This window comes from Dasypus novemcinctus, chromosome 9 (assembly GCF_030445035.2).
Source record: "Dasypus novemcinctus isolate mDasNov1 chromosome 9, mDasNov1.1.hap2, whole genome shotgun sequence".
NCBI lineage: Eukaryota > Metazoa > Chordata > Mammalia > Cingulata > Dasypodidae > Dasypus > Dasypus novemcinctus.
Window position 1 is genome coordinate 61,982,403 of NC_080681.1, and position 72,089 is coordinate 62,054,491.

Genomic DNA, 72,089 nt, shown 5'->3' on the forward strand with positions numbered 1-72,089 from the left:
CAGAGACCAGACAAGCCACATAGGTGAGATAGATTAGGCAAGACTCAGTGGGATGCAACACACCCCAGCTGCATGGCTCATGAGAAAGGACAGACTGACAGTGTCAGAAAGCTCAGTGACAAATATCAAAAGCAGCTTTGAGGACAGTCCCAGGATGCCATAGACTCAGTCACTCGTATACATCTTCAATCTTCTTTCCTTATCCATATACCCACTGTGCTTATTTACTTCATGTTTTTTCTTTTAAAAATTCACTTTTAACTGAAATAAAACTTTATATCATTAAAATAAATGAAAAATGAGAATCGGGTGTCAAAAACAAGAAGAAAGCTTAAAAATAGATTGAACTATTAAGGTAAAAATTGTCACGTTTCACCTAGGACCAGCTCACTGTCCGTGGGGTATACGTGCCTCACCCTGGCCACACCTGGCTTGGGCTGGAGTGTCTAGATCTGACCATAGGGTCAGGCCTGCATGTGGGTCCCAGTTCCATCATCTGTAGTTGCAAGCCTGCAGAGAAATGGCTTAAGCTAGCTGGGCTTGGAAATAACAATTGTACCTGCCTTGTAGAGGTGTTGCAACGATTGAATGAAATAATGCAAATGAAAGCACTTAGCATAAGGCCTGACTCATTTTGTATGCGCCATAGCACTGTCTAGTTTTTCCTGAGTTCTCACTATCAGTGCACTTGTGATTTTCAGACTATTCATCACAATCTTTGTTTGAAAAATATGGTTGCTTTAGGTAGGACCAAAGTTCACCTGGAAATAGAAGACACCTAAGAAACAGTGAAAAAGATATAATTATAGTGCTCTCACAGTCAAGGATGAGAAACAGTAAACTAGAGAAATGGTATGTGAGGAACAATTGGCCAAGACGGTATTTTTATGAAGAGCGCCAGGCTTGTTTCCATAGGAAGGTGTTGTCCAGGCCCTCCTTTACGCAACCTTTCACCCAAACAGCTCTTTAGAGAAACATAACCGTAGATTCTTGGAGGTGCAGGCTTGATGCAAATCAAGTCTGTTTGAGTCCAGAGTCCACGGTTACTCTGCCCCACTTGGCTCGGGCTCAGCCATGACTTGGGTCCACAGTCATGCCCTGTTCCAGCCAGAAGGGCAACTTTATTCAGAGTCAAGATGTCCCTCAGCCCGTCCAAGCCTCCCTCTGTGTCCAGCGCTCAGCCTCCAGTGCATCAGCTTCCAGACATTCTGCCTCAGAATTTTCCCAAATGACACTTCCGTCTTCCTGTACAAGCCGGCACCGACCGCTTTGATCGGCTTTCACTTTCAACTAGTTCCTTTCTTTCTCAACACCCAGCTTCCCTCCTCGTGCCCAAGTTTCTTCACAATGTTACCTCCCCCTTTTCCCAGATTCTCTCTCTCTCCTTTCTTTCTCTCTCTCTCATTTTTTCCTATTTCATCCTTCCCTCTCTCCCTCCCTCCCTCCTTCTTTCATATATGTTTCATATATGTTTGTTGAGCACTTACCAAAGGCCTAGGTTCTGAGCTGGCAGGTACAGTGGTAAATGGGGCTCTCATCCTTGTGGGACTTTGGACAAATAATTGCTCAAATAGTCATTTAATTATGCCAGCCATAATGCCACAGATAAGGGATCCAAGTGGGCCAGATCCTACAGAACTCACTTGATATTTCCACATCCAGTTGGCATAGTCTAAAGTACTAGACTGGGAGTACCTTGTAGGACAATGCCCTGTTTGCCTTATATTTCTAGTTTTCAGTATAAAGCCTGATACATACACAATACTCATTCAATAAACATTTGTAGAATAAATGAATAAAATACTTTTAGATGTAACTTGTTAGTGCTTATTTAGACATAGGAGTTATAAAGGAAAGCCAGTGCTAAGGGGGAAGGGTGTAACCAAAGGTGGCTTGCCCCTTTACCCATCCCATCCTTACCTCTGCCTCATCAACAGCTGATCAGATGCCAAAAGGCATGAAGATGTCAAGGAAAAGATGATGCCAAATGTCCTACTATATTCTCTGCCTTCAATTCTCCCCTTGAACACAACCAATCCAGTGTCCACATAGAAGAGGTGGCATTGGATTGGGAAAAGTGGACATAATGGACAAAGGGTATGGGGAAAGGCAGGAAGAGATGAGAGGTGGAGGCGTCTTCGGGACATGGAGCTGCCCTGGATGGTGCTTCAGAGGTAATCACCGGACATTGTAAATCCTCACAGGGCCTACATGATGGAATAGAGGAGAGCATGGGCCATGATGTGAACCAATGTATATGAGGTGCAGAGGTGCCCAAAGATGTACTTACCAAATCCAATGGATGTGTCATGATGATGGGAACGAGTGTTGTTGGGGGGGGGGAGAGGGGGGGTGGGGGGGTGGGGTTGAATGGGACCTCACATATATATTTTTAATGTAATATTATTACAAAGTCAATAAAAAATAAAAAAATTAAAAAAAAAAAAATAAAGTTAATAGCATAATTAAAAAAAAAAAAAAAAAAATTCTCCCCTTGAGGAAAACCTACCCAGAAATCCCATCCAGCAACACCCAGCTTTAGAACCAAAGGATATTCACTCTGTTCAACTTTGTGGCTTCCTTGGCATAGACACATTTTGACTACTCTCACCACGGCCAAATACATGTTTTTCCATTCGTATCCATTTGAGGGCTTTTTCTTTGGACTACATCAATTACATGTGAAATAGTATATTATTAAAAGCCATGTAAACTTGGTAAGCTATGAAAAATAACTAATTGAAATTGGGAAGTGGAACTTTCAATGGTAGCAGAAAGGAGAAAATACCCAGAATATATTTGCTACGTCATATTTTTATGTCAAACTATTTTGAAATATAATGAAATACTGAAGAATGGGAGCAAGCAAACTAACAAAAGACAGGCTGCAGGATGTGATGAGGTGGGTGACTGGGGCAGAAAAGGACCAGAACACCAGTATCCCCCTCTTTCCTGCAGCCAGGCCTTTGGGATTGTGTGAGTAAGCTGCAGTGAGCAGGCCATGTGAGATGCTTCAGTATCATGGGAGAGACAATGGGCCTTGGGCTCGACCTGGGTTTGACCTGGCTCTGATAAGAATCTGTACAATTTGGCAGTGATGTGACAGTAAAGTTCCATGGATTTGAACAGCACAATTTATGCCAAATAAACTTGATTGGTTTTATGGGCAGAATTACCCTCATGGTTACTATGTGATGAAGTGCAACAGATGCAGCATCTCCAACTTTCTGGCTCAGGACATACAATCAGCCTTTTTCTCCTGACTCACAGGGGAAGTAGATGATGTAAGGGTTGGTGAGGTCACCATAAATGCAGTGAGCACATCAGAGCAAAAGAGAGATGCATGCTCTACCCATTTGGGAAGTTATAGCTTCATAAACTCAAAATTCTAGAGTTGTAAAGGATCTTGGTGACTGCCCAGTCCAAAAGTCCAGAGCAAGTTCAACTCCATTGTTGGAGTGAGACTGACATCAAGATATGGGAAATGACTTATGAGAGAACATTGCTAAGATAATAGCAGAGCCATGACCCAATCACAAGGTACATTCTTCTACTTCTATTGTCTCTTGTGGTAAGTGTTCAATAAATGTTAGCCATCATCATCATCATCGTCTTCTTCTTCAGCTTCATCATTATTATGTGCACTTCATACATCCAGTGGCAATTAAATAGTATCTTCCCATTTTATGAATACAGAAGCCAGGGAATTTACTCAGGATAATTGTGGTAGATTGAGTTATGTACCCCCAGAAAAAAAAAATCTTAATTTTTATCCCATTCCTGTGGATGTGAACCCATTGTAAAAAGGACCTTTGAAAATGTTATTTTTAGTTCAGGTATGGTCAACTGAATCCTATTACTGGAAGCCTTATACAGAGGGTCACAGGTGAAGAAGGAAGTTGGCAGGAACCCAGAAGAGAAAGGAAAGGACATCATCATATGAGAGGAAAGCCAAAGAACCCAAAGATTGCTGGCCAGAACAATGCCAACCTCGGGAGGAAGCAGGCCTTCTAGCCTCTGAATATGTAAGCCAATAAATTCCAGTTATTAAGCCAACTCATTTTATGGTAGTTGTCATAGAAGCTCAGGCAAAACTAAGACAGTCACAGAGCCAGCAAATGGCAGAACAGGCCTGGGATCCAGGCATTCTGACTCCACCACCAGTGTTCTTCCCAGGCCACAGGCTACTTCTTTGCATCTGTCTGCCCTGTGATCTGTGTATCATGAAGCTACGAGCCCAGAAAGACCCTGTGCACTTGAGAATCTAGAGAATAGTGCTGCCAACTTTGTCTCTTTAGCAGCCATGATGTTAGGATGCTTCCCTCAGGGACAAAATTAAAGATCTCTTAAAGATGATCATTTCCTTTCTCTCTGTGTGTGCACAACTAGGCATTGTGCTGGGAGGCATAAGCATTTTAGAGATGATCCTGGAAAGGTAGGCAAGAACCAGATCACGGTAGGCCTCCTGAGCCTTGGTTATGGTGCTTGCATTTATCTTACCTGTGGAGACTTGGATGGGTTTTAAGCAAGATTGTACTTGAGGTATTTTATCCTGGCAGCAGGGTGGAGGATGGATTTAAGTAGGTTAAAGTAGAGACAGGGAGACTCTAAAGGAAGCTGTTGTGGCAGTTTAGATGGGATGATAGAGGCTTATGCAATCATTTGAGGGAGGGAGTGGAGGGGCAGAACCAGGATTAACCTAATGTCAAGATGAGGAAGAGGGAGGTGTCAATGATATATCTTGGGTTGATGTCTGAAAGGAACAAAAGGAGAGGAAGAAGAGTTGGATGGGGGAAAGACAAAGAATTCTGTTTTAGACATTTTGACATAGAGGTATCTTAGCTTTGATTCCCCCCCCCCCCCCCCCAAAGCAAGGCCTGAGCTTACATGCTATAATTTTGGGGGAGGTGATCCTAGGGAGCAGGAGTGAGGGGCCAGGGAGAGTGAAATAAGGAAGGATGGAAAGTCAATCAAGGATGTGTATCAAGTTGGCCATTGTCATTAAACACTAGTGCTGGATCTCTCTGGGGGCTCCTGAGGAGCATTTAGACTGCACTGCTGAATTGTCCACAGAAGAGACAAAAGGGAGAAGCATTTATCCACTGGTTCTTGTACCTCCTTGGTTCATGGAGTGTTATCGCCCACCTCTACCCACCTCCGCCCCATTTCTGGGTTGCACATGCATGAGTGCCAGGTACTTCCACAGGCATCCAGGTTGAAGAATCAGAGAAGCCCTGATGCAGGAAGCAAGGTATATACCACTTGCTGAAGTCAGTCACTATCATTGTGGAGTGAATCTAAGCCCACATAGACTACTTGCAAAAGTCACCGCTGACACAAAACAAGAAATGAGGAAGGGGATATCACCATTGATTCCACATGTGAAGGTATCATAGGGGGTACTTTGAAAAATTATATGCTAATGAGATGGAGAATTTAGGGGAAATGGACAAGTTTCTAGAAACACATGGACGGAAGAAAAAATTGATGAGCAAACAGAACAATCACAAGTAAGAGATAGAATCAGTCATCAAAAACCTCCCAACTAAGAAGAAGAGCCCAGGACCAGATGGCTTCACAGGTGAATTCTACCAAACATTCTAGAAAGAACTAACAACACCAATCCTGCTTAAACTCTTCTAAAAGATAACTCATTCTATCATGCCAACATTACCCTAATACCAAAGCCAAACAAGACATCACAAGAAAGAAAAACTATAGACCAATCTACCTAATGAACCTAGATGCTAAAATCCTCAACAAAATAACTTGCTAATCCTATTCAACAACACATCAAATGAATTATACACCATGAACATGTGGGCTTCATTCCTGGTATGCAAGGATGGTTCAATATAAGAAAATCAATCAATATTATATATCCCATAAACAGATTGAAAGGGGAAAAAAAATCACATAATCATCTCTATAGAAGCAGAAAAAGCATTTGACAAAATACAGTACCTTTTCCTGATTAAAAAAAAAAAACAGTATAAAAAATAGGACTAGAAGGAAACTTCCTCAACACAATAAAGGGTATATATGAAATACCCACAGTGAACATCATATACAATGGTGAAATCCTAAAAGTTTTTCCTCTAAGATCAAGAACTAGTCAAGGATGCCCACTATCACTGCTCCTATTTAACATTATGTTAGAAGTACTTGTTTGAGCACTTAGACAAGAAAAAGATTTAAAAGGCATGCAGATTGGAAGGGAAGAAGTAAAAACTTCACTATTTGCAGATGACATGATCCTATACACAGAAAACCCTGAGAAATCTACAACAAAGCTTCTAGAGCTTATGAATGAGTTCAGTAAAGTCACAGTTCAAAGATCAATGTACAAAAATCAGTAGTATTCTGTACACCAATAATGAGCAATCTGAGGAGGAAATCAGGAAAAACATACCATTTTACAATAGCAACTAAAAGAAACAAATACCTATAAATAAATTTAACTAAAGATGTAAATGACTTATATGCAGAAAACTACACAATACTGTTAAAAGAAATCAAAGAAGGCTTATATAAGCAGAAGAATATTCGCTGTTCATGGATAGGTAGACTAAACATCATTAAGATGTCTATCCTGGGAAATGGATGTGGCTCAGGCAATTGGGCTCTGTCTACCATATGGGAGGTCCAGGGTTCAGTTCCTAGGGTTTCCTGGTAAAGATAAGCTGGCCCAAGTGGAGAGCTGACCCATGTGGAGTGCTGGCCTGCATGGAAAGCTGACCTGAGTGGAGTGCTAGCCCATGCAGGAATGCTGGTCTGCATGGCAAGCTGGCCTGAGCAGAGAGCTGGCAAAGCAAAATGATGCAACACAAAGAGACACAGAGGAGAGACAATAAGAAATGCAGCAGAGCAGGGAGCTGAGGACCTCTTTCCCTCTCCAGAAAGTCCCAGGATCAGTTCCCAGTGCTGCCTAAAGAGAAGACAAGCAGCACAAAAGAACTCATAATTAATTTAAAAAGATGTCTCTCTTACCCAAACTGATATACAGATTTTACACAATCCCAATAAAAATCAACACAGCATTTTTTACTGAATTGGAAAAACTAACTATGAAATTTATTTGGAAGGGAAAGAGGCCCCAAATAGCCAAAGACATATTGAAAGAGAAAAATGAAATTGGAGAAATCACACTATCTGACTTTAAAACATACTACAATGCTACAGTGGTCAATATGGCATGGTATTGGCACAAGGATAGACATACTGATTTATGGTAACAAACTAAGAGTTCTGATATCCTCGCATATACAGTCATCTGATATTCAACAAGGCCACCAAGCCCACTCAACTGGAAGAAAATGGCCTTTTCAACAAATGGTGCTTGGAGAACTGGATATCCATATCCAAAAGAATGAGAAAGGAACACCATTTCACACCTTATACAAAAATTAACTTAAGATGGATCAAAGATCTAAATATAAGAGCCAAGACCATAAAGACCTTGGAAGATAATATAGGGAAATACCTATAGGACCTTGTAATAAGAAATGATTTCATGAACTTCACACCCAAAGCATGTGCAGTGAAAGAAAAAATAGACAAATGGGACCTCCTCAAAATTAAAAACTTTTGCACCTCAAAGGACTTTGTCAAGAAAGTAAAAAGGCAGCCCACAAAATGGAAGAAAATATTTGGTAACCATATATATAATAGGAGTCTATGATTTAGCATATAAAAAGAAATCCTATACCTTGAAAATAAAAAGACAAACAACTCATTTAAAAATGGACAAGTGATTTGAATAGACAGTTCTCCAAAGAAGAAATACAAATGGCTAAAAAGCACATGAAAAGATGCTCAATATCACTAGCTATCAGGGAAATGCAAATCAAAACTACATTGAGATACCATCTTACACCCATTAGGCTGGCAGCTATTGAAAAAACAGAAGCCTACAAGTGTTGGAGAGGATGCAGATGCACAGGAGCACTCATCCACTGTTGGTGGGAGTGTAGAATGGTCCAACCATTGTGGAGGACGGTTTGGCAGTTCCTCAAAAAACTAACTATAGATCTACCACACGGTCCAGCAATTTCACTGCTGGGCATATACCCAGAAGAATTAAAAGCAAGGACACTAACAGGTATATGCACACCAACATTCACAGCAGTGTTATTCACTATTGCCAAAAGTTGGAATCAACCCAAATGCCCATCAACTGATGAATGGATAAACAAATTATGGTATATACATACAATGGAATATTACTCAGCTGTAAGAAGGAATACAGTACTAACACACAGGATAACATGGATGACCTTGAGGACCTTATGTTGAGTGAAGCAAGCCAGTCATTGAAGAACAAATATTACATGACCTCACTGGTATAAATTAAGCAAACTGAGCAGACTCACAGAGCTAGAGTTTGGAAGATAGAAAGGGAAAAGAAAGTTGTGAGCCAATGCCCATATGGGGGAAATCAATGACAAGATGGAAATGCATAGTTGGGCAGTGAAAGGACATGACAAGGGTATAGTGATAATAGTGGGTTGGATGGTGCAGATTTGACAGGGGAGTTGGGTGGGGAGGGTGGGTGGGTTGGATGGTCCATGGAACTGGGGGAAGGGTTGGGGGAGGGAGTAGGTGAACACTGGGAATGGGCAGGTACATGGTTGAAATTTCAATTTTGGTAATGCTCATTTGGCAATATGACAAGGAAGTGTTACTGGTTTAGGGGGTTGGATGGGGCCAGGGCACACCTGGGGCAGGCTTCTAGGGAGCATGTGAGTGATCATTTTGCCATAGTGTGTTGCATCAGTGTTGCATCAGTGGGTAGAGACCCAAATAATGAGTGGGAAGGTGTTGGACTCCCATCCTAGGGAGGCCTGTTATGTTCTCAGAGGGACAGGAATCACTTGAGAGCATCGGTGGTGCCAAATAGAGGACAGACCAGTATGTCAAGCCCTCAGTGAAGATGCAAGTAACTATGAATTTTGTCCTTCAAGGAATGAAACCTGGTGGTCTCCATGGGCCTGAAGGAAAGGGGAGGGAGGAATAAAATAGAACAGGGGGCATTTGGGGGTGACAGAAGTGTTCTACATGATCTTGCAATGATGGATACATGCCATATTAAGCTTTATCAGATTTTATAAAAGTATATGCCCCAAAATGTACATCATAATGTGAACCATTGACAATGGTTAGTAGCTATGTTTCAACATTTGTTCATCAATTGTAACAAATGTACCATCCACACATATAATGTTGTTGATGGGGGAAAGGGGAAAAGTGGGAGGATGTTGGGTAATGGGAATCCCCTGTATTCTGTACATGACTCTACTGTGACCTAAAACTTCTTTGAAGACAAAAAGGAAAAGAAAAAAAAGACACTGGGGGAAAAATGGAAGAAAATGTCACTGTATATACAGGACTACAGTCTTAAAATGATGAAAGGCAAAATGTTAAAAAAAATTTTTCTGTAAGTATTTTTTCATTACTTTTTAATATCCCAATTTTTAGAAATATAATTTTATTTTCCTTTTTATTATTTTTTCTGTTATACTTCTTATGTATAAAACTATCATTATTATTTCATTTTCTTATTAGTTGTATGTGGCTATTTTATTGACTTCATTTTTGAAGAGGTTTTAGATCACAGATGGTTTACAGCTGTGGCAGGGTGTGGGGTGTCAGTGAGGGGGGATACATGGGAGGAAGTTATGTATACCTGGGTATACATATAAGGCATATAAATGTGTTCAAATGTTCACGGGGCATTTTCATGGTGGGTGGAGACTCACACAATAACCAAAAGAATATCAAATTCCTAATTGGGGAATCTCTGCCATATTCTCTAATGGAACAACAAGAATGCCCCAAGTACAGGGACAATGACTTGTAAAGGAGGATGGTCCATTGAAGGACCCTTGATATTGATGTCTATGCTTGTGAGCCTTTGCTCCTGAAAGGGAAACTTAGCCTAGTGATGTAGGGTGCCTAAGAGTTACCTACCATGAGCCTCCTTGTTGCTCAAATGTGACCTCTCTCTAAGCCAAATTCAGCATATAAAAGCAATAACATTCCCCCAGCGTGAAACATGACTCCCAGGGATGAGCCTCACTGGCACCAGGGGATTGCTAACAAGTATCGACAAGCAACGCATGTGTGGGGGAAAAAAAAGACCTTGACCAAAAGGGGGAAAAGCTAAAGAAAAATGAGTTTATATGGCTAAGAGACTTCAGAATGAGTCGGGAGGGAAGCAGACAGCACAACTGAGAGAGTGTCTATCCACCATATGGAGGGTTCAGGGTTTGAACCCCAGGACCTCCTGACCCATGTGCTAAGCTGGCCCATGTGCAGTGCTGCCACGCACAAAGAGTGCTGTGCCATGCTGGGGTGCCCCCATGTAGGGGTGCCCCATGCACAAGGAGGGCGCCCCATAAGGAGAGCCACCCCATATCAAAAAAGCACAGCCCTGGGCCACACACATGAAGAGCTGATGCAGCAAGATGACGCAGCAAAAAAGAGACACAGTTTCCCAGTACAACGAGATAAAGCAAGTAGATACAGAACACACAACGGATGGACACAGACAGCAGACAACGTGGGAGAAGGGAAGAGAAATAAATAAAATAAATCTTCAAAAAAAAAACAAGTGAGTCGGGAGGCCATCCCAGAGGTAGAGCTTATGCACATCTCAACAGGATCTCATTGACAGCCAAAGTAGATTCTGCCCTAAATAGCGAGGCTCCTCTGGGATATGGAGACATCCAGACATTATAGTTAGGGCAGATAGCTCAGGAATTTGGTCCCTTGCCTGTGGGTCCTAATCTGGTATTTATGCTCCCCAGTGTGACAGAGTTAGACTCAGCAGTGTTTTCCCTATGCATGACTCTTCTGTCCTTCTATTTGAACCTATAATTAGTACTAAAGTTGGTAGGTATACATCCAAGGGACTTAAATCTTTGGGCTGTCTATGTGCCAGCTGAACCGTGAATCTCAACGGAGTTGCAACATGTACTCTCCATTTCAATGGACTCACCCAGGACAACTAACGGGGAGATGATGGACGTGCAACATACCAAGGAACCAAGAATGTCTATAACTGCAAGCAAGAGAGTCCCATTCATCGGAAGTATAGGATTGAAGCCCCCCTCAATTAATGGTGGAGTGGGCATCACCATCCCAGAGTCCTCAGGATTGGGAAACGAACTATGGACTAAAATAAACTTACTAGTATTCTACTATAGATTTATTGTGATTCTAGCAATGGAAGAAATACCATTGTTGTGGAGGCAGTGACACATGAATGTTCTGGAGTTAAGGAGAGGGAAAAACAGGTGTAATGGGGGGCATTTTCGGGACTTGGGAATCATCCTGAATGACATTACAATGACAGATACAGGCCATTATATATCCGGCCAAAACCTACAAAGTCGAATGAGAGAGAGTGTAAACTACAATGTAAACTATAATCCATGCTTTAGAGGTCATGCTCCAAGACGTGTTTATCAATTGCAATGAATGTACCACAATGATGAAAGAGGTTGCTAATATGGGAAAATATGGGAGGTATGGGGAGTGGGGCATATGGGAATCCCATATATATATATTCTCTGTAACATTTATGTAACTGAAGTATCTTTTAAAAAATAAAAAAGTGGAAAAACATTCTAAATAAAATATTAAAATATTGGAAAATAGAAAAAAAAAGGGTCACTGCTGGAGTGGGAGTTGAGGGAGAAAGGATGTGAAATGGCGCTTAAGAGGTACCTGATACACAGACCATTCCAGTGGGGCTGTCCTGTGGACAGATGCACAAAACATCTAAAGCTGTGGAAAGAGGCTAGGGCTAGAGATAAAGCCTTAAGAATCATCAGTATGCAGGTAACTGTTGAAACCATGGAGAAGTGTGTTAAGTGTAAAGAGCAGTAAGCTAAGGAAAGAACCCTGGGGAATGTTTAAGGAGTGGGCAGAGGAAGAAGAGCCCATGAAAGAGTACAGATGGTCAGGAAGATATAAGGAGACAGGAGAGTGTGGTGCTGTGGAAGCCAAAATGGTAGTGAGTGGCATGGAGATTGCTTGTAGTTCCCCAGTATATCACACATCATAAGAAATCCCACTGGGTTTGGCAATCAGGAGAGCTTAGGTGCTATCAGCAAGAGGAAGTTCAACAGAATTTTTGTGTTGGAGACCAGAAATAATGTATGAATGGGAGGTAAGAAACCAGAAAAATAATGCAACCTGCATATTCACAAGGGTTGCCCTCGAACTGGAGGAGGACAGCAAAGAGGTGAGGATAGAGATGGAGACAGACCAGATTTTAGGTCAGACAATGAGGAGGTGAAGAAGATCAGGCAAAACAGCCTTAATTTTCTTAATGAAACAACATCATCTGCTGAGATCCTGGGTGTACATGAACTAGAACTGGTCATCTTCCTTCTCCTACCACAAGCTTTCCATCCGAGGATTGCAGGAGCGAATTTGATCTAGTGCTTACTTATTGCTATTGGTTACTCGATGTGTATTTACAAGGCCTTTTGTTAGTAATTGAGTACAATACAAGGATCACTGCAATTTAGTCCCTACTCCTCAGAAGCTTTTCAAGCTTATATCCTAGGAATCAACTACACTCCAGAGGAAGTTAGAAATTGGACTGGGTCAGGGATACTGATCTAGTTTCCAGGAGTCCATTCATTCAACAAATGCATTAAGTGGCTGCTATGTGCCAGGGATTGACCCATGTGCTGAAAATATACCAGAAACCAAAACAAACAAAAACCCTGCCTTTGTCAATCATATATTCTAGTGGGGTGTATTAGTCAAGATAGTCTAAGTTGCACTGTAGTAGCAATTAACTGTAAATATCAGCGGCTTAAAAAAACAATGCTTTGTTTTTCTTTTGCACTGGACCCAGTGATTCTCCAGGGCAACTGTCAGTGACTTGGGTCCAGGAAACTTCACCTCTCAACCTGAGGCTTCCTTGGTTGCTATGATAGAGAAAGAGAAGTTCTCAGAGCTCTTCAGTACTGCAGCCTGCAAGGAGAGAGTAGTTGGAGAGGGAACGTGGGGGTGGTGGTGTGAAGAGAACAAGAGTGTGCGGATTTTGTAGGGCCTTAGAGACCTTTGTCAAAACTTTGGCTTTCACTCTGACGGGGAAAGGGGAGGCCACTGTAGGCATGGAGCAGAGGAGTATCATGACCTGACTGAAGCCTTAATGTGGTTGCTCTGGCTGCTGTGCAGGGAATAGACTATTAAGGGCAAGGATGGCTAACGGAGACCATAGATGGCCACTGCAATAATATAAGTGGGAGATGGCAGTTGCTTGGAATACTGGTGGCAGTGTTGAGAAGCAGTTGAACTCTGGAAATTTTTGGAAGTCTGTGCCATGGGGTGGAGCATCTGGGGCTTCTGTGCTTCATCAGCCCTGACAGAGTAGCCACAACAACCCAAAGCCCCTGAAGTGAAAATATCACCGTCCCATGGTGGGGGGAGGGGAGGGGAGGGGCAGATAGTGTGTCCAATGTCAGGGAGGAAAAGTCGGTGGATTCTAGGCCGCGTCCTGCACATGGAGCCTGCTGATGGATTTGCCTCCTGAGTACCAGGAACCTGCCACAGGACCAATCACCCCTGCATCCTACCATATAAAAATCCTGCAGTCCCTGGGCCCTGTCTTCTACCCCACAAATACATACCAAAGAGTAAGGTGAAGAGACAGGACTGAAGAGTCAAGATGACCAAAAACCCAGGGTCAGAGTGTCCTGCTTCCTAGCTTAGAGTCCCTGCTCCCTTCTCTTGCTCTTACTTCTTCTGACCCATTATTGCCAAGATCAAGAGAGTTGGAGGGAGCAGGGCAGGGTGGGCAGACTGAATCTTTCTTACTTATTATCATATCCCCATCCCACTGCTCTGCACCTAGCACAAACTTTGGGAGACTCCACAGTCCAGCAGAACTTTTTAGGTTTGGGGCTATGAAGGAGATGGGATACATCAGAAAATAGAGCAAAACAGTTCACAGTCTAGTGTAATGGTTAGAGAAAAGCACAGGTTCAAATCCCAGTTTGTAACTAATTAGTTATGTGACCTTGTAAGGTTACTTTAACTTCAGTGGGCCCCTGTTTCCTTATCTGAAAAATGGGGATAATAAACCTGTCTCATATGATTGCTATAATAGATGAGAAATTTGTGATTTAAAATAGGTGGATGAGGGAAGCAAATGTGGCTCAAGTGACTGAGCTCCTGCCTACCATATGGGAGATCCTGGGTTCGGTTCCTGTTGCCTCCCAGAGCAAGACAGTGAGCTGGTGTGACAGGCTGGCATGGTAAGCTGAGGCAACAAGATGATGATGCAACAAGGAGACACAAAGAGGAAAGACAATGAGAGACACAACAAAGGGAGCTGAAGTGGCTCAAGCAGTTGAGCACATCTCTCTCACATAGGAGGTCCCAGGTTCTGTTCCTGGTGTTTCTTTTTTTTTCCCTTTCCCCCTCCTCTCTCCCTCCCCTTTGCCCCTCCCCTGCCCAGCTGTTTTTGCTGTCTGTACCCATTCGCTATGTGATTGTCTGTATCTATTTCTCTTTTTGTCTTCTCGTCTCATTTTTCTCCTCTAGGATTCATTGGGATTTGATTCTGGGGACCTCTGAGGTGGAGAGAGGTTCCCTGTCGCTTGCGTCACCTCAGTTCCTCGTTTCTGTTGTGCCTCGCCTTGACTCTCCCCTTCATCTCTCTTTTTTTATTGTTGTTGCATCATCACCTTGCTGCGTGACTCACTTGCATGGCACTGGCTTGCTGCGTGGCTAGTCAGCTCTCTGCACGGACGTGCTTTTTTTTTTTTCCTTTTTACCAGGAGGCCCCAGGTACGGAACCCAGGTCCTCCCATATGGCAGGCAGAAGCCCAATCACTTGAGCCACTTCCCCCAGTGCTTCTTAAAGAAAAGATGAGCACACAGCAAATGAGCACACCGAGAGCAGACAGCAAGTGCAGACGCCTGGGGGGAATAAATAAAAGAAATCTTTAAAACAAAATAGGTGGATGTGACAAATACTGTAAGTTGGTTTACTTGAAATCTCTTCCCAAATACCTTCTTCTTTGCCTTCCTCTACTATAGAGGATAGAAAAGGAAATACTCAACTTCCCAGCACTCCTGCAGCTAGGAATGACCACAAAACCCAGTTATGACTGATGAGATGTAGGCAGAAGTCCTTGACTTTACCATATTAAAAGGCATAGCTTCTGAGTAGCAAGTCCTCCTCTCCCCCCCCCCCTCCTTGTCCTTTTCTGGAACTCATCTGTGAGGTTGAAGGTACAGCAGCTACTTTACACTCAAGAGACAACAAGCACAAGGATCAAAGGCTAAGGATAATGGAGTGGAAGGATAGAAAGAGCTGGGTCTTTGTTGACATTATTGAGTCATTGCTTTAATCCACACCTCCCTGCCCAGGAATTAATTGAGACAAGTACCTCCTTACTGGTGTCTGCCAGTGCTTGTTGGGGTTTCTGCTATGAGAAGCAAACACAATCAATAACAATAGCTATCATCATCACCATATCTGTCCTACAACTGCAACAACTTCAATTCATGGCTTTAGATTCCATTATCTAGTTGGAGAGCCAATTAAGATATATGAAATGAACTTCTAAGACAGCATTTCCCAGGGAGGATTCCAAGAATATTGGTTCTTCCAGATATTAACAGGTATTCTGTGAAAACAAAAAGCTCTATGGTCAAATGAAGGAAGTTATGGTACCGGGCAGAGATCCATTGTAATAGTGATTTTCAAGTTGGTATACTATTTGAGGACTTTCCAAGGGCAGAAGGACAATTTTAAAGAATCTATTTCAGATCCTCAACTACTACAGGCACTTTTTCCTAAAATTAATATGTTTGGGACTCATTATGGTTTTCCTTTCCCATCTATCCTTTCACTATATCCATTCTCCTGCCTTACAAGAAAAAAGAAAAAAAAAAGGCACACCACTCACCTGCCTAAACCTTACCCTGATGCATAGATAACCCCAAGGTGTACAAACCTCTGTGCTACAAAAGAACAATTTCAAATTTTGGTGTTTAAAAGGATGCTAAAGACTGGGTAATAAATCCTTTTGCAAGGCATGTAGATTCCAAGTTTTTGCTTTCAACAGAATTGAAGAATATCCTAATTGAATTGTTAGCATACAGATCTTTACAAATAATTTTTATGATGAAATGATGATGCTATCTTTGTCTTATATCTCTAAAATTGTTTAGATTTGATTGACTATTAAATTGGTTTCCATCTACTTACTTACATGAACAAAATTTCTTAATGCCTACATCTACAAAAATAATAGGAAACAATAGAATAGATGCTGTACCCTGCCTCATTCTAGTAATAAATAATTCATCTGTGGACATAAGAGCTGCAATCAGCTCACAATGGGTTGGCTTGAAGGGAAGGTGATGCAGAACTTTACAAAATAAAGGACAGAGAGAGACACACAAGAGAGGAGATAAAGACGGGACCAGGGGACTCACAGCTTCTGGAACTGAGAGCCTAGACCCTAGTTTCCACCTCATATTTATTGGAAGCTGCCAAGCAGCTGTTTGCTATTAGAACTGCAACATCATCTATATTAGGGAACAACTACAACATCTAATAACTGCAACATCTACAGTAGAATGGGTGTAACATTTACAATAAGGAACAGGGAAGCCAGTTTCCCACAATACATAAGGAACGATTGAGAAGGATTTGAATGTGGCTTAAGGGGTTGAGTGCCTGCTTCCCACATGGGAGGTCCTAGATTTGGTTCCTGATGCCTCCTAAAAACAACAACAGAAAACAAACAACAAGCCAACAAACAAAAAAAGCAGCTCAGGGGAGCCAATGTGGCTCAGTGGTTGAGCACTAGCTTCCCACTTACAAGGTCTGGTTCAATCCCTGGCTCCAGTACCTAAAAATGAAAAGAAAAGAAAAGATTGAGAAAAGATTTTCCAACTTATACATAAATGTAATTTCAATAAAATGTCCTTTTTATGTTTAAAATTGTCTGTCAAATTGTAATATTTATCCTTTCTTTTGATTAATTCTGTACTAATGACAAATAAAATCCAAAGAAAAAATTATTTAAACCTTTGGAGCCAACCTAGTATTTTTTGTTTTTGTTTGTGTTGTGGAGGCCTTATGACTGGGTGACCAATAAAAGACTTTCAAGCATTAAACATATTATTTTAAAATAAAATTCTTTTGGGAAAGTGAAATGCAAATATAAGTTAAAGGGGGGAAATGATGAAAATATTTAACTTAAAGAAGAGCTTGTTCATGTAATTTTTAACTAGACAATGATGGATATCAAATCATGGTGATCAGTGTCAAATTGCTGTGGTATTTAGAATTCCTTGGGAATCATTTAAGAGAATAATGTAAAAGCTTTGTTTTTAAATGGAAATATTTACAAGTCAGAAATTACATTCTTTGCAACTCGTTTGTAACTATTTAAACTTACCATGAAACTTTTCAAATGTTTACTTTAAAATGGGGTGAGGGGTATAGAGTTTTCAAAATTTTTGAAGGAGTATGCAGCAAAAATATGAAGACGGTTGCCTTAGAGAACCTGCTTTTAGGAATAGATAAAAATGTCAAGTAATTAAAAATGGGATTATAAAGATGGCACTTCTGCAAACAACCATTTGTTCTCTTTAAAAAGACTTGCATACTATGCTTGTACCCAGCATATTATACATGTACCTGGCAAACCTTTACTCATAGATAATGCAAAGGTAAACTTTACCCCTGGTCTCTTTCTCCCACTTAATCACAAAAGGCAGAAAGCCGGAATCCAAGGTTCTAAATCTATTAATAATATTTCATCTAAACTCTGCAAACAAGAAGATAATACAGTCCACAAAGAGCTTAAAAGAAAATATGTTTGGAGAACAAAATACAAAAAGGGAGGGAGGGAGGGAGGCAGGCAGGCAGGGAGGCAGGGAGGAAGAAGAGAATGACATAACAAAATGCATATTAAGTATGTTGGTAGTGACAGCTGTTGAGGAAAAATAGACAATGCAAACAGATGATAGACTTTCTTTCCCAGCTGTCTTTTATAGAATGTATTGTCTACGTTTATGGGTCACATATGTTCTAGAAAGAGATGGAGAAGGCAAAGAATATCAATCAAAAATTTAACAAGCTAATTTTATTGGATGGCTTGGACACATTAAAAAAACAAAAGGTATGTGTATTAGTCAGCCAAGGGGGTGCTGATGCAAAGTACCAGACACTGGTTGATTTTCACAAAGGGTATTTACCTGGGGTAGGAGCTTACAGATACCAAGCCAAAAAGCATAATTTACTTCCCTCAGCAAAGTCTATTTTCATGTGTTGGAGCAAGACGGCTGCTGATGTCTGTGAGGGTTCAGGCTTCGTGGGTTCCTCTGGGCTCAGCTCCCCTGTTTTCTCTACGAGGTCAGCTGTAGATTATGAGGCTCTCTAGACTTTGCCTCTCTTCACAAAGTCAGCTGTAGACTATCAGGTGAAACGCTCTGTCTCTCTCCCTGGCGTTTGTGCCGCATCTAAGGAGCGGTCTCTATTCCTCTGTGTTCTTCTCCTAGCTCTGGTCCTCTTTACCCAGGGCTTGTTTCTCTTTCCTCTGCATGCTGACTTCTTGGGGCAACTCCAACATCAGAAACCCTCAACTCTGTCCTTTGCCATGCCTTTTGTCTGTGAGTTCCCACCCACCAAGGGGCAGGGACCCAAAGCCCTAATGACGTGGCCCAATCAAAGTCCTAGTCAAAACTTAATCATGCCCAGGTACAGACAAGATTACAAACATAATCCAATATCTATTTTTGGAATTCATAACTATATCAAACTGCTACAGTATGCCTATTTTTAAAAATTTGTGAAGGAAGTATGATTCAACAGGTTTTTGTTTGTTTATTTTATTTATTTCTCTCCCCTCCCACCCCACTCCCGTCGTCTACTCTCTGTGTCCATTTGCTGTGTGTTCTTCTGTGTCCACTTGTATTATCAGGTGGCCCTGGGAAACTGCATCTCTTTTTTGTTGCGTCATCTTGCTGCATCAGCTCTCTGTGTGTGCAGTTCCACTCCTGGGCAGGCTGCGCTTTTTTTCACATGGGGTGGTTCTCCTTGCAGGGCATACTCCTTGCAACTGGGGCTTCCTATGTGGGGGCGCCCCTGCATGGCACAGCACTCCTTACACGTGACAACACTGTGCGTGGGCCAGCTCACCACATGGGTCAGGAGGCCCTGGGTATAGAACCCTGGACCCTCCATATGGTAGGCAGATGCTCTATCAGTTGAGCCATGTCCGCTCTCCTCAACAGGTTTTTAAATAGTACAAATTGCAACTATTATTCTTATATATAAAATTACTAGAGCTTCAAATGCCTAGGTTAGCAAATTCAATTTAGAGGAAAAGTTGGACACACTTTAAAGTAGTACATTTATTTAAGATTTATGACTCTCTCTAATGGTAACAAGAAGTCAATGATAATCTAAGGTATGTTTTAGAGAGTCAAACATGTCAGAAGGAGGGAATTATTAGGGTGTATTAAGGATGCTTTAAAAAAATGTTTTTAAGGAGTTACTTGTTTTGGTAAAGGATCTTCAGCAATTAAGATTCCTGCTTAAATTTCTCCCACTAATTGTGAAAGGAAAAAATGGGATAAATAAATCTTTCAGTTTAATAAGGCAGCACCACTATTGTGAGATGATCAAAGTATGACTTGAATAAAATCTAATAACTAAAGCCAGTTTTTCACTATTATTAATAATAAGGATAGAATTAACATAAATTATTGTTTCACACCTAATTTTCAAGCTTCATTGAAACCAGAAATCCTAACATCTTTGGTAGAGATGTCAAAACGGTCTAAAGACAGAAGAAGTGCGAGAAAGACCTGAATAATCTACAATAGGAGTTCTTGAGATCTGAGAAAAATGAGCCAACTGAATATAGCAAGAAAGTGGAGTGTCTAGTCCACCCAAGAGAAAGAGAACACTTGTTTTTAAGAAAACAAAACAGGGGGGAGAGGGGGGGTGGGGGGGTGGGGTTGAATGGGACCTCACATATATATTTTTAATGTAATATTATTACAAAGTCAATAAAAAAAATAAATAAATAAATAAATAAAAAAAAAGAAAACAAAACAAATGATAAAACCCAATTCTCTCAATTCCAGTTCACTCCAACATCACATACCACGTGTTGATAACTATGGACTCAAAATTAAGACTCTCCCCCATTGAAACTGCTCCTCCTCTGCTTTGCCTGGCTTTTTGTGGGTCCCCAACCTGCACACCTGCACGTGGCAGCCCTGATCCACTATCCAACCATTCGCCCAAACTAGCAACTTAGGAATCTTACTTGACTTCCTTTCTTTCCCTTTTCCATGTCTCTCCCTCCTCACTGCTACTCCTAGTCCCTGAGCTGCAATTCACAGTAACAGTGTTTACTTCCTAGCAAAGAGCGCAATAAATGTATGTGGAATAAATGATCTGATTTGATATGATCTATGATTGATCTTTTTCTTCAAGGAGTCCTCTGCTGAGGATGAGGAAATGGACACAAAAATTCTTTGTCCTTAAGACTGTTAAGGCATCCCCTCCTTCCAGATCCTCTTCCTACTAATCAAAATGGAGTAAGTGATCCTCCTCTAATATTCCAAAGCACCCTGCCCCACTTTTATCAAATAACTTATAATTCTGTCTGGTAACAATTGATTTACTTGTCTGAAATCCCCCACTAGCTAGAGACCTTTATGCCTGGATCTCCAGTGCCTACTATTGTATCTGGTACAAAGTGCAAAGACAATGAATGTTGTTGAATGAATGAATAATACAGCAAATAAGTGTATTAATAGAGTTGCACATAAAGTAGTCCTAGAGCAGAGGCTCTTAACCTTTTTTGTTCCACAGATCCCTTTGCCAGTTAGGTGAGAGACATGGACCCCTTACTAAGTCCACACTATACTGTGTATTATTTAATACCTGTATCACACCCGCACCAACGTGTCCCCACAAGAATAATGTTTTTTTTGAATTTCAGTCATGCTCACTGACCCCTTGGTAAGAGCCCCTGTCATACATCAAGAGAGATGAAGGAGCAGCTAATTCTGCTATTGGGGTGAGGGACAGTGAGAAAGTGCCTTTTGAGCTGGTCTTGAAAAATGAGTGGAAGTTTCCCTGATGATCAAGGCAGGGCAGGGTATTCCAAGCAGAAGAAATGGCATGAACAAAAGCATGTAGGCAAGAAAGTACACGAAGCATTTAAATCAACAGGAGGTTGGCAAAGCTAGAAAACAGCTTCAAGTGGGAGGAAATGGGGGAGATGTAGCTAGAAAGGTTGTTCAAAATAAGTTGTGAAAGACCTGGAAGTGATACCAGAGATGGTAGTTATGAAGTAGAGTGTCACTGAAGCTTTTAAGCAGAATAATAATTTGATCATATCTATAAAAGAAAAAACATATTTTGTTTCCTTTCAGTATTAAATGTCATAGATTTAACTTCCTCCATTTTTATAATTTTTTGATACTTGGTGAAAAAAAATTACAAAGGCCAGCTGAAGCAATTCTTCCTGAAATAGGCTTTTATTTTTTTCTTTTGCTTGTTTTCTGGCCAGTCTCTTGGTGAAATGAGTGCATCATACAGCTGGGAAAACATGAGCCTCTCGAATTTGTTTGGCTTCTGAGCTATGTGGGTGAGCGCGAGTCTGGGCAGTGTGTCAGCTCCTTCCTGAAAGTCTGGGTCAAGGAAGTCCATAACACAACCTTGTTTACTTGATTTTGCTTTTAGTGTTGAGAACACTGGTTCTGATTACTGCAAAGGTGTATGTGGTCACTGTTGGCTCACAACCCTGTAATTCCTTTGAAAAGATGATCTGATTGGGACAACTGTGACCTTACTTTAATGCCTCAGTTCCTTTCGAAACATCCAGATGAAAAGTGGTACATTATTTTCCTAGTGGCTTTTGTTCCTGCCTAACCATAATAGTTTGTTGGGTCACTGGGAGTAATTCTGCAGGACTGAGTTGCTGGACTGGCAGGCTTGGAGGGGAAGACAGAGAGTGACCAGTCTGAGCTCAAACACAAGAAATTACAGTTAATTGGCAAATGTTTACTGTCTGCTGTGTGGAAGACACTATACCAGGCAGTAGGATTCCAAGATGAACAAACAGTTTCCAGTGGAGTTGAGTAGACTGAAAACTCAACAAAGGTAAAAATCAACTCTTTTTTCTCTTTACTTCCCCTAAAGTTTCTAGTACAGTGTCTAGCTCAAGGCAGAGCCCCAATAAATACTGAATGTCAAAATAAAGAGGTATATTTCAATTTAACTAACATGCCTCCAAACTGCTCACAGTCTAGTAGGGGAAGACAGACAATAAAAAATATTCAGCCCATATGAATTTGAGCCTCCAAGGAACCTCTGAGCCCTAAGGGACCTCTTGCCACCTGGTCCCTTCTCTGGTATCCCCCAGACCTCCATATTAAACGAGTAATGCCTCCAGAGAAGAAAGACTCCAAAACATGACTCCAGCACTATGTCCATTCTTACTGATTAATACTTTTGCCTTATGGGTTGATAATATTGCAATGTCATTCTCACAGGTAGTAATAGAGTCTCAAGCCACTCATATGTGGGGACAGAGGAGGACATAACTTCATGACATGAAAAGAGGCAGTTTCTTCAGGAGACCCAAAGGTAGATTGTTAGGCAAGTATGCAGCCTTCAGCAAAACCCAACAGCAGGTGATATTTTGTTTCTAGGAGTATACTCAAAACCCCTGCCCTACAAGCATGAGTTGGGAATCCAGATTCAAGGAATCTGGTTTTAAAGAACTGTGGAATCCAGATGTAGAATTCTACAGTTAGGTCCATTAGTCATGATAATTATGGATTCCAGATATAGAAAATCATTTTGAAGTGATATAATAGACATTTTAATTTTAAAAGTTAATTTAAATACATTTTTATTGCTTTTATTCTGGACCAGACATTTTCCATATGCATTGTATTATAGTTATCTTGGTTCAGATAATATTTCCACCTGTTGAGTCATTAGACTCACCTATAAGTAGTGGTGATCCAGAGAACCTTAATGAGAACCAGCTTAAGAAACTTTAGGGCGAATCCTCCTGGTGGGAAAGGGTGAAGAAGATGGAGTGGGGAAGAGGGGTGTTTTTCATTCCCTGCAAAGCTGAAGGTTAGAGGCTAGAAATATTATGGAAATTTCAACCTTGGGAAGGAAGGAAGGAAGGAAGGAAGGAAGGAAGGAAGGAAGGAAGGAAGGAAGGAAGGAAGGAAGGAAGGGAGGGAGGGAGGGAGGGAGGGAGGGAGGGAGGGAGGGAGGGAAGAAAACAATCAACTAAACAAAAACATACTATGCTTCCCAAACCCTTTCTCAAAATTTCAAAACATGGATTTGTAAAATCCTAAAACTCTTAGAAGGGCCTATTTCACACTTGTAAATGCACCAAACATCACCTGAACTGATTTCTCAATAGGAACTATAATTATTCCTTGGAAGCGTGTCAACTGCTCCATGCTCACTTTTATGATCCAAAACAGTGAAGAAAATTACACTTGTCTGTGTTCCATAGATAATTGAATTTGGCTTCTTAAATTCAGGAGTTGGACTGTTGAGAAGAAGATCCTAATTCCTTTATTCTGTCTTTTGTTGTGACTTTTCACTTAAAGCAGGATTTCATAATATTGATTATTGGCATGAGATTCTGACTTTTCCAGTCTCATCTTTCTTCATGCCTTTCCTTGCATTCAAACTATAGTGCTCAGTTTCCACGCAGATACCATGCCATTTCACCTTCAGGCATTGCTTGTACTGTCCCTTCTCCATGGAAAGGCCCCTCACTCTATTTTCCCTGGAAGTATGGACTTCTCCAAAATAACTATCACCAGGTCCCTTCCTCCTCTGGATAAGGTGCCCTTCCTTTGTGCTCCTATTTTATGTTCAGCATATTTCTATCATTATACTTACCACATTGCATTGTAAGTACCATGTTTGAAGACATAACTGTTGCCCTTTCTAGACTTGAACACAGTGACTGGGTCCCACTTATTTTTCATATTCTTATGACCTAGTTTACTAATTGAAACATAGTAGGTACTTGGATTAGTAATCTATTGCTGCATAACTAATTACCTAAAAACTTAGTTTAAAACAACATTTTATCATCTCACAGTTTCTGTGGGTCAGGAATTAAGGTGCAGCTTAGTTAGATGGTTGTATCTCAAAAGACTCTGAAAAGGCTAAAATCAAGATGTTGGCCAGTCTTCTGTCATCTCGAGGCTCAACTGGGGAAGGATTTGCTTCCAAACTCACTCACATGACTGTTGGCAGGCTTTACTACTATTTTTTAATATACTTTTAAATTTATTTTTAAAAGATACTTAGATTACATAAAATGTTACATGAAAAAATATAAGGGATTCCCATATGCCCCACTCCCCACACCTCCCACTTTTCCCTACATAACAACTTCTTTCATTACTGTGGTACATTCATTGCAATCGATAAACACATTCTGGAGCATTTCCACTAAGCATGGATTATAGTTTACATTGTAGTTTACACTTTCCTCCCACTCAGTTCTGTAGGTTATGGCAAGATATATAATAGTCTGTGGCTGTCATTGCAATGTCATTCAGGCCAATTCCAAAGTCCTAAAAATGCCCCCATATTACACTTCTTTTTCCCTCTCCCTGCCTTCAGCACCTTCAGTGGCCACTGTCTCCACATCAATAATATAATTTCTTCCATTGCTAGAATCACAGTAAGTCTATAGTAGAATACCAGTATATCCATTCTAGTCCATATTTTATTTCCCAATCCTGAGGGTTCTGGGATGGTGACACCCACTCCACCTCTAATTGAGAGGGGGCTTCGATCCCATATGACTGATAGATGGGATTCTCTTGTTTGCAATTGTTGACTCTCTCGGTTCCTTGCTGTGGTGGTTGTCCATCCTCACCTCCTTGTTAGTTGTCCTGGGTGAGTCCCATGAACTGGAGAGTAGGTGTTACAACTCCACTGAGGCTCAGGGCCCAGCTGGCACATGGACATCCTAGAGTTCAAGTCTCTTGGATGTATACTGACCAACTCCTGCACCAACTATAGGTTCAAATAGAAGGGACAGAAGAGGCATGTGCAGAGAAGTCACATCGGAGTCTAACTCTGTCACACTCAGGTACACAAATTCCAAAGTAGGGCCCATTGGCAAGACACCAAACTCCAGAGCTATCTGCCATGACTGTAGGACCTGGGTGTCTCTAGAGCCCACAGTAGCCCCACTATCTACTTTATATCTACTTTGGCTGTCTTTGAGTGTTGGCAAGCTTTAGATCCTTGCTGGCTGTGATGGTTAGGATAATGTGTCAATTGGCCAGGTAATGGTGCACAATTGTTTGGTCAAGCAAACACTGGGCTAATGGTAATACAAGGGCATTTCATGGACTTTAATCATCAGTGAGTTGATTGCATAGATAACTGGTTACATCTACAATCAACTGAGGAGATTGCTGTCAGCAATGAGTGACGTCTCATCCAATCAGTTGAAGGCCTTAAAAAGAGAAGTGATTTCAACCATCAGAGAGAGAATCCCCATCTCTACTTCAGGCCACGAGTGTCTCCTGAAGAATTCAAAGAGGACCTTCATTTGAGTCCCTGGCTTGCATTCTGCCCTATGGAATTTGGACTTATGCATCCCCGCGGTCAGGGGAGACAATTTTATAAAATCTCATACTATTTACAGATATCTCCTGTTTGTTCTGTTTCCCTAGAGAACACTGACTCATACAGTAGCTATTGACTGAAGACATTATTTCCTTGCCACATGACCCTCTCTATAGGGTTATTGCAAACATGGCAACTGGATTTTCTCAAGGAGGGCTCTGAGAGAGAGAAAGAGAGAGAGAGAGTTGGCAAGCAAGATGGAAGTCATAATCCTGTTGTAACCTAATCTTGACAGTGATCTTCCATCACTTTTGCTGCTATTTGTTAGAAGTGAATCACTGCATTCAGTCCATATTTATGAGGAGAGGATTATGCAAGGACATGAATACCAGAAGGCAGGAATCATTGGAAGCCATTGTAGAAGCTGCCTACCACAGTGTTCAATAAATATGTTGAACAAACGGATGAATCTCTATAGTCAGAATGAGTCTCTCCTTCCATGAAGGTCCATAGCATTTGGACTCCTATTAAGGAACCCAGTATAATGTGAATTATAGCTGAGCATATATCCATACACATCAATGGATTATAAGCAAGTGCATAAAAACAGTGCCAGACATATGGCTGGCACTCAGTAAATAATTGTTCAATGAGTGAGTGAATAAGTGAAAGAAAGGGTGGCAGAGACTGGTACATGTTCATCAATATCTGTTCTTAAATAATAGACATTTTTTAAGTATGTAGGTAGAGACTACATCTCCCAATATCCCTTGCAATAAGAGGTGGTCACGTTACCAATTTTGGGCTAATGGGATATGAGTGGAACATTGGGCAGGCACTTTGCTTTCTCCCTTGCCCCTGGCTAGGATACAGATGTTCTAGACTACTGTGTGAAGCAGAGCTAAACTTCTATCATATAAAAACAACTGCACTTTGGGGTCTTGCTGTATCAGCATAGAAATAACCTTCTGATACAGAATTTTAAAAACAAGTAAGCAAGAAAGCTTCTACCACCCTCTTTCCTACCCTGGAGCTAGCCCCATGCCTTACACTCCCTGCAGGAGCTACATTAATATTATATATATATATATATATTTTTTTTTTTTTAAGATTTATTTTATTTATTCCCCCCCCCCCCCCAATTGTCTGATGTCTGTGTCCATTTGCTGTGTGTTCTTCTGCGTCCACTTGCATTATCATGTGGCATTGGAAAACTGCATCTCTTTTTTGTTGCATTATCTTGCTGCGTCAGCTGTCCATGTGTGTAGCGCCACTCCCGGGCAGGCTGCACTTTTTTCACATGAGGTGGTTCTCCTTGCGGGGTGCACTTCTTGTGCATGGGGCTCCCCTATGCAGGGGCACGCCTGCATGGCACAGCACCCCTTACATGCAGCAGCACTGTGCGTGGGCCAGCTCACCACACGGGTCAGGAAGTCCTGATTATAGAACCTTGGACCCTCCATATGGTAGGCAGATGCTCTATCAGTTGAGCCATGTCTGCTTCCCAATATTTATTATATTAAACTGTGTCTTACAGGCCCATTGGGCTGTGTTGGTAGATGAGAAAAGAGTATTTAAGCCAACTTTTCCCTTGATCAGACAAGAGCAAGCTTCTTTTTTTTTTTTTTCACTTTATTGGAAAAGTAGTGTAGTAGTAACGTGAGGCGCAAGCTTCTTGTTGCAACTTTTGCCAAATTTGGGGACTATGAGGCCCTCAGAGAAGCAGTCCATAGCAGTACAGAGTGGCCTTAGCTTTCAAAGTTCCAAGGTCAGGAAGCCCACCAAAAAGAGACACTAAGTCAGAAGGGATTCTTCGCAGTGCAGGGAGAGCCAGACAGCACACCCATCCTGGAGGAGCAGGACTTCTTCTTTACTCTGGAATTTGAGAGGATCTGTGGCTTGAGATTGGATGTTTTCATTCTATTTATGTTCTTTTGCAGTTTATGCCTAAAGGTTCCAACCAACACCATCGTCAAATGCCAAAATCAAATGCTCACCCAGCCAAATCACCTCTGCCTAGACTAGGTCAAGGAGATGACAACATTTTTACAACACAGGAAGGGGATAGGATGGAAGCCAGATAAGGTTTTCTTGCTTAGATTTAACATCTGTTAATAAGCTAACTATATGCCAAGTAAAGAGGTATCTAAAGATTTTATTTTTATGGGAGGGTAAATTTGAGAAACCAGAAAAGAAAGAAAAAGATGAGGAACCACAGAGTGAAGTCTGTAGATTCAGTTGTCTTGCAATGTGAGGAGAACATCTACTATCCTGGAGCTCCAAGAAGCATTCTTAAAGAGGAGAGCCATGTCCATTACCAACAGTGATTCAGAGTGTGAAAAATCCTTCACATCTTAATGCCGTTGATGTTAGAAAGACAATAAATCTAACTGAAGGGATGGTTTGGGTGAAGAGGGGACCTCACCCTTGAAAGATGATTAAGATTTTCCAGGTGGTCATTGGCAGACTGTGGAGGGCATTCCAGGCAAGGAGCAGTATAAACTTTACTCTGGAGACCTGAAAGTACAAAGTATGTTTCTGACATTCCCAGTGACCTAGTGAGGTAGAATCATAGGGTACTTGAGTCAGATCTTTAATGAGAAAGAGTAGAGATGACTTCAATTAAGAATATGGAGAGGGGGAAGCGGATGTGGCTCAAGCGATTGGGCTCCTATCTACCATATAGGAAGTCCTAGGTTCAGTTCACAGGGCCTCCTGGTGAGAAGGTGAGCTGCCCAAGTGGTGAGCTGATGTAACAAGATGATACAACAAAAAAAACCACAGAGGAAAAGACAATGAGAGACACAACAAACCAGGGAGCTGAGGTGGCTCAAGCAATTGAGTGCCTCTCTCCCAAGTCGGAAGGTCCCAGGATTGGTTCCCAGTGCCTCCTAAAGAGAACACAAGAAGAGAAGACAAGCAGACACAGAAGAACACACAGTGAATGGACACAGAGCAGACAGGGAGCACAAGCAGCGGGGGGTTGTCAGGGGGGTGGGAATAAATAAATAAAATAAACCTTAAAAAATATATGTGGAGAGAATAGTGCAGGGAAATGGGAAGAGATAAGGAAGGGTTAATAGAGCAGAGAAAGGAGAGACATTCCCTTAAGTGGAATCCAGCTGTAAGGGCAGCATAGGATTTAGAGAAACGGCAATACAAGGCGGTAGTTTAAGCCACAGACTCTTGAGTTAGCCACCTAGGTTTGAATCCCAGCTCTGCTGTTTCCTGACTGTGTGGTCTTGGAAAAATGACTAGCTGTGTGGTCTTATGGAAACTACCTACTGTCTCTTAGCCCCAGTAACCTGTTTAAAATGAGACTGAGTGTCCTTGTTGTGAGAATACACAGCGTAAGGGCCAGTGGTTACTCTCATGTGCACTAGAGAACCGTCTGTGGAAGTGTCAAGTCCTGGCTTACTAGTTTACTAAGTTAGCAATGTAGGTGAAGGGGCCACTGACAGGGCCGGCTTTTCCTCATTTCTTTTTTCCCAGATCCTAGCCTAGTGCCTAGAACCATAGGGGTCAGTACATATTTTCTGCAGTTTATGTCTATAATTCAATTTTTATTTTGAGCCACTCTATCCCCAGGGTGACAGAAATGGAAACTGTCAATTTGGGGTCTCCCTCTCACATGAAAAATGGGCTTGTGGCTAAATTTCAGTGAATCATGTAGTGCCAGGACTCGAGAGTGCAGGCAGAGGAGCCAGTTCTTACTTCCTTGGTCCACCCGAGCTTCTGGCCGGGTCCTAAGGCAGCAGTCCCACAGATCTTATTTCCTGCCGGAAGACTCCTCAACGTCCAGCAGGACTCTTTCACTCCAGGCTTCCAGGAGGCTCTCTGGGTCTGTGTGAGGCTTCACCTCTACAGCTGCGCCCCCCCCCCCCGCCCCCCCCCCCCCCGGGGTCCCTCTGTTTCCTCCTGGGCTCTGCCAGGGGAAGGAGCTAGAAGGCCCCTGTGCCCCTAAGGCTTTCTGAGGACCTGCAGCACCACCCTCTGGGGCTCCTCCTTTTGAAACTCTCCTGCCCCTTCTCTTATTAGCTTCTCTGCTTTTCTCTTTATCTCCCCAAAGCCAGCTGGGTTGGTGGGAGGGAATCTTTTAACTCCGTTCTCCATATTTTCCCGTTTTGGGGATATCCCAATGCTCTCCATTCACTTAAAGTCTTGGGCATTGGAAACCAAAGCCTGGAAGAGAATGGAAGGCTCTTGGTAGCCTTACTCCCTGAGCCCTCCCTCCCCTGAGGCATGGGCTCAGGCTTCAAGGAGGAAATGCCAGGAGGGGGAGAAAGTTAATATTTAAGAAATATTGCCACTGTTTGTTTCAATAAATAAATAAACAAATACATGGCATGAGTCAAAGGCATTGGAAAGATACCCTGAAAAAAAGGCTCTCCTGTGGTGCCACTAACACCTGTATTCCAGCACAAGGGCCCAGAACCCCATAGCCTTTACGACTCACAAGATCAGAGCTCAGGGCCACGGTTTTGGCGTGTCTATGTGGCCCCAGTTGGAATCCCTGCTTTCTTCTCTGCTCTCAAGCATGGCTGGCAGTTCTTGTGAGCACTTATTCAAGCTGCCTGGTAGTATAACAGTTAATATTTTGCATGCCTGACCTCTTTACTACCTGGAACCAGTTCTTACTCACCCTGTGCAGCAAAGTAAGAGCTGGGACACTTACCATACCATAACCTTGGATGACTTCCCTTCCCTCTCTGAGCCTCATTATCCTCATAGATAAAATGAGAATAAGACCATCCACCTGCTGGCTTGTTGCGAGGTTTAAGTAGCAAGACCTAAGTAAAGCCAAAGCCCCTGGCCTGATCGGCAGTGGCTGTTGTGAATCCTGTGGCTGTGGCTTGCTTGACGGGGATCACCTTTGCATTACCTGTGCAGAGCAAGGAGCCAGTCAGCAAGCTAACACAGTTGCTACAGCAGGAGGGATCCTGCCCCTGGACTGTGGACTTCACCCAACAGAAGGCCGGATCACTGACACCCACTTACTTATTAAACCATCCCAGATTAAGATCGTCATTTTGCTCAGTTACTAAGCATTTATGGAATAACACCTATAAGCCAGACGATTGCATCTAATTGAAAGGGGTTCCCTGTCTCTACAGGGAGACACACATGAACAGAACAATGAAATAATAATGAAAAGGGCTAAATACAACTGAGTTCAAAGTGCTATGGGATCATGGAGGGAAATAATTTATTTGCATTCATTCAATTAATTCATTCATCCATCCATTTTTTCATTCATTCACTCATTCATTCATTCATATTAACTTCATAGCCACCTGTTTTCCCAGAAAAGACTTAAGGAGTCCTGAGAAAATTAAGGAACTTTATCCAAGGGGTTATCTGTGATATTGGCCCTGAGTGTACTCACTAGGCACAGAAAAGGAGGATTGAGATTCTTCAGGGACCAGCTTGTGCAAGGACACAGCTGTGTGGACACACCAGGCCCAAGATGCTACTTTACCCAGGAAGGAAGCAGAGTGCTCTTTCCCAGAAAGCTGTATACCTTACTCCCTCACCCATTTCGGGTCTCTGTTTAAATGTTACTTTTTCAATAAGGCCTTCCCTAACCATCATTGCATGCTGGAGCCAACTCCTATTTCTCCCCACCCCCTCGTTGTTGTACTTGCTGTGAGCTGTGTCTTTAGAAGGCACCGGGAACTGAACCCAGGACCTCCAATGTGGGAGGGAGGCACCTAATTGCTTGAGCCACCTCCATTCCCTCATTATTTTATATTTTACTACCGTCTATTGTATCTGTATGGTGGAATATATACAATGGGGTTCTACTGTGAATTTCTTCCCAATTCCATCTTTAATGATATCATGGTGATAGCCTGAAACCAGCCATGGCAGGAATATTTATACCATGGAAATGGGCCATTGCTACAAATCAGGGCTTCCCCCAACCCCCCACCCCCAAATCCAGTTGTTAAACATTTGTCAGCACACCACTGCTGAGCACCTTATGTAAAATTGCCACCACCTTTCCACCTCTAGTACCACTTACTCTGATTTATTTTTTCCATAGAGCGTATTACTTTCTAATACCCTCCACAATTTACTTGGTATCATTATTTTCTGATTTACCATATTAGAGTAATTTCCATGAAGCCAAGGATTTTTCTCTGTCCTGCCCCCCATGTATTTGCAGCACCCTAAAAAGTACTGGCAGCTGGCTGGTGCTTAGTAAATCTTTACAGAATAAATGTTGGTAAATGCCGAGACTCCGTGAGGAAGACTGGTAGGAATAGGGGATTTTGGGGTAGGAGCAGCAGCTTCTCTCCTCAGACTCTTCCTACTGCCTTTTGTTTTTTTGGCCTGGTGGTATCTTTTCTGACGCACAGGCTAACCCTACTTGGTGCCTGCAGACTGAGGGAGGTCTTGTGTAAATGTCCTCAAGGACCCACATTTGTGGGATTTCTCTTTACCCTGCCAGCTCTAGTCACAAGCCAGCAAGTACGCAGCACATGTCTGTTAACACTCCTGAGACCAGTGCTTTGTGGGTGTTTAGGGCAGTGGTTCCCACGTGACTCCAGACCAGCAGCACCGGCAACTTGTTAGAAAGCAAGTTCTTGGCCCCACCCCAGACCGACTGAATTCTGGGGCTGGGGCCCAGTCATCTGTGTCTTAATAAGCCTTCCGGGAGACTCAGACGCAGGCTCAAGTTTGAGAACCACAGATCCAAGCCTTAGAGCCAGAGGACAATTTGGCAATGTCTAGAGACATTTTTAATTGTCATAGCTGAGGTGGGAGGAGTGTGCTACTGGCTTCTAGAGGTTAGAGGCCAGAGATGCTGTAAACTTTCCTATAATGCACAGGACAGCCCCCCAAAAAAACTATTATCCGGCCCAAGTGTCAGTAGTGCTAGGATGGAAAAATCTTGCTCAAAGGAAATTCCCAGGTCCTTACATCCTTCCTTCCCTCCCTTCGTTCTTTTCTATAACACATTCTGGGCAAGGAGCAGACCTCTGACAGTCAGCTGTCAGGAATACAGATGAGAATGGGAACCTGCTTCATGGACTTTTCCATGCACTGAGGAATACAGACCCTTAGGCCGTATTGACAAGTCCAGTGTGTAAAGTATTACTGTTGGGGAAAGACCAAGGAGATACACCCAACCCAAGCTTGAATATCAGGGAGAGTTTCCTGGAGAAAGTGGGCTCTGTGCTGAGATCTCAAGGTAGTTAGAATTAATCAGTTAGAAGTAATTAGCCTGGGGATAGCTTTCATTTTTGAGGACTTACCAGTAACTGTATTTTGCCTACGTCGTCTCATTTAATCCCCAACTCTATCTGAAGAGTTATCTCATAGATAGATACCCATAGACACCCATCTCATGAGGATCCCTAGGCCCTTCTTTTTCCAATACTTTGGGGGCATCTGCTGAACCAAAATTGCTGGGAGACAAATTCTCTTCCTGGCTCATGTAAGAGCCAAAATTTGTTGAGGAAATTGTGCAGCTGGCCCTGGAAGATGAAGAGAGATGGGAAGGGCCTTGAGTGATAGAGGCAGTTTCTTCAAGGCAAAGAGGTAAAAGAGATCTGAGCGTGCCATCAGGGGACCCAAGCTTCCTTTCATTGCAACTCCATAAAGAGTGGCCACTGGACACCTGGCGTGGCCTAAATTCTTATGCAACCGAGTACCTCCGGGCATCAGTCATGGGCATCTCAGCAATTGCCAATATGGATCCAAGACTGCAAGGACCACTGAAGTTTTCCTGCTTTCAGGACCCAGAGTCAGTACGTTTCTAGAGGGCATGGGTGCAGTTAACACCAATAAAGGCTGAGATGGAACCTCCCACCATTCCCAGAAAGGTGGGGGTCTAGGTTAGATTTAGCTGAACTTAAAGCTAAAAAAGAAAGCAAGGTGATATTTTTGCACACCCACATTTATGCATTAAGATTCAACCTCACTCTATTTTCAGAAGTGGGATACAAAAAAGCAGGGCAGAAGCCAACTCAAGGCAAAGCTGAGAACACTTCTTTCAGCAAGGGAGACAATGAGCCAGGAGAGAGGGAGAAATAAGCTATCCAGTGTTTTTCTTCTGGCTCAGCCACTGTCTCCTGGCTCTGTTTAGTCTCCTGACTAGGACTAATTATGCTTGTCATCTGCATCAGAGGGATGGAGCTAAGATTAACAAGTTAATGTGGGTAAGAGCTCTTGGAGCTCAGTAGATGAAAGGGCATCTAATTAGCAAGGCCGGCAATGACCGCAGGCAGGCAGGCAAGGGCAGACTCTGCCCCTTATATGCACCGAAGAGCTAGTTATAACTCATGGGAGGGGCTTCTGCAAATTCCACCCAAGCCTTTAGCATTTAGAGAAAATTGCACATTTTCTTCTAGTCCTAGAACTCTATGATTCTCATGAGTAGAGAAAAAAATGTATGTTCCTCTTTAAAATGATTGAGACAAGGAAAATGTGCAACTTCTTTTTCTCAGCACATACTGATCTATATGAATAAGGGATCCTGATAGGCAGAGGGGCAAGCAGGGCTTAGAGGTCAAGTGCATTAAGTGATGGCATGAGAGCGACATGGGTTTGAATCCCCACTCTGCCATTTACTAGTTCTGAGAACATAGGTGAAACATTTAAAACCCTCCAGGCACAGGTTTTTTTTTACCTAAATGGGAATAATACTTCCTACCTCATGGGGTTGGAAAGCTTAGATTTGCTTATGCCAGGCACCTGGCACCCAACTAAGTAGATGCTATTAATATTAATCAATATTAATAGTGCCTGGCACATAGTAGGTACCTGAAATATCGATTGGATTGAGACTTGCTCATTCAACAAATAGTTTTTGACTTACCTATTGGGTTAGTTCACCAGGGCTGTGTGATAAATACCACATACTGGTTGGCTTAAGTGACAGGACTTTATTGGTTCACAGTTTTGGTGGCTAGAAGTCCAAACTCAACAAGTCAGCAAGGCCATGCTTTCTCCAAAGTCTTTAGGATTGTGGAAGTATCCTGCCCGCGATCATTGGGGTTCCTGGGCTGGCATCTCTGCCTCTGTCACATGGTGATCTGCCTCAATCTCTGGCTTCTCCTAGTTTTGGGCTTCTACTGACTTCTGGTTTCCACCCATGGCCAATTTCCTTTGGCTTGCAAGGACTTCATCCTACTGCAGGAAGGTCCGCCCTCCTTCAGGTTGGCCACACCTAAACTAAATAGTATCTTGAAAGGTCCTCTTGACCAATGGGTTCACTCCAACAGGACCCGGGCTTAAGACTTAATGTGTCTTTTGTGGGGGGCATGATTCAATCTCCAAAACCTCGTGTGGGCCATGGAACATTGGCATTGTATGCCCTGTGTGTACAATGATGAGCCGCAGAGCTGTGTTTATCAGGTGAGAGCTCCTTCAACTCTCAAATCCTCCCTCCAAGCCTGGTCAATACTCTTAAAAGGGCATCGCGTAAGTTTTCTTTTTTAAATAAAAAATACTAAAATCTGCCCATAAGTATGTTTGCCTGAAAGAAAAAGGCAGTTGATTCCACTCCCAGAATTGAAGGGAATGATTAGTTTAAGTCGCCCAAAATTAATTGACGCTGTGTTGAAATTTTTAAAGTTTAGATGCCAGAGCAAATTTTTTAAAAATCTTTCTCCTTCAACTCCATGATATATTACTGAGAGCTGCTGCTTTACCTGTTATGTAAATGGAAGCCCGATGAGAATGGAAATGGGGGTGGAGGAAGAACCTGCCCTGTTCCCGGAGATGGTGTGAGCAAGACTGGTTTCCCCTGGAGCCTGCTGCTTGTGACCACTCCCGCTGAACAGGGGCTGTGCCTATTTGCAGTTAATATATCTCCTGCATTGGACAGCGAGCTTCAGTTGGGTCCTGGCCGAGCCTCGGGGCAGACAGCAGCCCTGCTGCTGTGTGTGTGCCGGGAGCCGTGCCAAGGGCTCGCTTCGTATGTACCCCATCTGATCCTCACAGCCACTTTGTGAGATGGGGACTCCTCCAAGACTTCTGTGGCTGGGAATCTGAGCCTTAGTGAGGTTTGCGACTTGTCTGTGATTCTATAGGTAGGGAATCTGGAATCTAGAGCTGAGCTTCGGAGTCCTCCATGCGCCCCTGAAGGATGTTGCAAGCCAGGCGTGGGTGGAGGGCTGGCTGGCTGGAGAGAAGGGTGAGAGTGTGGTTGGGTGCAGCAGGGAGTTGCATTCTAGGAGCCACAGCTGTATGCTGACTGGGTGACCTGGGGCAAGTTACCACCTGTTTCTGAGACTCAGTTTACTCTTCTGCAAGATGGTGCTGAATAGCAAACCAACCAACTAATCTACCACCTAGAACTGTTGTGAGGGTCAAATGAGATAGAGGCTGGCATATAAGCCACTGAGTTAAAGGGTAACGGCCCAGATTCCTTAGGATCTCAGCCTGCCTTCAGACTTCTCATTTTCAGCGAGGGTTTCTATACCTTTAGCCCTAAGGAAGTACTGAGCACGGCAATGCTTTTATCCAGTGTGGCAGGCCACACAGAGAGGTTTATTGTCGGTGGTAGGTTTCTCTTTTCTTTTTTAAAAAAGCAGTGAGGACTTTGGGTGCAGTTCCCAACTTCAAAGCAGACACCTCTCACCACCCACAGGCCCAGGGAGTGTTTGGAACTAGCCTCCAGGCAGGGTAGGGCAAGAACAGGGCCTGCCGGGGTGAGGCCCCATTTTATGTCTTTGCCAGACTCTGGTGCCAGTTTGCAACCAGCTGCCGGCATCTCCCAGTGCTGCCAACAAAAGGTTCAGGAATGCTCACCAAGCCGGAAATGCCGGGCTCCATCCCAGGAGTGCAGCTGCACCAAGCAGACCCCCTCTGCAGAGCCGGAGCAAGCGCTTCCTCTCAGGGAGACCTGGTGTTTGCGTCTATGGCCTCCTCTAATCCTTTAAACAGAGTGAGTGCTCTTATGCCCATTTTTCAGATGTGAAAACCAAAGTTCAGAGAGGGAAAGTGACTTGCCCAAAATAATGAGTGGAGGAAACTGGATTTCAACTTAAGTCTGTCCAAAGCCTACTGATTTCATTACGCTACATTGTAACTGAATGAATGAAACTTGTAAAAGTTGCTATTTACAAAGGCCTTTTACCTGGATTTCAAAGCACTTTTCCAGAGTTCAACAGTAATTTATTGAATATCAGCTCTGTAGGCACCACAGTGTGCTCGTTTGCAAAGTCAGGCCCTGGTCATCCTTGCCTTTAGGGGGCTTGCAGCCAATCAGGGAAATAAGCATGTGGTAACTTGTAATAGGTAATATTTACTGGCACTGCTGGGCTAGCTTTCACATGGGTTGTTTTATTTAATCCATACCAAAAACAAACAAAAAATCTGAGACAGTTGCTAATATTATCTCCATTTTTCAGATAAGTAAACTAAAGCTTAGATAGGTTAAATAACTGACCAAATGATCAGATAACTCAGTAATAGTCAAAATATTATCCTTGACTCAATTGCTTGCTACAAAATGAGTACAGAAATTGAGTATAAGAGTTGAGAAACTTTTGTCACAATTTTATGTCAGGTGAATAAAATGGGAAAAATTTGGTCTTGTATTTCATATGCCCATTTCTTTTTCTCGTTGCATTTTTTTTTTTTTTTTTTTTGTAATTCATTTTACTCTATTTTACAAAAGTATTGATCTGCAATGACTGGAACAAAAAATAATAGTTCCTTTGCCACAGGTGGTTTAAGAAGCACTGAAACAGCTAGCAGTAGCAGAACTTGGATTCTAAATCCAGAATCTGTGCTTGTCCTCAGGGTTGAAATGTGGCTGCTGTACCTCCAGGCTCTGCATGTGCTTTCCAAGCAGCAGAAAGGAAAATGGTGGAGAGCAAAAGACACATTATCAGCTGAGTTACACTGGCCTCTTTGCTGTTTGCCTGTCACCACAAGCTTATTCCCACCCCAGAGCCTTTGTTGTTAGTATTCTCTTTTCTAGGACATCCAGAGCTTGTTCCTATCACCTCCTCAGAGTGCCAATCTGTAGCTACTCTGTCTAAAATAAGGCCATTGTCCTTTTATTCTCTAGACTGGTGCTATCCAAAGTGGTCTTGAGCATTTGAAATAAAATTAGTCCCAATTAAGATGTGCTGAAAGTGTAAAACATATATATTTTTTAAGTTGGAAGAAAAGAATGTAAAATATCTCAATAATTTTTACATTACATGAAACGCTAACACTTTGGATATACTATGAGGGTAAATAAGCTATATCATTAAAATTAAGTTCACCTGTTTCTTTTTAATTTTTAAAATATGGCTATTAGAAAATTGGAAATTACATGCCTTTCCTAATGCTTCTTTTGCAGGGGTTCTTAACTTTTGTGCTCCACCTTTGCCAGTCAGGTGAAAACCATGAACCCCTTACTAAGTCCACACTATACTGTGTACTATTTAATAAGTATATCACACCGGCACCAACACATCCCCACAAGAATAAGGTTTTTTTGAATTTCACTTCAAGCTCACAGACCCTTTAAGGGCCCCTGGTGCTGCCGTCACCACCAACCATTAGATTATATATTTGTGTTTTATTTGTTTATTGTTAGCCTTTCCCATTAGAATGAAAGCTCAATGATCTCAGGGACATCTCTTCTGCTCATCACTCTAACCCCACTGCCTTGCAAATAGCAGGCATTGAGGAACTCTGGTAGGAATGAATGGATGGATGACTAAATGAACAAATAAAACCAATTAGACTCACTGGTGTCTCAGGCCCCTTTTGTTTTTGGGATATGTGACAATTAGCTTAAAAATATTTTTTTAAAAAAGGTAAAATTCACATATCAAAAAAGAAGAAAGAGCAAAAATCTCTAGCTATCAGGGAAATGCAAATCAAAACTACAATGAGATACCATCTTACTCCCATAAGATTGGCAGCTATGAAAAAAACAGAAGAATACAAATGCTGGAGAGGATGTGAAGAAAGGGGAACACTCATCCACTGCTGGTGGGAATGCAGAAGGATCCAACCATTCTGGAGGATAGTTTGGCGGTTTCTCAAAAAACTAACCATAGATTTGCCATATGACCCAGCAATACCACTGCTGGGTATATACCCATCAGAACTGAAAACAAGGACACAAACCGATATATGTACACCAATGTTCATAGCAGCATTGTTCACTATCGCCAAAAGTTGGAATCAATCCAGATGTCCATCAACAGACGAGTGGATCAATAAAATGTGGTATATACACACAATGGAATACTACTTGGCTGTAAGAACAAATACACTACAATCACACGTGATAACATGGATGAACCTTGAGAATCTTATGTTGAGTGAAGCAACCCAGGCATTGAAGGACAAATACTACATGACCTCAATGATATGAAATAAGCAAACTGCCTCAGAGAGCTAGAGTCTGGAAAAGAGGCTTACAGGAAATCGGGGGGTGGAGGAAGGATGTGAGTTAACATCTGCAGGGGTGGAATCTGTGATGAGATGGTGGAAGATTTGGATCACAGAGTGGTTCAACAATGGAAGTGGAGGAATACTGATATAGGATGTTATTGACAGGATATATATGGTTGACAGGGAGTTATACAAGGCATATGCCCAGGGTATATAGTAATGTCTAAATATACTCATAGTGGAAACAATTAAAAACAACAGCTGGGGGGGTACTGGGCTCCTGGCCAGGGGTCACTGTCGTGGACCCTGGGGGAGCAGCGGCAGTCCCCCAGGTACAACGGCAAGAACCAGGAAGGAAGGAGGGCCCAACAGTGGGCTCCTGATACTAATGGCTATGCTTTTGAGCCTATACACCTGCAATAAGAACAAGGCCTAGAGTAGCACTGTGTCTGGGAGTTTCCTCCTGACAGCCTTCATGTTACTCAAATGTGGCAACTCTCACAGCCAAACTCAGCATGTAGATGCAGTGCATTCCCCCCAGCATGGGACATGACACCCGGGGATGAGCCTCCCTGGCAACAAGGGATCACTACCACATACCAGCTGAAGATGCAACTAGAAAATGACCTTGAATCAAAGGTTCAATACGGATCAGCAGAATATCCCCGTCTACATATAATAACATGACTTCAAAATGCTGTTTGACCTAATGTAAGGGGGAAACAGAAAGGAGAAATGAGATTATAAGGCTATGAGTCTCTAAAAAAGAGTCTGGAGGTTGTCAGAAGGAATGCCCTTATGCACAACTGAGCAGAGTCTAAGAGACAGATAAAGTAAGTAGATACAACCCCAGCTATTGGTTCTTTTGAGGGATAAAGAGACCCATGGGTTCTATGGTCATGGCAGATGGGGTTCACTGCCATGGCAGATGGCCCTTCTTTGGAGCTGGTGTTTCTGCGTGATGGAATTGGACTCAGAGGGGATCTCTTTTCACAAGACTTGCATGCTACTTTATTGGAATTGTAGTTGGTGCTGGGGTTTAAGATATATTTAGGGGATTTGAATCTCTGGACTGATAATATGACACCCAGGCCCAGAGCCTCAACAGACTTCAGCTCCTACACTTTGGTTTATTGGACTTACCCCACTCAGCTAACATGGAGTTGAAGAAGGTCAACTACCACACTATGGAGCCTAGAGTGTCTACAACTGAAAGCAGGAGGAGTGCATCCAGTATCCATGTGGAATCTAAGCCCCCACTTGACATAGATGTGCAATGGACACAACCAATCCAATGTCCACAGAGAAAATGTGGAATGGGTGTGGGAAGGGTAGCCATGGTGGCTGCTGGGTTTGGGGAATGGGAGGAAGAGATGAGATGGGGAGGCGTTTTCGGGACGTGGAGTTGTCCTGGGTGGTGCTTCATGGACAATTATGGGACATTGTAGATCCCCCCAGGGCCCACTGGATGGGACGTGGGAGAGTGTGGGCTATGATGTGGACCATTGACTATGGGGTACAGTGATGCTCAGAGATGTACTTACCAGGTGCAATGGATGTGTCACGATGATGGGAGAGAGTGTTGCTGTGGGGGGAGTGGGGGGTGGGGGCGGTGGGGTTGAATGGGACCTCATATTTTTTGAATGTAATTTTTAAAAATAAATAAATAATTTTTAAAAAATAAAAAAAATAAAAAAGGTAAAATGCATGTGTGTGAATTAACTTGAATCCACATCCTCAGGACATCTAGATAGTATTCAAGGTACTATCAGAAATCAGAAATCCCTTACTAGAGCTAAGGAGAGTGCTTAAATTCTTCAAATACAGAAATCAACATGAGGGATTTGCTATTAGCATTAGGAAGGTCAGAATACTTATTCATTTCTGGTGAAAGAGAAATGCTCAAGGTAGCTTCTTAGCTAGAAAGACAATCTGCTCAAATGCTTTGCAGAACAAGGTATAAGAATCGGCAAATTCAGCAGCATTGTGCCTTTGGGGCAGCCCTCAAAGCCCAGAGCTCCTTGTGTCCTGTGACTTGTCTTTTCTTGCAGGACTTTTCTGTTTGAACTGTCCACATAGGGCAGAGGGGGTGATCTACCTTGGAGTGATTCTTTCAAGGAGGGTGCTTACAGGACTCCCCTGCTCATCCCCACACTTAGCAGACCTGATACTGGTTTTCCAGCCTAACTTGCTAATAAATACAAGTTTGGCAGAACTTGGTCTCAGATATGCTTTCATAATAGCATAACCACAGGTGGCGAGGTAAAGGGGATGGGTCGCTTATATCTGCCCCCCTCTCTGTCTACCTCTGATCGCTCGAGGCTACAGATATTTATCAAAAGAAACTGACAGTTGTTAAACCACAGATTGGTTTAGGCTATTAGTAAAAGACTGCCGTTTTCCTCCCAGATGCCGCTCATTAGTTTTTGCTTCATCTTCCAGCTCTTACCCGTCTCTCCGCAATAACAGAAACTTGAGTCTTGCTCAGACAGTGCCTCTGCATATTTGGCTGCAGTGGCTCTGGTCTCTTCCTTGCCTGTTGCAACAAGCCATTGCAAGGGTGGAGGGCAGCAATTCCATACAGTAAGAGGTCAGGGTGAGTTGTTCAATCTCAGCCAAAATGTTAGAGGCAGCTGACATTCTCACGGCCAGGCTTCTGCACTTAGCCTTGAGTCTTTATTTCCACCCCCCTCTTGGAGAACAGAGACCTTCAGTCTTCAGAAACTGGGGATGGGCCAGACTCTGGGTTCCCAGCCTGGGGCACCAGCCTTGGCCGTCTGGGGCTGAGAATCCGCATGTGTACCAAGCATAGTCGCCAGCTCCTGGCAGAGAAAGCAATGCTTCTCATGTGCATACACCGTATTCTGTGCGCTTATAGATGAATGCAATTCATGTGATTGTGTTACAAACTTTGTAGAAACTTCTTGTCAGTATCTGAATCAATGGATTCCAAAAGTATAAACATTCTCCCTCCGTGTCCTCATGCTTTGAAAATCCTGGAAGTGTTCCTGAACTTATGAAAAACTTTTGAGCAGAAAGAGAGTTCAGATAGGGCACCAAGAGCAGTGATTTTCAATTTTTTTTTTTCTGCTTCAGAATATTCTTTTTCCCAAACCTGAAATCCGATTTTAGAAAAGCTAGAGATAGAGGCGCCTCCCTACAGAAGCAAGTTCAGGCTGCAGGAAGGGGCTGGCCTACTCCAGGCAACGGCAGATCTGGGCTGAGATGCCACCTCGCTCATGCTCCACAAAGGTCTGGAGAGCCACCTACCCCTTTATCCTGGAGACCATTTCCTCTCCCTCTGCAAGAATCCTCCATTCACTTGACCTTTCAGCAAACATTTAATAGCACTTACTGTGTGTCAGGCAGAACAGAAGACCCTGAGAAGAGAATGGTAAATAAGCTGGCAAGGTCCTGACCCTCAGGGTTCACAGGGTAATTGGGACGTCAGACAAGGGCACAGTGCCCTCAAGGTGGAACAATGTGACTACAGGGTTTTGGGGGCAGCCAAGGAAAGCGTACTGTAGGAAGTGATGTCTTCAGGTGATTCTTGAAGGTAGGCAGATGGAGGAAAGAATGGGATGGGGGCAGCAAGTACAGTGTCAGTATTCCAGGCTAAGGCAATTGCATGTTGTGCCAGTTTCCTAGGCTGCTCAAGCAAATACCATGCAATGGTTCTGCTTAAACAGTTGGGATTTTCATTTGTCTCAAGATATTTACTGATTTCTCTTGCAATTTCTTCTCTGACCTACTGATTATTTAGGTTTGTGTTATTTTATCTATATATTCATAAATTTTCCCTTTTTTCATCCATTACTGATTTCCAGCTTCATTCCATTATGATCAGAGAAAGTGCTTTGTATACTTTCAATCTTTTTAACTTTTTATTGTATTTTTTAATACACTTTAAAAATACTTTAGATTGCATAAATGTTATATAAAAAACATAGCGGATTTCCATATGTCCCACTCCCTACCCCTCCCACACTTTCCCACATTAACAACATCCTTCATTGTGCGGTACATTTGCTACAATTGATGAACACATATTGGAGCATTGCCACTAAGCATGGATTATAGTTTACATTTTAGTTTACACTCTGTCCCTCATGATTTTTAAGTTATGACAAAATATATAATGGCCTGTATCCATTATTGCAATGTCTTCCGTACAATTCCAATGTGCTGAAAATGTTCCTGTATTACACCTGTTTTTCCCTCTCCCTCCCCACAGAATCTCCAGTGGCCCTGACTCCACATCATTGATATAAGTTCTTCCATTGCTAGAATAACTATGTCTATAGAAGAATAATATAAGCCTACCCTAGTCCATTGTACATTCCTGAATCCTGAGGATTCTGGGATGATGATGCCCACTCTACCTCTTATTGAGGGAGCTTAGAACCCATGGGGCAGATCGAGGGGACTGTTTTGCTTGTGGCTGAAGACTCTCTCTGTTCTTTGGGATGGGCATTGTCCATCATCATCTCCTTGTTAGTTGTCCTGGGTGAGTCCAATGAACTGGAGAGTATTGCAACTCTGTTGAGATTCAGGGCCCAACTGGCACATGAACGACCCAAAGATTTAGGTCTCTTGGACATACACCTATCAAGTCTAGTACTAACTAAGGTACAAATAGAAGGAGCAGAAGAGCCATGTGTAGGGAAATCACAAATGAATCCAACTCTGGCACACCGGGAGCATACATTCCAAAGTAGGGTCCACTGTCAGGGCACCAAACCCCTGAGTTGTCTGCCCTGCCTATAGTGTCTGGTTGTCTCTAGAGCCTCAGGAGCCCCACTATTTGAACAATATTTACGTAGCAGTCAAACTTTTTGAGTCCTATATTGTGACCCCAACAATGATCTATCCTGTAGAAGGATCCATGAACACTTGAGAAGAATGTATATACTGCTGTTTTGGAGTGTAATACTCTATAAATGTCTATTAGGTCTAGTTCATTTATCATATTATTCAAGCTTATTGTATCCTTATTAATTCTTTGTTCAGATGTTCTATACAATGCTGAGAGTGATATATTGAAGTCTCCAACTATTATTGTAGAGACGTCTATTTCTCCTTTCAGTTTTGCCAATGTGTGATTCATGTATCTTGGGGGACCTAGATTAAGTGCATAAATATTTATTATGGTTATTTCTTCTTGGTGAATTGCCTGTTTTATTAATATATAATGACCTTCTTCATCTCTTATAACAGTTTTACATTTAAAATCTATTTTGTCCAATATTAGCATCGCTACTCCAGATTTTGTTTGGTTACTATTTGTATGGAATATCTTTTCAACCATGTGTCCTTACATCTGAGGAGAGTCTCTTATAGACAGCATAAATATATCTCATGTTTTTGTTATCCATTCTCTCAGTCTATGTCTTTTGATTGGGAAATTCAACCCATTAACATTCAATGTTATTACTATAATGGCATTACTTATTTTATCCATTTTGTCCTTTGCACTCTGATGTGATATCTTACTATTGTCTGTCTTTTTAACCTTGAATTTACCCTTACTAATAATCTTCATTTCTACACTGTTCTCCAAGTCTCTCACCCTTCCATTTTCTTTTAAGGCTGTAGCACTTCCTTTAGTATGTCTTGTAAAGCTGGTCTTTTAGTAATACACTATCTCAGATTTTGTTTGTCTGTGAAGATTTTAAACTCTCTCTCATTTTTGAAGGACAATTCTGCTGGATAAAGAATTCTTGGCTGGCAGTTTTTCTCTTTCAGTACCTTAAATACATCATACCACTTTCTTCTCACTTCCATGGTTTCTGGTGAGAAGTTGGGATTTAATCTTGTGGAGGCTCCCTTGTATGTGATGCTTTACTTTCCACTTGCTGCTTTCAGAATCTTCTCATTATCTCTATTTGTCATTCTGAATAGTAGGTGCCTGAGTGTAGTTCTATTCAGATTTATTCTGTTTGGGGTGTGCTGTTCTTCTTGGATACTGATATTTATGCCTTTCATAAGGGTTGGGAAGTTTTCAGTCATCATTTCCTCAAATATTCTTTCTAGCCCTTTTCCATTCTCTTCTCCTTCTGGGACACTGATAATGAATAAGTTTGTGTGTTTCACATTGTCATTCAATTCCCTGAGACCCTGTTCCATTTTTTCCATTCTTTTCTCTTTCTGTCCTGTCTTTTCAAATTCAGATGCTTATTTCTCCAGTTCACTAATTCTGTCTTCCATCAATTCAAATCTGTTCTTATATGCCTCTAATGGATTTTTAATCTCATCCATTGTCTTTCATTCACATAAGCTGTTACTTTTCTTTGCAGATTCTCAAATGTTCTTCATTCTCACTCAGTGTCTTCTTAATATTATTTATCTCTTTAGTCATATTTTCCTTCAACTCTTTGAATTGATTTAGGCAATTTGTGTGACTATCATTGATTAGTTTTCTTAAATCTTGTGTGTCATCAGGATTTTTGGTTTATTCCTTTCACTGAGCCATGTCTTCCTGTTTCCTAGTATGGCTTGTAATTTTTGCTGATGTCTAGGCATCTGAATATGTTGGTGAATATACTCTGGTGGTCAATTTCTCTCTCTTGTCTAGTAGTTTTGTTTCATGACTCTTCTTTGATTTTTGGCTCAACTTATTCTAAATCTTTAAAATTTCCAGCTTAAGTTATCAAAATAGGGCCAGGGATTCACTAATGGGGCATATATCTGCTCCAAGGATCTAGGATGAGAGACTCTAAAAGCATTTTTTCTGCTTGCATTTTCTCAGCTAACCAGCAGACTGTGCTTTCTGGTAAATCTTTCTATGGAGATGTCTCTTTCAACCTCCACTTGTCTCTGATTCTGGTCTGGGCAGAACCAGAATTCATAGCTGGCTTTGTTGGCTAAACTCACAGAAGAAAAAACACTCTCCAACTTCCACTGCACCCTCCCTCTTCCCAAGGAGGAAGATGTCTGTTCCCATCTCACTCAGCTGCAGTGAACCACAGGTTTCATCCAGGCCATTTGCCTTGAGGGTGGGGTATGAGTGCTGTTCCTGGCCATGGGGGTTAGTAACTCACAGTTTTCAATTCGGCTTCTTCGTCAATTTGTCCTTTGCCCTCCTGGAGGATGTACAGCACTCTCTTAGTCTGCAGATCCCCAAAGCACCTCCCTCATATAGCTTTTTGTCCTTCCTCCATTGTTTTTGTGAAAGAGTTGAGCCCTGCCTACCTACTCTGATGCCATCTTCCCAGAAGTTTCAACAATGGGAATTTATTTGCTCACAGTTTTGAGGCTAAGAGAATGTCCAAATCAAGGCATCATCAAGGCGATGCTTTTTCTATGAAAACTGTGACATCCTGGGGCTGACTATCAGTGATGCTTGGCCCTTAGCTTGACACATGGCAGTGCACATGGCAGCATTTCCTGGTCACTTACTTCTCTTTCGGGTTCTGTTGATGCTCAGCATCTTGCTTCCTGTGGCTCTCTCATTGTGTGTCTGAATTTCATTCTACTTATAGAGGACTCCAGTAGTCAGATTAAGACCCATCCTGATTGAGGTGGGCCACACCTTAACTGGTGTAACCTCATCAAAAAGGTCTTGTTTACAATGGGTTCACACCCACAGGCAAGGATTAGATTTAAGAACATGTTTTTCTGAGGCACATACTGCTCCAAACCACCATACATATGTGGGGAATAATTATTATAACTAAACCACCTGGCAAGAAACTAAGTGCTTTTATGCATTAACTCATTTAAATGGCTCAAACAACTTCTAATGTGAGAACTATTACTTGCACCCCATCTTGCAAATGAGAAAACTAAGACAAAGAGAAGTTAAATAACTTGCCCAAAGTCATTTCGTTAGTAAGTGCTAAAGCCAGGATTTGAAACCAGTCTGACTGGAACCAAAGTCTTGTGTTTTATCATGACGGTGTACTACCGGAAACAGTAGAGGAACAAGAAAAAAAAAATCAGTCGTATTCAGTTCAATGCTGTGGCAGCGTCAGAGTTAAATCCTGGGAGGTCAGAGGGACCAGACTATGCAGGACCTTACTCGAAGTGTTGAAAAGTCTGGACTTGATCCTAAGAGCAATGAGAAGCTATTAAAATGTTTTAATCAGACAAGTGAAATGAACAGATTTAATTTAATTTTCTCCTACAAAACCAGATTCTTACAAAATTTTCAAAATTAATCCCATCATTTTCTACTTCCCTATTTACTTCAGTCACCCCCAGAAGGTCAAGCCACTTTCTCAAGCCATCCATTCAACCCTTAGCCCCATACTGCTCTGCACATCTATCAATCTGACTCAATTTCACACCCTGCCTTGTGCAGTCAGCAGCATCCCCTATTTCTTGAATCCTTTCTGAGAATGTTTCCCTCACCTTTTGCTCTGACTGGTAACTGTATTTGCCCTAAATTTTGCTTCCATTGCAGGTACTTGAAAGCAGGCTGCCTTTTTTTTCCTCATATTCTTCCCATGCCACATGACCAAGAGATGGGATAGGTGTCTGCCTTGTTTACTACTGCTACTTCCAAACCATTTTACTCCCTTCTCCTTCAACTCCACTCCTCTGAAGTTTATGTCATGCGACTTATACCCTTTCCATCTTTGTTGCTGCTCTCTCTGCCTTTCCAGTCTTACCCCTTTCACTGATAACTTTAGCATCTTTTCATCTCCTTCAATTGCCACCATGCTTGGTTACTTCAAAATTCATGTGACGTAGCCATCCAATATCTTGTCTTCTTGGTTCTTCAACTGACTCACATGAATGACTTTTTCCTCCATTTGGCCTCTGCTATCCTTTTCCTTGGTGTGGTAGTTTCAATTATGTACCCAAGAAAAACGCAGTTTCTTAATTTTAATCACATTCCTGTGCATGTGAACCCACTGTAAATAGGATCTTTTGAGGATGTCACTTTTAGTTAAGGTATAGCCAACTGGGTCACAATGGGCCTTAATCCTATTGCTGTAGGCTTTCCAAAAGAGAAAGCCACAAGGAGGAGAAGGAAGCTGGAAGTCAACGGATAGGATATCACCACGTGTTAGGACAGCCAAGGAACCCCCAGGATTGCCAGTCAGCCAGAAACTACCAACCCTGGGGGGCAGTGAGCCTTCCAACCTCTGAAACCATGAGAAAAATTCCCATTATTTGCACTGAAAAATTCCCATTATTTACACTAACCTGTTGTGTGATACTTATAGCATTGGAAAAACTGGGACACTTGGTCCCTCCCATGGTATAAACCACACTAACTGAATCACCTCTGAAATTTCAAACTCAAGTGTCTGAGTCTCTATGCTTCCAGCTTACTCTCACGGTCCTCCCAGTCCAATAAGATTTTTTTTTTTTAATTTATTTCTCTCCTTCCCCCTCCTCCCCACCCCAGTTGTCTGCCCTCTGTGTCTATTTGCCATGTGTTCTTCTGTGTCTGCTTGTATTCTTTTCAGTGGCACTGGGAATCTGTGTCTCTTTTTGTTGTGTCATCTTGCCATGTCAGCTCCCCACGTGTGCAGCACCACTCCTGGGCAGGCTGCACTTTTTTTGCACTGGGCAGCTCTCCTTATGGGGTGTACTCTTTGTGCTTGGGGCTCCCCTACACAGGGACACCCCTGTGTGGCACAGCACTCCTTGCACTCATCAGCACTGGTGTGGGCTAGCTTTACCACATGGGTAAGGAGGCCCTGGGGTTGAACCCTGGACCTCCCATGTGGTAGACGGACGCTTTATCTGTTGGGCCAAATCCACTTACTCCAATAAGTTTTTTTTTTTAAAGATTTATTTTTTTTATTTATTTCTCCCCCCCCCCCCACCCCACCGCAATTGTCTGCTCTCTGTGTCCATTTGCTGCATGTTCTTCTTTGTCCACTTCTGTTGTTGTCAGTGGCACGGGAATCTGTGTTTCTTTTTGTTGTGTCATCTTGTGTGTCAGCTCTCTGTGTGTGCGGCACCATTCCTGGGCAGGCTGCACTTTCTTTCGCTCTGGGCAGCTCTCCTTATGGGGCGCATTCCTTGCGCGTGGGGCTCCCCTACATGGGGACACCCCTGTGTGGCAGGGCACTCCTTGCGCGCATCAGCACTGCACATGGGCCAGCTCCACATGGGTCAAGGAGGCCTGGGGTTTGAACTGTGGACCTCCCATGTGGTAGACAGATGCCCTATCCGCTGGGCGAAGTCTGCTTCCCCCAATAAGTTTTTAATCTCATAGAGACTATTTTTCACCCTACCACTTTTTTAAAAATTAATTTTTATTAGAAAAGTTGTAGGTTTATAGAAATATCATGCATAAAATACAAAGTTCCCACATACCCCTCCCCACACACATACAGTTTTACCTGTTATTAACACTTTGCATTAGTGTGGTGCATTTGTTACAATTGATGAAACAATATTATCATTATTGTACTATTAGCTATAGTCCATAGTTTACATTAGGGCTTGTTGTACAGTCCTATGGTCTAAAAAATATTTTTATTCTAATATATTAGTCAGCCAAAGGGTGCTGATGCAAAATACCAGAAATTGGTTTTTATAAAGGGTATTTATTTGGGATGGAGCTTATAGATACCAGGCCATAAAGTATAAGTTACTTCCCTCACCAAAGTCTATTTTCACATGTTGGAGCAAGATGGCTGCCAACATCTGTGAGGGTTCAGGCTCCCTGGGTTCCTCTTTTCCAGGGTCTTGCTTCTCTCTGGGTTCAGGGTTCCTCTCTTCCCAGGCCTCCAGCTTAAGGCTTCAGCATCAAACTCCAACATCAAAACTCCAACATCAAAAACCCCCCATATCTTTTGCCATGCCTTTTATTTGTGAGTCCCCACCCACCAAGGGGCGGGGACTCAATGCCGTACTGACACAAGAGGTTTACTTGATTACTTAATCAGTCTAATATAATCCAATATAATATCATATGCCCAGAGGAGAAGACCAGTTTACAAACATAATCCAATACTTCTTTTTGTAATTCATCAATAATATCAAACTGCTGCATCTAATAATGTATATACAACCAAAATTTCTCCTTTTAACCACATTCAAATTTTGAATTCAGTGCTGTTAATTACATTCATAATGTTGTGTTACCATCACCACTAGGCATTACCAAAACTTTTCCATCACCCCATAGAGAAACTCTCTTCCAATTAAGCATTTACTCCCCATCCCCTACCTCTACCCTAGTCCCTGGTAACCTCTATCCTAGGTTCTGACTTTATGAATTTGCTTATGCTAATTATTTCATGTCAGTGAGATCATACAATATTTGTCCTTTTTTGACTATCTTATTTCACCCAACCTGATGTCTTCAAGGTTAATCTATGTTGTTATATATATCCAGAACATCATTCCTTTTGATGGACCCTAACACTTTTAAATTAATCACAACACTCTCACCTTTCCTCAGCTCCTTCCTTAAAATCACTTCCCTGCAAACAACATCATCATTCTCTCCCTCCAACTACTGCACCTGCCAAGCTCCAACTTGCCAAAAATCATCATGTTGGCACCCAAGCAGCTGCATGTTGGAGAACCCACTGATTATGATGATCAGATTCATGGACACAAATCTCAATTTGGTGCTCACCAATGACTGACAAACACTCCCCCATGATCTTCTCTTCCTACTCTCTCCAAAACTACTGTTCATACCTCCTCTCTCCTTAAAATTCCTACATCCCCCTTCCCCATTCCTCTCAGCTGATTGCTTTGACCCACAGCTTAGTGAGAAAAAGAGAATCAATCACATAGATGCTGCCTCATCTGCTCACTGAAAAAACATCCACCTTAATCTAGGCTGTACCCACATCCTGTGCCTTTTCTCCCATTGCTCTGAAGGACATATTCTTGTCCCATATCAGGACAGTGCTCTGGTGCCCTGGTCCCATCCCCACTTGCCTTCTCCTGGACAGCGTTTCTCTAGTATCTCTTGTCTTTCCTGCATCAATTTCTTCCTTTCTACTGCATCACTCCTCTTGTCTTCTCTCATCCTTCACAGAGGTTCAAGAATCAAAGGTCATAAAATCAAAGAAACAAACAAACAAACTTTCCTTAGTCCCACATTCTCTTCCATCTGTTGGTCCAAAGCTCTATTCTTCTTAACTGCAAAGCATCTTGGAAATGGTTATCTATAGCTGTGGTAGACTGAATTATGTACCCCCTCAAAAGGCATATTCTTAATCTTAATCACTCCTGTGGGTGTGAATCCATTTGTAAATAAGACCTCCAAAAGGTGTTATCAGCTAAGCCATGGCCAACTGAATTCAGGTGGGTCTTAATCCATATGATAAAGAGAAGGGCACTGGGAGGAGCCAGAAGCCAGAAGTTGATGGAAACCAGAAGGGCAGACAAAGGAGAGAGAGAGAGCTGTGTGATTAAAGAGAGATGCAAGCCAAAGAACCCCAGGGATTGCAGTAAGCCAGCACCACAGTACTACAGACTGTGGGAGAAAGTATTGCCTTGCCAATGCCTTGGTTTCGGACATCTAGCCTCTGAAACCACGAGCCAATAAATTATTTTTGTGTAAGCCAACCCATCGTGTGGTGTCTTCATAAGAGCCTGGCAAACTGAGACAGTTGCTGACTACCCTTCCTCAGCTCATGTTTTCTTCTCCACCCATTCCTACTGAACTTCTGTCTCTGCCTCTCTATTTAGACAGTTCTGGGCAAAGTGGCTGGTGACCTCCAGGTGCCAAAACGAATGTCTCTTTGCTACTCTTACAAGAAGTTTGCAGCAGCATTCTGCACAGTTTACCAGGCCCTCTTTCTTGAAAGACACTTTTCTTTTAGTTTCTGTGACACCAAACTTCCCTGGTTTTACCACTACCTCTTCAGCAGCTCCTTCTTCATTTCCTTTGGCAGTTCTTTCTTCTCTTCAACTTTAAATATTGGCACTTTAAGGCCCTTTCTCTTCTCTATTCATTTTCTCCTTTGATGATCTAATTCAGTCCCACAGCTCTAAATACCAATTTAAGTCTGTGCCTCCCCAACTCTCTATCTTCTGTACTGACCTCTCAGCAGAATTCCAGACTCCTCTATCCAACTGTCTCCTTGACACCTCCACATAGATAACAAATAGACGTCTCAAATTTAACTGTCTCGGTAAATGACACCAACCTCCTCTCCGCTCAAGCCAGAAATCTAGGAGTTTTGATTTTCTCCCTTCCTTCATTCTCATCAGTAAGTACTCTTCACTTTGTTCTCCCCTAAATTTCCAGAATCCATCCATTTGCTTGTCCCCTCCACTATTACTATCCTCAGTCAAGTTCCCAATATCTTTTCCCTGGACTCTTGCAAAAAGACTGCTGATTGGACTCTGCCTCTTCTCTTGCCCTTGCCTCTAAAATCCATGGTACACACTCTTGGCGGGATGATCTTTTTAAAAAGTAAAGCATATGTCACTTCCCTGATTAAAACCTTCCACGTCTTTCCACCAGACTTAGAAAGCAGTCCATATTTCTTGTCCCCATCCACAAAGTCCTCCACGATGTTTCCTGCCTGCTCTGCCTTTGCTTGCTCTCCTCCACTCACAGTGGCCGTCTCTGTGCTCTGGAATTGCAGAGGTTCTTCCTGTCTCAGGCCTTAGCTCTAGCTCTGTTCTCTGCCAGGAAGGCTCTTCTGGATCTGTGCATGGATGTGTCCTTCTCAAGTCTCAGCTCGAGTGTCACATCCTTAGTGAAACCTTTCCTCATCATCCAACCTAAAGAATCAGCAGCTCCCACCACCCACACACAAGTCATTTGCTCTCCCACTGTCTTGTATTTTCTTCCTAGTTGATGAAGAAAAAAATATACGACAATATTTTCATACATGTTTATTTACTTACTTAGTGTTTGTTCCCATTCCCTGCATCACCACCCCCACTAGGACGTAAGTTGCCCTTTTTTCCTGTTCACTGACCTAGAAGATTATCTGGCACTCAAAAACATATTTGTTGAATAAATGAATTATGAGTTATAAATTATGAGTTCCAAATTCCAAAGTTCAGAATCTGACCCTGCAGTTGCATTGACTTTGAGAGGAGGCATGAACATTTCTCACAAGAAAGGTTTTCAAATGGAATATAAAAAGGACTTTCAAATGATTAGAGCTAGGAATGGACCAGGGTCTTTAGAAAGAGGGAAAGGTTTAAGAAACTATTATTGAGTGCCTACTACAAAAGGTTATCTCATTCCATCCTCACAGCAACTCTGCAAGGTAAGTATCATTATCCCTATTTATGGATGGAGAAACAAGCTCAGAGAGGGTAAGTAACTGATCCAAGGTCATACAGAGGGAAGTGGGAGCTAATCTAGGGGAGTTTAACTCTAGAGCCCATGCTCTTGATCATCACACTAACCTGGCACCCTTACTTCACCTCCCCAAGCCCCATGGTCCTCATCTGCAAAATGATGACAATAGCATGTTTTGTAGGGTTGTGAGGATTGCAGGAGATAATGTATCTAGAATTGTTTAGCCCAGTGCCAGGCACATGGAGTACAGTCATTACCTATTTGTTATTATTGGTTTCAGCATTGTCCAAGATTACACAATTAGTGAATGGAAAAGCTAAGGCATGAGCCCAGGCCTGGCTAACTCCAATGCCTATAGGTTTCTCATGAGGTTGGATAGAAGCTTATCAGAGCTTCCATAGAAGGGAAGATACTCAAGGATGGGTGAGCTTAACAATCACTCCCAACTCTGAGAATCTATAGTTTCTGCTTTTTCCTCATGGGCCAACAGTACTTAGAAGTAGGCTGGATAGGGAAGACATCCCTTCATCCCTCTCTACTTCCAAGTGGAGCTTTGGCTCAGCTGGCCATGGCAGTAAGGGAGGACAGGTGAGGTAGCTTGGTGTGATGCTCACTGTTAAAGTAAGCCCAGCTTGGTGTGGATACCATTCCTACGCCTTCTTGAGTAGTTATGGGGAAGTCTCTCTATCTCCTGAACCTTCTGTTGCGTGATCTATCAAATGGGGATCCTAGCAGGATTTACCCTCAAAGGTGGTAAGGATTAAAAAGTTAATACACATAGAGCAGCACATTTATTGGGAGCAGACCTCTCCTAAGTAGTGGTTACAGTATTTATTGTCTCCTGTGAGTCCTGTGTGAGCAGTGCATTGTTCAGGGCCCCTGGCAGCCGTGTTTGTGCAGCTCTCACTTCCTACGGGTAGATCTGTTGGATTTGTAATTGGCCAATTAGAATTTGCTCAAGTGTGTAAGAGCCAGAATGTGAAAGGGGCTGGATCCTTGTGCAGAACACATAATGGAGCAAACAAGTTATACTGTTCCTGTTTTTGAGCTTCAGGGAAAGATTGAGGGCTATTTTTAGCTGTGGTGGGTTTGGGTTCTGGGGAGGGCATTGGGGCGGTGTTTCTTACATTACATTTTAACATAATACAGAATTAGGCTGAAACGACCTGTTTCGGGTTGTTTTTATTAGTCAAAGTGTGTTTTTTTCAAGTTGTGATGTTCGGACTTAATGGCAGCCAGCAAACAGTACTCGATACACAGATTTAACCTAATAAAAATAAATCCTTTGTTCTGTCAAGTTTCCATGAGGTATCCTAAAAACAGGAAGGAAAAAAAAAGCCATTATAAAGGACTGCCTTTGCTGGAGTAAATTGTTCTTTTGGGGAAAAAAAATGTTTTGTAATTATGCCATTGTGTATCTCACAAAAATAAACGTTGGAAGAGTGTGCTGTGATTCATGAATGAAGCATGAGGAGACCTTCCTGTGGAATTTGTTGGAGCTCCTTCAGGTGCAGATGGACCTCTCTCTATCTCTTAAAATGACCACAAGCACAAAGCAGCAGGGTGGTGGAGAGGAAGCCTTGGGAAATAAGTACACTAAGTACAAGTAATTTGGGTTAGGGAAGTTAGTGACAAAATGCATATTGCTCAGATATAATAATTGATGTCCTTCAAAATCTGACCTAACACACTCAGTGAAGAAACTTTAGCTGAGTGCCAATGGTGGACTTACCCCTGGAGGCACAAAAGGGAACAAGAGAGAGTGGGTCTTTGCAGTAAAAGAGGTTACAGCTCCATAGGAAAAACAGACAAGAAAACAGTGTGACAGATGCTCTGGCAGGGAAACACCCTCCCAGATCAACTCTATGCCTTCCAAGTTGCTTGATTTTCCTGACCTTTGGTTCCTTAATCTCTGACATAAGGGTTAGAATTTCTGTTAAAGATGTTGGGCTAAACATGCACACATGGGAAAAACAAACAAAAAAACAGCCCATGTTCCCTTTGCAATGCTACAAAATGAAAGAATGATCTAAGAAATAGGAAAGCAATGGGACCCAGAAATAAGGAGTGCGAACCTAAGAGGGAAGCCCTGGGATGAGGGTGCAGGAATCCCTGGGTGACAGCAGTTCACCAGGCACGGGGGCCACCTTGTCCAGACTGGAGCCGTCAGAAAGCCCCAAGAGAATCTGCCTTGCAAAGATGAAACTGATGGAATACCAAATGTATTTCAAAATATTTAGAAAGGATTTATGCAACTGGGGACAGGTTTGAAGTTAATTGAAAGTCAGTACACAGAAAAATAGCCAAATTTTTAGAATAAGGAAATAATTCCAGACCCTCCTCCACCCCAAGGAAGGTAAAAATCTACTGTCTTAGCTTACTCAGTTGCAAAAATACGATCTAACTCATATTAAGATCTAGCTACAGTGAGAAGATGGGGGACAGGGAGAAAGTGTGTGTTGCACATGGTAGTAGGTTGGAAAGCAGAGGGATAGGTTGTAAAACTGAGAAATCAAGAAGTAGCAATACAAGCACATTATTTAGAGATATGGAGGTGAACAACCAAAAAAAGATTCTTCAAAGACTTGAAAGTGGTTACCTCTGGGCCATGGGAAATTGCCTTGTGTGGGTTGCAGGAAGAAGTAGTGAAGGGGGTGGTGTATGGGAGAATTGCTATATTTTATATCAAAACCCACAGAGCTTTTTGTCTCTTTATCCATATATATAACTTTGATAATCATAGAACTCATTTAAAGTAATAGCTGTGCAAGAACAAAATGTGCTGGAATTCCATACTGTGTTTGTTAAACAGAAAAGTCATGTGCATATCCCCTGAACACCTTTCTGAGAAAGGAATGCCTTCACCCTCCTGGTGTGCTGGACTGGCTGGCCTTTCATATCATTTCTCAGATATGCAAAGTTAGCTTGTTGATAAAATATCATTTGCTTTAAAAAAGGAGGAGGGACAGTAGCAGTAGCTGTTCCAAGGGGCAACTGAAATTTTCAAATGAGAAGGCATATGGAGGGCTTAGCACAGTGCTCCATAAATATTAGTAAGTTGTCCCCATTACCTGTTCTGTGCCTTATTTCCAGGCAATGTCCTTAAAGGGGGTCAAGAGGGCTTGCCCTTTCCAGTTCCCCTTCTCCCTCTACCCTGGCTAGTTGCTGGAATGTCAATGTGGTGGTAAGCTCTCAGGGACCATGCCAACAAGGACCACACCCTGAGATGGTGAAGCAACGAGATAGAAGGAACAATGCGTCCCCCCACTCCCCAACCTCCAGTCTACTATACAAGGAAGGAATACACTTCTATCTTGTTTAAGCTCCAGGCAGCCGTTCTATATTCTAACCAATACAGCTCTTAAGTTCACTCAACATAAGGAGTTCTAGTGGCAGTAGTTATTTATGCTGTGCCAAGGAGGGAGTCTTATCCCAGACCTGGGGACCTCAAGTTCTGACACACAGATAAGATTGAAGGAACTCTTAGGTAACCAGGCAAAAAGGAGGGCAGGAATGTTCTGGGCAGAGAATAGCAAGGGCACAAGCACTCAAGATGAGAAAGGCATGCAGAATTTGGGGAGGAGAAAAAAGTTGAGAGTGGAGTGGGGGAGGGGAAATTGCAAGAAGTGAGGCTGGTGAAGCAAGTACCATTAGGGCCTTGTAAGCCATGTTAAGTTTTTTGTTTGTTTTTTTAGGAGATACTGGGGAATGAACCCAAGACCTCATACATGGGAAACAGGCACTCAACCACTGACCTACATTTGCTCCCACCATGTTAAGTTTTGACTTTCATCCAGGAACAATGGGAACCACTGAAGGAAAGAAGAAAAGATGATGTGATTTGATTTTAATCAATGGTGTATTGTGGTTTGGAAAATGGACTGGAGATTGGAAAGTATTGAAACAGACTAGTTAGGGAATCAATAAATATATCTGGAACGTGGCAGAAAAACCGATGCCATTAAACACATGGACATCAGTACCCCCAAGATGGCTGCCAGAAGAACTAGCAAGAATCCCATTAGGAATGAAATTTCCTCTGGAAGCCAGGAGAAGCCGGGGATATTCTTCAGGAGCCTTATCATTGAGCCCTCCCAGGGGATTGGTGGGCGGTAATCAATCAAAACAGCAAACAGCTGGGACTCCTCCCCTGCCATTAGCAAAGGGGTGGAATGGTTCAAAAAGCAAGCCCAAAGGCCGAACTGGCCCATCTCTTGCCTCCCCCACTCCCCATCGTGGCCTTCTTCACCGTCTCTTGCCCCTTCCCCCCGAACAACATGCAAGTAAAACCTGAGCATTTATAATCTATAGTGGGGAATTGTAGTCTGTAAATCGGCCCTCTTTATCACTTTTCAGTGACTTTCCTCTCTACCTGGGACCCAGGATCTGTTATTTTCTCCCATTTCTTTTCTCACCATTCCTTAATAAATTACTGGCCTAACTAACCCAGTTTGCTCTCGAAATTCATTTCTTGTAGCTTAGCCAAGAACCTAGAGAAAATGAGGCTAGAGTATGGCAGCAAGGAGACCAGTAAGGAAGCTGGTTTGGTAAGGATACTGGGCTCAGTTTCAGACATGCTCAGTTGGAGGAGCCTGAAAAATATCCAAGGGCTAAAGTTCTGGTAGTAACTAGATATTCAAGAGAGTGGCTAGGACTACCTATGGATTTGAATTCAGTCCAGAATTAGCATCTTCAAAGCATTTTCCAAAAAAAAGAGAACTAAGCACACTTCTGAACTCTGCTGTAGGTAGGTCGTAATGTAATAACCATTTTACAGTTGAGGAAACTGAAGCCCATAAAGACCCAAAACCTGAACCCAAGAAAGTTAGAGGGTTAATTCTTTAGTTTGCTAAAAAATAAAAATCTTTTCCATACCACTGAACACAACCTACAACCCAGGATCTCTGCTAAACTGCTACTTTGCACGTCACTTTTCTCACTAAGTCGATCATTCGTTCAGCAAGCACTGACTGAAGATCTACCTGTGTTAAGGTGCAACTCCAGGAGTTGCAAACATATAAGGTAAATAAGACAAAGCCCCACTTTGGTTGAAGAAGCAATTCTAATTGGGGATGATAGAGAGTAAATAAATAACCAACCAAACAAACAAAAAACAGTATCAGGGAGTACATGGGAAATACTAGAATAAAAATAAACGAAGGTGAATGTTATTAGGGGTGGCAGGGTGATACTTTAAATTGGATGAGCAATTAAGGCCTCTCTGAAGAAGTGTTTGAATAAAAGGACAAGCCAGCTATGTGAAAATTCTAAGGAAAGAATATTCTAGGTGAAGGGACTTGCCAGGGCAAAGGCCCTGTGCTGAGACCAAGCTGGTATGGACGTCAGTCAAAGCCACTGTGGAGGGAAACAAGGGAAACGTCACAGGAGATGTGTCAGAGAGGTGGGCAGGGTCTGGAGTAGGGGTTTCTGGAAAGTCAGAAGAGGTGTGTGAATTTTATTCCAAAAAATTCCAAGTATAATGCAGAACACTGGAGGGTTTTAGCAGAGGAGTAACCTCATCTGATTTGCATATCTAAAAAACCAATCCCTCTGGCTTCTGTGTGAAGGGTGGATTTGGGGCAGGAGAGAGGGCATTCTTTCATTCCAGTGCCACTTCTCTTTTACCTTGGTCATTGTCTCCACTTCCTCACCACAACCATGGGAGGTGGGAACTGTTGACCCCCATATTCAATGAGGCTTCTATTTTTAAACCCTCCCACAAAACTAAACACAGTTTGGGGCACGTAGCTGTTCCTTTAATAAATGTTCCATGTTTGACAAGTAAGTTAAACAACTCATTGATTCCATTAATTCAAAGAATCAGTCAAACCAATGCAAAGGCCTAAAAAACAAAAACTAGACAGACCAGCTGTTTGCCGGCGCTGGTCAGTTGCTTGACGGAGTAGGCTTGTCAAGCTCAATCAGCAGGGCGAAGCCGGTGGCTCACCGTGACACAGAGCTCCCCGGGTCCACTATTGTTCTCTGCGACCAATACCGAGCTGTGCCTCGGTGCCTCCAGGCATCAGGCAGAAAACAAAAACCTTGTTTTCCAAACCCGGTTTTTTCAAGTGTTGGGTTGTTTGTCACGACCTAGCTATAATAAGAGCACCCACAGGCGTCGATGTGGATCAGCTGGGGACACTGGGCAGATAGCTGCTCTTGCTTTATCTGCTTCCTCTCAGATTCACTAGTTACCACGGGCCCTTTGGGCTTTCCTCACAAACAGGGCCTGAATCACCGCAGAGGCTGGGGAAAGCCGTGGTCACACTTCCTGTCTTTAGCCCTCCAGTTCCCGGGGCCAGGCCAAGGCATCCACACTAAGCAGTGGATTGCTGCTCCTGAGATATTAACAAAAAGCACGTGCAGGAGGGATGCCTGCCCCAGGTACCCTCTGTTGTTGAGAGAATATGGGATCCACGACCCAACAGTCCAAAAGTGAGCCCCTGACCTAAAAGGGTTTCTTACATAGAGAAAAGATAAAGGCATGAAAAGATTAGTGAGGCCAATCAAATTACTCTCCTAAGATTTGGAACCAAAAACCAGAGGCCATTGAAAGTCAGTGGTAGGCACTGGAATAGAGGTGAGGCAGTAGAGAGGATGCAGAGGAAGCTGGAGTAGGGAGAGAGGGAGAGCGAAGATCTAGAACTGCATGTACACAACCGTTGCCACAGGCAGTTATTTCGTTTTATTTAAGCAACTTGATTTTTTAAAAGTTGATCTATTTAAATGAATTCGAGTGAATGTGTAGATTTAATTTATTTAAATAACATTAGAAATTTAAAAATCAGTTCCTCAGTTGCACTAAGCAGATATAGAATATTTCCATCCTCACATAAAATTCTGTAGGAGAGCACTGGTCTAGAAGACCCACTAGGATGAAAAATAGGAGTTCTAGTTGTAGGTTTTCAGGACCTGCTTCCAATTCACATGAAGCTCTAACTATACCTCCAGCCCCATATTCCATGAGATACTTTGCATTCTTACCAATCAACCCCCATCCCACCTCTCCTACCACTACCTTTTTCTTGAGCTAGTTAGAGATTTTCATTCTTACTTTAGCTCTTTATAATCAAAAGCAACTTATCTCTGAACACATGTTGACTAACTGGATATTAACAATAAAATATTTTTTGAATGTAACATTGAAAAGAAAATAAAGAAAAGAAAAAACAATAAAGTATTAATAACCACTAAAATAAAATAATCATCCCTAAAATAACCAAAAAAATAAGGCATTTTATCTCCATTTGATAGCTGAAGGAACCAAAGCACAGAGAGGTTAAGCAAGTGCCCAAGGTCACAGAGCTGGTGAGTGGTAAAGTAGGAATGGCATCCAACTTCCATCTTCAAAGACTGAGGCTAAGAACTTGGCCTGCCTCTTAAGCATGGCAGCAGGCCATGGAACATGGCAGCCACTGAAGCCCCACTCTGCCTAGGACACAGGATGCAGGAACTGGAAGTCTAAAACCTCTTGGAAGAAATCTCCGGATTCTGAGACACCTTGTTAGGGCAGCTGGTCTGGTTCCAGTCACCTCTCGGCTAGCCCTTTCTTTTCCACTAAAGCACAGGAAGTTTGAGAAGTGACAAGGCCATGGACACAGGCTAACCCTCCTGGGAAATAGCCCTTGAGGAGCAAACTGCATGTGCTGTGAACTCGGGGACCTGCCAATAAAACTCCCTGATGCTAGAACTCTGGTTAGAGAGCCGAGTCCATGTGCTGATTGGCGTTGGAGGCCAAGGAGGGTGGGGGCGGCGGAGTCGGCGCATAGTTCTCTGCTGAACTCCATTTCCCATTTGGTTTGGCAAGCTTGTTTTTAATGAAATGAGGCCAATCCAAGAATTCCATGTCAACATCGCTTCTTTTACTGGAACCACAAATTCAGCCCCCTGGGACCTGGCTCTATCTCTGGGCAGACATCAAAAACAACTGCTTTTTACTTTGAAACCATACCGGTCTTCTAAGAGTTATCCACTTCCTCACCTCTTTTTTTTCCCCTCTCTGAGAAAGAACGTCAGGGCCAGGGTTTGCGGGCTGCAGTGCACCGGGATTTATTATTGGCAGAGACGACCTCAGGGCTGGCCAGGCTGCAAGGGGTTCTCGTGAGCCCTGCTGTGGCTTTTCCCTTTCTAGTGCTTCCAAGGCCCCATGGTTCCTTCCTGTCTGTTTCTCTCCCTTCCAGGACCAGCGTGATGAGTAGGCATGGCCCTGCCCAGCCCCTCCCCACCCTGCCGCAGCTACCCTCGTCTCGGACTGCAGGGGGGAATTGCAAAAGGTGCTGCCACATCCAAAATCCTTACGTCCAAAGTCCATTCCCGTCAGTGACTAAAGCCTGACACGTCTCCATCAAAACGTCTGCAATGTTTCAAGAGTTCACAGCCTTTGGAGAGAAGAATTGCTTTTCAGCTGCTCCAGCACTTGAGATCTCAGCTGGGGGTGGGGATGGGTGTGAGGGAAGGAGGAAACCAGACCCGATTTGGGAGGGAGAATTCTAGTAATTAGTGGGTGGTTCTGAGGGGACTTATGGGGCCAGGTGGTAAATACTGATGGGCGACGTAGGCTTGGAGCATACAAGGTTCTCCAGGACAGAGCAGGTGGGAGAAAGTTTTGCCATGCCCTGCCCCCAGGGGTGTGGGATGGATGGCCTGGCTCCAGGTCGCCTTTCTCTAACAAGTCTTCTGGGCCCCTTGACCCACCCAGGCATATACACGAGGTTCTCCTCTGGGTCCTCATAATGCCATGTGCTTTTCTCCATCAGGGCTCTAATCACCCAGTAGTTGTCTCTTTACTTGTCTTTCTTCCAAATGGACTGACTGTCTTACTCCCTGTTTTCTCCCGGGCACCCAGCACTGTTGCTCGTACATAGTGGAGGCTGATTAACATTTGCTGAGTGACTGAATGGATACCGCTGCTCCTTGAGATGCCAGGGGAGGAGCAGTGAGGGGGCACTGGGGTTAGTGCTGTTCCATGGACCAAGTTGAGGCTCTGATCCAAGGACAGTGCGGTGGTTACAAATGTGTGCCCAGACTGTGAGTCCACACTCGGTCACCTACTGGCTGTGTGCTTGGATTAAGCTCTTTGTCTGTGCCTCAGTTTCTTCATTTATGAAATAGGACTGATTATAATACCTACCTAATAGTGCTTTGTGAGAAATAAATGTGTTAGTAGATCTACCATCGCAGGGGATGTAAGACTCGGTAGGGCCCTGTCAGTCGGTGCATCTCATCGCTGCCCTCCTTGCTCCAGCGCACGGGCCTCTGTCTGTCCCTCTGTCATGCTGACCCATTCTCCTCTCAGGACCTTTGCCCTTCTCCTCCCTTGCTGGCATGCTTCTCCCAGATAGTCACTTGATATTCACTCCTCCCTCACTTCATTTCTGTCTTTACCAAACTTATCTCCTCAGGAGCCTTCCCTTAGGCCCTGTCTAAATAAGCACTCCCCTTGCCCTACTTTGGTTGTCGTCATGAAGCACTTAAAATACAGCACCTGATAGAGTAATTGTGCTTACTTTAGTGTGCAGTGTCCACACTAAAATGTATGCTCCATGAAGACAGAGACTTGGTCTTATTCACTGTATCATCCTTAGCATCCTGTAAAGTGTCTGATAAATAACAGGTGCTTGAGAAATATTTGTTGAATGAATGAATTGCCCCTTTTGGAAAATGGTTTTTTTTTTCCTTCCATCTCCCCAGCCTTCCCCTCCTTGATCTCCTAATCACACTCTCTTATGTAGCCCTTCTCCTGGTCCCCTTTCTATGCCCAAACCCACTCTCGAGCTCTCCTTCTTCCCCAGATGGCCTAATCTGTCAAAGCAGGAGGTTTGTTTTCTATCGCACCTTAGGAAGTGTGCTAGGAGGTAAGTCTCTGTCACAAGCAGTTTGGAACAGGAAGAGTAGTCCAGGAAGATCAGCTGCCTGGGTGTCAGCTGTTAGGGGGACACAGTGAACACGACAGTCCAGTGGGAGAGACAGATGGCTCGAGAGGCACTCAATCTGCGGTTGGAGCGGGGGTCAGCAGAAGCCTGGTGAGTGTGGGAACAGAGAGGAGGGGCCCCAAACCCACACTTAGGGAAGGGTCTCCACTGTAGGGCCTCATCCTAATGCAGCTGATCTGTTGGCTTTGTTCAGAGCTGAAAAACTACCTGGAGGCTAAACACTTGTGAAACTGAAAGCTTTTATAAGTTGGGAGAACTCAAACCTGATATAATCAGAGAAATACTTTAAAGTCCACCAGAAAGGGCAGGCAGTTAATGAGCAGTGAGGAAAGCACCACCACCTTCTCTTTCCAGGGTGAGAGGACGTGGGTTATAAATGCTACAGGCCCAGAATGGTGAAATGGTTTACTCTCAAATCCCTGGCGAAGAGAGGAATGTTTCACCAGCCTCGGTCATCTGCAACCATAGCCCCAAAGACATTTCCTTTTTTTTTTTTTTTTCTGTTTAGAGTCCTAGAAGCCTCATGCTGATCATAGTTTCTGTATATGATTTTTTAAAAAAATTTTTGCAGCGAGTAAACAGCAACTCTAATTCTTAGAGAGAAGAAAAGGACTCCATCCATACCTTTCCTGATCATTGGTGGATTTGAGCATTTCACAGGATAGTTTAGTTTCTCTATGAGAGTATATATGTTGTATCATTGTGTGTATATTACTTGTATAATTTGGAGAGGGAGAGGGAGATAGGGAGCAGGGAAGGAGTGGGAAAGGAAGAGAGGGAAGGGAAGAGAGAGGGAGAGAGAAATCATGCCTTTTAGAACTATTGAGGGGTTGAGAGGACTGGTGGGTTGTTAAGCACATAGATTCTATTTAATTTAACAAATTAATACTGGGCTGAAGATTCAGAAAGCTGCTGTTTTCAAGGGAGTCACAGTCTGATAGAAAAAGCCCAAATGTACAAATAATTACACCTCAGAGTGATAAGCACAATGACTAAAACGTGTTTAAAGTACAAAGCTAGCACAGGAAAGAAGTGACTATATCAAGGAATGGTGACAGGTTAGGGATGGTTTCTTGGAAGAGAATCTGAGTTGAATTAAACCTGCAATATTCTCCTCTAGGTAAACCTACAAACCAATGAAATAGGTTGCAATGATAAATGACAACAGTCTATGAATATAGACTCATTTGAGGATCATTGCAGCATTGTTTGCAATAGCGAAAAAAAACTGGAAGTAACACAAAAATCTCTTAAAATAGAGAGTAGTTAAATAAATTATGGTATATTCATACAGTGATCACATTATGCAGTATTATTCAACTGTTAAAAAACAAGGCAGCGCTATGTGTACTGTCATGGAAAGCTCTCTGGGGTGGTTAATTTTGAGTGTCAACATGGCTAAGTTTTGGTATTCAGTTGTTTATTTGGCCAAGCACTAACCTGCTTGTTATTGTGAGGGTATTTCATAGAAGGGATTTGCATCTACAGTCAGTTGATTGCATCTACCATCAATAAAGGAGACGCCCTCCACAATGTGTGAAATATCTGCATCCAATAAATTAGAGGTTTTAAAAGGCAGAAACAAGGATTTTAGAAGTCAGAAGAAGAAGTTCTGCTTCAGCTTCAACATTAGCTCTTGCTAGAATTTCTACCCAGCCAGCTTCCCCTGGTAATTTGGACTAAGGACTTCAATGTCACTTTTATCAGAGTTTCCAGCTTGCACCCTGCCTTACAGAATTTGGACTTACCAGCCCACTTATCTCACACAGACACACACACACACACACACTCTAGTTTCTGTTTCTCTGGAGAACATTGATTAATATAGTTGGAAGAACAATGTGCAAAATACGATTCCTTTTTTGTTATAAATAGAAGGATATATGAATAGTTGCTTGTATTTGTGAAGTCAAGGAAAAACCTCTGGAAGAATACGTAAAAACTGATAACATTAGTTACTTGAAGGGATGAGAGAAAAGAGACAGGGATAAGTAGGAAACTTCAGGTTTTATTCTATGTATGTACATGTTCATTTACTCTTTTATAATTAAAAAAAAAGGTTTTAAAGCAAATAATTAAAAAAATATATATCTATTATGTGAATGGCTAATCCACCTCTCTGGGATTGGGGCCCCGGGAATCTGCTTGGAATGTCTGAGCCAACTGTTGAAGAATGCACTGCCGGGAGCTCACCTCTCATTCTTCCTCTGGGGCTTTGTCCGCCCAGCCAACTGGTCTGGTTACACAGCAGCCTTGCCCAGCTCCCCACAGTCACGTGTGCCCTTTTTGCTTTGCTACATTTATAGCAAGAGCTCTGAATTCAACGGCAGGAAGCAGATCTGACTTCAAATCCCAAGTTTTTCATTCCCTAGTTGTATGAACTTGGACAAATTACTCACAGCCTCAGACCCTCAGTCCCCCATCACAGGGTATGAGAATTAAATAAGATAATGCCCATTAAGTGCCCCATACATCATAACTTTAAAAAGATTAATAACAGGCATCAGGAATTGACTGTGCTCAAGTGATCTCTCCTGAAATCTTATCAGCCTCCTGTGGCCCACTGGCCTGCCAACCTCATCACATTCGGCGAGCTTCTCCAGTTTTAGTGAAAATTCAAATCAAACCAAACCAAGAGGGTTCATTTTCAGCAAATCACAGATTCCACAATCTATCCCTGTCCTCTCCACATCTATCCCCCAAGACACACACACGTCCGCCCACATGCACACCTTAAAATCGCCAGAAGTTTGTGGAGATCTGTTCCCACCTAAAGAAAACCCAATATACCACCACCACCTGTGCAGATATGCTGTACATTTTATCAGAGCATCATTTATAGAGAAGTTTCTTGCAAATGCTGCTTGCCCTGTAACATTTAGTATGTATTTACAGAATCAATTCATTTCATATTTCCAAAGAATAAAAATAACAGTGCAGTGGACTCGTGTCATTTTCAGCTTCTGACATCTGAACCCCCTTCCTTGTTTAGGGAATTCCCCCATTCTTTGGGCCTTGGGAGGAAGCAGGGACCCGACCCTCCTGACAGAAGCTGAAAGAAAGCAGGCATCTTTTCATCTCATTCCTGGCAGCCAGGGCTGTGGCTATACCCTGGCCTCGTTCACGTGGAACTTTAAATCTGCAGCAAGTGGTGCAAAGACACAAGGATGGCCAGAGATGGTCACCGCCACGTGACTTGTGTGTCTGGGGGCAGCCTCAGCAGCGAGCATCCGGTGGCAGAAGTCCAGCAGCAGGTCCTCGCCAGGCAGGTCCTGTGGCTGTGTTCTCAGCTGCCCAGTCTACCTTGGTTCCTGTCCATTTTCCACGCCAGCTTCTGCAGCCTTCCTGTTGATTCTGTGAGCTACCTGATATCTTCCCAATAAATTCCTGTTCTCCTTAAGTTAACCAGAGTTGGCTTCTATTTATTTGTAACCAAGAACCCTGACTGGAACGAATAACTGCAAGTTATTGCGCAGCTATGGGAAAGGCATTATTCTAAGCTCTTTAGGTAGAGTTTCCCACTTAGCCTTCATATCAACCCTAGGTCGAATTTCTTATCTGGCAAATGAGAAAATTGAGGTTTGCTGAGGTTAAGTAACATACTCAAGGCCAACAGCTAGAAAAGAGGCAGAGTCGGGATTCAAACATGGATCCATCTGATGGCAAAGCCCTTCCTTCCACTCAGCTACCCCAAGTATTTGTGGATTGATTCACTAGTTAGTAAAAATGTCTTATACCTTGTCTCCGGTGGTCCTCAAAACTCCTTGAAGTTGGAATTTAACTCCCCATTTTACAAATGAGGAAGCTGAGACTTAGAGGATTGGAAGTGATACATTCAAATATTTATCATAAGCGTTAAAAAATGTACATATCCTTTGATACAACAATTCCAAGTCTGGGCATTTATCCCAATTATTTATCAGTTGTAATTTGTTACAGGGAAACATTAGAAACCATCCTTATGATCCTTCTGTCTAACAGTCGCAAAACAACTAAGCAAATTAGGGCACATCATAGGATGGAATATTAGGCAGTCTTTAAAAATTAGTCTGTAGAAGCAAATCAGTAGTTTCCTGGGCCTGGAGGCAGCATGGGGATCAAATGCAAAGGGGCATAGGAGAACTTTTAAGCATAATGGAAATGTTCTAAATCTTCATTATAGTGACAGCTACACTAGTGCACACAGTTGCCGAAGCTCATTAAACCCTATACTTAAAACGCGGACCTTTTATCGCATGTGATCTATACCTCAGTCAATGTGTTTTTAATCACTCTGTAGACAGGAGTTTTTATCAAGGGCAAGGTTCATAAAACATTAAAGTGAAAAAGGTTACAAAACAATATTTATACTGTATTTATTTCCATGTGTGTTACATACACAGAGATAAGGAAATTTACCAGAATAACTGGTGGTTATCACTTGGTGGTGGAACTTATGGGTAATTTAGATCTTCATTATACTTTTCTGTATTTCTGAAGAACATGTGTTCTTTGGTAATTAGGAGAAACAAATGCTAAAAACTTTTTTTTTTTTTGAGAAACCAGGGCTAGGGACTGAACCTGGGGGCCTCATATGTGAGAAGCCGGCACTCAACCACTGAGCCACCTTGGCTCCCCTGAGTTGGCTTTTGCTTGTTGTTTGTTTGTTTTAAGAGGCACTAGGAATCAAATCCAGGACCTCCATGTGGGAAGCAGGCGCTCAACCACTTGAGCCACATCTGCTCCCCTAAAAACATTTTAATGACTTTCATGTCACTGAATGTTAAATAGAGTAGAGGAGACTAGAAATTAGGCCTTCTCAGCCAAGTTAATTGTAGCTTCTACTGTGTCTCAGAGTTTCTACTCTGCACCAGGGATTACTATATTGCACACTTTGGAAAATTGCCTGTAGAACATGTTCTTGCCTGCTAGGAACTTGACCTCCGAAAGGAAGGGGAAGGAAGAAATGATTCCTTCTGGTTAGGGGAGTTGGGAGAGTCTTCACAGAGGTGGGCTCTGCAATGAGCCAGGAAGGGTGAGTGGGGCTGCAATAGGCAGAGAGGCGGGGGAAGTAGGACGAGAGAGTGGCGTGCTTGCAAACAGCATCTTCAGTCCAGACCAGGCAAACTGTAAGGCATATGGTGGGTGGCGCTGGGTGACAAGGCTGCAAGGGAAAGGAGGCCTGTTGCAGGGGCCCTTGAGTGAGGCCCGAGGTGTTGTGTGCAATCAGCTACTTTACTGATGCCCGGACAGAGGCACCCACAGATCAATGGTACTTAATCCGCATATCAGTGGTACTTAATTCTCATTCCTGCCAAGAAACCTCTGGGTTATAAAGTAAATCCATGAGGAAATAGAATGTAATGCTGAAAAATCCAATATAGAGGGAAATGGATGTGGCTCAATCGACTGGGCTCCCGCCTACCATATGGGAGGTCCTGGGTTCACGCCCCAGGGCCTCCTTGTGAAGGCAAGCTGGCCCACGCCTGCAGAGAACTGACGGCGCATGCCCACGGAGAGCTGGTGCAGCAAGATGATGCAACAAAGGGAGACAAGCAGACACAGAAGTACCCGCAGCGAATGGACACAGAGAGCAGACAGCAAGTAAGTGGCAAGGGGGGAATAAAAAAAAAAAATCCAATATAGAACCACTTTGGTGGACACATATGGCAGAAGAGCCTGTACTATAGCTGGCCCAGAGCCAAACACCTACATTGTTCAGGTTTACTCATCTGCCTGTTCCCACCAGACCATGGAGTCCTCAAGAGCAGTGTCAGGAACTTATTTTTGTATTTCTGGTGTCCATCATAATGTGTACCCGTGAACTGTACAGAATAGAGGGTTGTAAATAGCTGTAAAATGCAGGGGAGACATTTACATCTCTTAAAAAGACATCTAAGAGAGCAGGTCCAGGGTAGTGGTCAGAGCATGGACTCTAGAACACCAGAGTGTTTGGTTTGGAATCCAGACTTTGCCACTTACTGGCTGTGTAGCCTTGGGAAAGTTATTTAACCTCTCTGTGCTTTGGTTTCCTATACTCGTAAAGTGGGATCATGGCAGTATTGCCATGATCAAATGGGTTAGTACCTGGAAAGCACTTAGAACAAGGCCTGGCACATAGTAAACTCCACAGACATGTTAGATATTCTTATAAGAGATTACACTAGACCAACCTCCTTACTTCACAGATGAGGAAACTGAAGTCTAAAAGAGGGAAGTGACTTGCCCAAGATCACAAAGGGAGTTGGAGGTGGAACTGGGGACTCTGTATAGATGAATTAATAAATCTTTGAAATAAAAGAACTTATTGAGTGATTCTTTGCCATGTACCCAGCATTACTGCAGACTCTGCAGAGGATCATGAGCCATGATTACAGCCCACAGGTTACGATCAAAAGATGTGGACACAGAGACAACTAGAGACCAGCGCCATCCCCAGCACAGAGCACATTCCTAAGCGGGAAGCACAGTGAGGTCGGCAAACAGGACGATGAGCTGGGCCGGCAGAAGCACAGGAGGCCTGTTGGAAGAAGTGGGATTTCCATCTGGAAATTCCAGGACGGAAGAATAGTTAAGATAGTGGCTCTCAGTGTGTGTGTGTGTGTGTGTTGCACGCGCAGGTGTGTGTGTGCACGTGCGTGTGAAAGGAGACCAGGAAGCATCACACTCACCCCAACTACACAGGTTCTCCCTCCATGTTACAGTAAAAGCTATATGACCTTTGGAATAAAAAATCTGGGCTGGAATCCTGGCTCCATTCCTTATCAGCTGAGTGATCTTGGAATAGTCACTTGCTGTCTCTGAGCCTCAGTGTCTTAATCTGTAAAATGAAGGTAAAAATACCTTGTTCGCTGGGTTGTCCTGGGACCAAAAGGAGCTAATGTATGAAAGACACAAGATCAATTGAGAAAAATCCCTTCTTTCTTTTGTAGCTCTCTTGTCTGGCCCACCAAACTGCAGATTCCTTAATACCTCTATAATGAGGGATGAGCTGCAAACTGGAGACAGAGGACAAATCGAATTAAATCATTGCCTGAGGGAAATGGGGTGAGCACAGCAGGCGGCACAGTTTCTGAGCCAAACAGGACCTGCAGGCCCTGTGCTCGCTAACTTCCCCTTCTCTGTTTGTCCTTAATCATACTGTGCAAAGAAATGTCTTAACTGCCTTCTGTATTGTTTTGTGGCTCAACAGAAGACTCAAAACCCTTTCTTTGCATGTTTACCAACTGGAGCTTTAAGGAAATAAGACATAATCAAGGGAGGAAAGACCAGCTGGTGGTAGTCGGAGTTTGCCTGCTCGATTGTTTGCTTCCCCCCTATAGAAAAGTTGAGAGTGGTTCATATTTTTGGGCATTTTTCCAGAGGTGAACTTACCATCTCACAAGGACACTTGCAGGCAGTGATCCTTTTTCCCTCGGTCTTCCATGATTTTCCCTTGGCTGCTTTCTGCTGCATCTGCATGTGCACAGAAAGGGTGGTTGCAGGTTAACTGGGACCGAAAAGTTATCAACTGACACCCGTGCCAACCTCTTATGTAAAATGAGCTGATTCTAGCAAACACATGTCCCAGGCTGGTGCCAGCCCAGCGCTGGCATTTGCCAGGTGCCTGGGAGCTGTGCGCTGCCAAGGGGCCAGGAGCAAGGCAGTGCCGAGGGCTGGGGCTGTGTGGGCGCTGGAAGGAGCTGCCTGGGAGCGGAGTTGGGGCATGTGGGCAGAGAAGCCGGGCAGGAGAGGACTGCGAGTCCCAGGCAGCACCTGTTCCCAGGGAGTAACTGATACTTTGCCCTTGTGCAACAACGCCTGCCTGTCGCCAAGCAGGCATCCAGTTCATCCTTCACTGAGGGCTGCCAGCCCAGCACCAGCCTGCTGCTGGTTTAAATGTGCTCTGGGAAAGAAATCAAAGGTCCTGACGGCGTTCTGCTCCCTGCTCGGCTCAGCGTTCCTCCCAAACTCCCATTTCACAGCTGCTGCCCAACTGCGGGGCTCGCGGGGTGGGCCTGCCAAGTATTTGGATCTGGTGCCTCCGGCTCCTGGGAGGAGTGGGGTGACGGGGGCAGACAGCCCGAGCCTGCACTGGGCTGAGGTCCCAGGAGGACAGGTGCTGGCGGCTGCGGCCTCATCCCTACACCGCCCGTCCCCCGCAGCTTCCTCTCCTCCTCGCCCCTGCTCTCCTCTCTGTTTACGGGCTTTTTGCAGGACACTATTTGAAGTATTCTAACTATGGGTGTCATAGCCCAGGATTGAATGCCAGGACCACTGTGCAAAAGGAGAATTAGTAAGTTTAGAGGCAGAGGGAGGACTAATTAGTCTGTTTGGGGATGAATCAGTGTTCTGCATTATTCTGTTGCAAAAGCACATCAGCGATGGGTTTAAAGGAGTAGTGCAGGGGTTGAGAACTCTGGTGCTAATGTCAGACAGGCCTGGGTTCAAATTCCAGCCTGGCCACTGACCAGCGGCAGGACCTTGGGTAAATTTCTCTGTGTGAATAGCTCACAAGGTCTGCCAGGACTTTTCCAGTGCCAGGAACCACCTTGGAAAGAAAAGTTGAGAATGGACACAGCAGGAAGATGGGGCATCCTAGAAGTTCAGTGTCTGTCCCAGGAAGTCTAACTGAATAAGGCTCACCCAGCGTTTGCTCACAGTGCCTGGCACCCAGCAAACCATGAGCATGCCCTTTAGGCCAGGGGTTCTTAACATTTTTTATTCCACAGGCCCCTCTGCCAGTCAGGTGAAAACCACGGAGCCCTTACCAAGCCCACGCTCTCCTCTGTATTGCTTAATAAATATATCACACCTGCATCGACACGTCCCATGAGAATAGTGTTTTTTTGAATTTCAATTCAAGCTCACAGACCCCTGGTTAAGAACCCCCGCTTTAGGGTGTCCAAAAGCAGCCAACCCACCGCAGCGTGCGTGAGACACACTACGAACGCACCTGGAGCTGTTTAAACACAGCGGCATTTGTGGGTGAGCTAAC

General features: G+C 43.1%; 1 long non-coding RNA gene across 1 annotated transcript; it reads left to right on the plus strand.

The window, feature by feature from the left end:
- Positions 1-21,844: 21,844 nt before the first annotated feature.
- On the plus strand, positions 21,845-57,646 carry LOC131279745 (uncharacterized). The gene is made up of 2 exons (XR_011649650.1): positions 21,845-22,174; positions 56,897-57,646. It is a non-coding gene; the product is annotated as an uncharacterized lncRNA (long non-coding RNA).
- The last annotated feature ends 14,443 nt before the right edge of the window (positions 57,647-72,089 follow it).